The 56,512-nt window shown below is 36.0% G+C and overlaps 1 pseudogene; it reads right to left on the bottom strand.

The window, feature by feature from the left end:
• Window positions 1-27,897: 27,897 nt before the first annotated feature.
• On the bottom strand, window positions 27,898-40,609 carry LOC138149786 (complement C1s subcomponent pseudogene; annotated as a pseudogene).
• Window positions 40,610-56,512: the final 15,903 nt, after the last annotated feature.

Raw genomic sequence — 56,512 nt, 5'->3', positions numbered from 1 at the left:
AGAGAGAGAGAGAGAGAGAGAGAGAGAGAGAGAGAGAGAGAGAGAGAGAGAGAGAGAGAGAGAGAGAGAGAGAGAGAGAGAGAGAGAGAGAGAGAGAGAGAGAGAGAGAGAGAGAGAGAGGAAGACAGATGGGGGTGGGGGGTGGAGGGAAAGAGAAGCAATATGGTAATTATTATATAATAGATTTATCATTATTATTGATAAAGGGCTAAGCTCAGTGCCAACTAAGTCTATCCTTCACACACTGTTAAAGTAATCTAAGGCATAGGTCTATCAACCCCCTGCTTAAATTCTTTAAGTGTCCTTTCATTGCTTAGAAAAAGACAAACTCAGGGTGGCTAGGTGGTGCAGTGAGTAAAGTGCCAGACCCGGAGTCAGGAGGACCTGAGTTTGGTTCCAGCCTCAGACACTTAACACCCACACAGAAAAACTAGCCGTGTAACTTTGGGCAAGTTACTTAATCCCAATTACCCTCCAAAAGGCAAAAAAAAAAAAAAATACAATCTCCTTAGCTTAAGATTTAAAGGCTCTTAACAATCTAAAACCAATTTTTTTCTCCAGGCTTATTTCATATAGCTTCCTCTTTTGCAAATTTTATATTATAAACAAATTGGACTATTATTGACATTCTAAGCCTGACATGCTCTGGAACTATCTCCTATGCCAAGAATTCATTTCTTCCTTATCTGTCTCTTGCACAAATCTCAGTTTATGTGCTTCTTCCTGTATGAATCTGGCTTCTCATCTCACTAAAATTAGCTGATTTTCTCTTTATTTGTATAGATAGAATCCTCTAGTAGAATATAAACTACTTTAGATTAGGAAGTTTTTTCCCTTCATTTTATGTTTGTATCCTATCCTCTGCACCTAGCCCAAAGCCTTGCATACACTAGGTACTTAAGTGTTTGTTGAATTGAAACCATTTCCTATTTCTTCATGATTTCTTCTTTCCAAAAGTGACTAGGTACAATGATGATCATCATCTCTTGATTTCACTTTATTTTTTCCAAACTTTAATGAAACATATGAAATATTGGTTAAAGGTGGCGCAGTGAATATAGCACTGGCTTTGGAGTCAGGAGGACCTAAGTTCAAATCCGGCCTCAGACACTTGACACACTTACTAGTCATGTGACTTTGGTCAAGTCACTTAACTCCAATTACCCTTCAAAAAGCAAAAAAAAAAAAAAAAGAAATGATATCCTTGACTGTTCTGTGCAGGACAGGATCAATGGAAAGGAAAACAGCAGTTTTTCTTTTGTCAATGAGAGAAAGATTGAGTCATTGTCAAAAGCTTCTAAGTAACCCTAACATATGTATGACCTCTCATGTGCTCTAAGAGACCACCATGTCAGCCCCAAGCTACTGCAGTAGCTCTAGACTGCACCAACATTTCCTAATAGTTCTTCCCGCCTCCAGGCTGACCCTTCTCCCAAATGATCCCACATTTAGGAAAATCGTCCTAATTCACTTTGGTTTTTCCACTGGTCAAAGACCTTCAGCAGTTTCCCAATACTGACTGAATAAAGTTTGAATTCCTCAACCAGAGCCTCTCTAATCATCTGGATCTTTTTATTTTTTGAGCCTTATCACTATTTTCTACCATTGTCTTCAATATCCTATAAACAAACCAGATTACTGACTGCACCCAAAACACATTGTAAGCTTTCCTGCCCCACCCCCCAAACTACCACCATGTCTGTCTAATAATATCTTTCATGACTATCATGCTTAATAATTATAAAGTATTTTCTTAAGAGGTTCACAGTGAGGGACGTCCAATGGTTCTTCAAGACCTGCCCTCAATACCACTTCCTGTAGGAACTGATCATAGCTGGAAGCTCTCTCTACTTAATTTAATCTCAGAAATAGTTATACTCCTGTTAAATTTTATTTTGCTTTTTTTTTTTGGAGGGGGGAAGGTAGGGCAATTGAAGCTAAATAACTTGCCCAAGGTCACATGGCTAGTTTTTGTGTCAAGTGTCTGAGGCCACATTTGAACTCAGGTCCTTCTGATTCCAGGGCCAGTGCTCTATTCACTGTCCAACTAGCTGCCCCTCCTCTTAAATATTTTTAACTTTTAATTTGTATTGTATATTTTTCTGTGCACCTCATATCACCTCTATGAGACTGTAAATTCATTGGGAGCAGGTAACATGGCTTATTTTTTTAAAAATCACCTCAAAACCTTAATTGCACTTTATACATTTCTGATGGGTGATGAATGAATAAATGAATCAACAACTCAGTGTCAGACAATTTTCACAATTAAAACTTGGGAAATTGATACAGTGATTGTCCACTAAGCAATATTTCTGAAATAAAACCATCTGTTTCTTTGTTCTGTGAAAGTGTCTGATCCTGAAATATATGTGTATTTACTTATGTGTATAGATATATTCATATGTATATGTTTCCCTTTTTAATGTTTAATTATTTTTTGAATCTGAACTTAAAAATCACCAAGAAACACAAACACAAACATAAAAAAAGGAATAGAAAGAGTATTATATCCCCATTATATAGTATTTGCTTAACTTACATAACAAATTCAGCAAGCTGGTCCCCAAAATTTCCTACTTGTCTCTAAGCATCACTATAACTAGTTATCTCCTCTCCATCTCCTCTCACAACTGAAAACAAAAAACAAACCCCCAAACTGTCCCTGGTAAAAAATCAGCTCTTCCAATCAAACCAAATCCACACAAGTAGCCTATCAGTCTTTCTAAAGAAGCTGAAAGCATGTTTCATTTTTGTTAGTTGCGTTTAACAGAATTATTAGGACTTTTGAAGTTGCTTTTCCTTATAATATAGTAGTAGCAGTTATCTTGATTCAGCTCATTTCACTCTGCATTCATTCCTCCTGGTCTTCCCAGAGTTCTTTAAACCTGCCCCTTTCATCCTATCTTACAGAATGATATAATGCTGTAGCAACTTTGCTAATATTTATTTCATTCAATCATTTTGCATTGGAATTCACCAGGGATATTTGTACATAATCATCTTTGTCTCTCCCTAATTTAGATACTATGCTCAGATTTTTAACATAAATGGAGCTTGGTAAGGTCTTTACTTTTTCTATTTTTGTAAATAGTATATGTAGTATAATAACTAAATGTTCTTTAAGTATATGATAGAATTAACTTCTAAATCCATCTACTCTTATTTAATTTCCCACCCTTTTGAAATGGCTTTATGGATAATTCAATTTCTTCTTTTGACATTGAGTTAAATTCCCTACTTCTTATTTCATTCACCTGCAAATCTTATAGCTTTATAAATGTTTTTCCATTTAATTTGTTATTAGTTTTGCTGGCATTTATTTGGGCAAAATAGTTTCTAATCTTCATTTTTTGTCATTTGTTGTAAATCTTCTTTGTGTTTCTGATATTGATGACTTGATATTCCTCTCTTTTTAAAAAAATCAAAGTATCTAGCAATTTATTTATTAGATTTTTCAAATAATGACTCAGAATTATTTATTCAATATGCTTTTTTCTTTCAATTTTGTTAGTCTTTTCAATTTCCAGGATTAATATTTTGGTATTTAGATCAAGTTTTTAAAAATTTGCTACCTTTATTGGTAGGAATTTCTTCCAAGGACTGCTTTGGTTATATCCCAGAAGTTTTAATAGGTTTTCTGTCATTTTCTAAAAATCAAATTATATATCATTTCTGAGATTTGTTCTTTGAACTACCAATCTTTATGATTAAGTTATTTTGTTGCAATTTGTGTTTGAATCTTTCCTTCAATGACCTTTTGTTGATCATAATTGTTGTAGTCTGATAAGCAAATGATGGGTTTAATATGTTTGTTGTATTTGATTCTGAGGAGCAATTGTACTCCTTTCTATTCTCATAAAGTAATTGTCAAAGAGTTTTCATACCTTACTATTCTGAAGTTCTGTTCAAGTCTGTAAATATTTCTTTCCAAGCTCTTTTAAAAATAGGTTGGCTGCACTGGGGTCATCTTCCTCATCTTCTTCCAAATGAAACCTGGGACTCTGATCTCTGATAGGTGGCCTTTGTGCCTGGCATCAATTCTCTATGTTGCTTTCTTGCTATTTCCAAACCCTGGTGTTATTTATTTGTTTGTTTACCAGAAGTAGAATAGATTTTATAAGAACTTTTTATTTTAACTCTGTGTGAAACTTTGTTTCAGGCGGTTTTCTTATGAACAACATATGGAAAGATTCTACTCTCTAAATTTCCTATTACCCTCCTGAGAGGATGAGTTTATCCCATTCGAATTCATCGTTATTTTAGTTCATAGTGTAATTCACCCCATTCTATCTTCTTATACTTTTTTCTCTCTCTGTCCCTTGCCTTTCCTTCACCCTATTTCTCAAGATGAAGGAGGGAGTAAAAGAAAGAATGTGATCAATACTAGTGATTTGTAATTGAAATGATCTTTTCTCATTCCACTGTACCTCACCTCTTTTCCCTAATCCTTAGTTCTTATACTTTCCTTCTTTCTTGTAAAATTCCCCTTGATGATACACCCCCCAAATCTAAAGTTGTTTTACTTGTACCTATTTCCTCCCTTACTCTGTTCTTCCTCTTTTGGCCCCTCTTTCTTTTGTCTATCCCTGCCTATTTCTCTAATGAATATAATGCATTATTATACCAAACACTGTCTATTCATGTTAGTATATAGCCAATCTTCCATTTTCTTCCCATTCCTTTTCCCTTTCTATACTCTTTTAAGATGATCAAAACAGAATAAAACCATTTCCTGGCCTTCTGTTATATGTAATTCGGTCTGATCCTTGAAGACAGGATTTGTAAGGAACACTTGTTACTGCTTTCTACCCCTCCCCCTTCCCCAACCCCTTCTTAGAATATAATTACTTTTTTATCATTTACCTTGTTTTAAGTACTCACATATATTTGTCTTTCAATATAATGTTTGACTCTTATGTTTGCTTTTCAAACTCTCCACTAAGTTGTGGTCTTTTCATTAGGAATGCTTGAAAGTCCTTTCTACTTTTTAAGATCTATTATTTCCCCAGTAGAATTATCTTCAGTCTTGAAAGGTGTTATTCTTAGTTTCAAGCTTTTATATTTTCTCTTTTGGGATATCATGTTCCTAGAGTTTTTCTCTGTTGTAGTAGTTCCTTCCCCATAAGTGCAATGTTGACTGTGGTTGCTTGGCACCTTGAACACTTTCTTTCTGGCTGCTTAGAATATTTTTTTCTTTTACCTAGAAACTCCAGATCTTGCCTCTAACATTCCAAGGAGTTTTTATTTAAGGACTTATTCAATTGGTGACTGGTCAGTCCTTTCTATTTATACTTTGCCCTACGGTTCTAAAAATATAGGCAGTTTTATTTATAATTTCTTCAAATATGGTCCACAGTAATTTTGTTTTTTAGGGCCTGATTTTTAGTAAATCTGATTATTCATAAATTATTTTTGACCTAATTTACAAGCCAATTAAAAAATTAGCATATTGTTTTCATTTTAAAAATCTTTTAACTTTCTAATATTTTTTTTTTCTCTTGTAGAGTCCTCGAATTTTGTATAGTCCATTCTAATTTTCAGGTGGTAATTTGATAAGATTTTATGCCTTGTGTTTTTTTTATTTTGATTCTTTCCTCTAGTTCTTATATCATTATAATTCCATTATTTTTTAAAATATCTTACTTCATTTCTTCCAATTTCTCTTATAATTTTTGTGTCGCAATATTTCATTTTTCCTCTGAGACATTAATTATAGCTCTTTTGCAGTTACTTTCTTCTCTTAGATTTACTTCTTGGTCATCTCTTAACCAATAATTCTTTCTTCAGAGTATTCAGTGTTTTCTGTTCATTCATCTTTCTACTTTTGTTTCCTGATGTGGGACTTTGTCTTAGATTCAGCCTCCACCCTCTCCTGGACTCTTAAATGAGTTGGCAGATTCTATATATTCCAGACTTTAATTTCCTGGCCTCCTACTGCTGGCTTCTGCTTTCCTTGGTGTATCTCTACTCATTGTACTGTCAGATTTCAATTTCCCTTATTAGAACTCTACAGTCCTTTAACTCACATTGTACATCTAGACATGACCGTGCAGTGGGATTGTGACCTCTTTGCTTGAGCTTCTGCAAACCTCCTTGAAGGGACCACTTTTCTAATATCTAGATCTTCTGAGATCTTCTGACTGCTTTTCTTTTGTAATCCTGGGGTGAATGGAGGAGTTTGTGGATACTTCTCTCTCTCTCTCTCTCTCTCTCTCTCTCTCTCTCTCTCTCTCTCTCTCTTTTGGTTATTATTCAATCTGTTGCCCTTGTTAGACTGTATAAGGGATCTGGCCATAATTTTTAGAGAATATATGGGAGAGCTGAGCTCCTGTACAAGTTCTCAAAATCAAAATCCCCTCTTAATTAAAAGTCCACATTGCTTTATTCATACAAAACACCTCCTCTTCAACAAGCACTCACTGTCCTGATATAGCATCGTTTTTGTTTTTTTTTAAGGGATTGGGGAAGTGGAGTCATTAAAGTGGTTCAAAGTCAAACAATTTATTGAGCTTGAAGAATAGTGAACTTTTGGAAGTTTTAATCAGTACTCGACTAACCCAGTAAAATGTCTGGTCCTGCTCATTTTAGTACCTTGTTAAGAGGAACATAAAACAAATCTTGAAATCCCAATTAGTTTTAAAGTCTAGGGCCTGTACCAGATGTATTAATTTGGTTCACTTTGAGCTGGCTACTTCTTGGGTCTGTCTAGAAGGGTGAGTTTCAATGACCCAGGGAAGCATTCAAAATGATTTGGTTATCAAGACCTCCTGAGTTAATGTTCTTATAGGAGAAGCCATCCATATGTACTGGCCTGGTATTTTGTTGGAGGGGGGAAGGCAAGGCAATTGGGGTTAAATGACTTGCCCAAGGTCACACAGCTAGTTAAGTGTCAAGTGGCTGAGGCTGGATTTGAACTCAGGTCCTCTTGACTTCAGTGCTGGTGTTCTATCCACTGTACAACCTAGATACCCCTAACATTTTGTTTTTTATTTTTTTCCTTTGCCTTTGAATCTCACTTCCAAAGTTAAAAAAAGGAGAAAAGAAATTTTCTTCTTTTTTTCTTCTGCTTTTTGCTTTAAGCAGTACTAAATTGTGTTGCAAGTTGCCTGGGCTTGCCTTGGTGATCCCAGAACAGAGCTTCTTGTCCTTGAATTCCTTTTGATTTTTTATTTCCCTTAATGAACATGTCAGAGATGAGAGAAATGAGTGACATTCCCAGACCAAGAGAAGGTAGCAGCACTTGGGCAGTTAGGAATGATCAACATGTCCTGCACATTGCAGAGATAGAGATATGTTTGCCCCTGTGGCTTTAAGAAGAGTTCATGGATAATGTTCCTCGACCACGACCTCAAGTATAAAATAGGGGAACTTAAATTTCCTTGACTATGTGATGCTGGAATCTAGGCTTCAAGTGGAGAAGGGAAGTTGGGGTGAATGGTGACCTTGGTAGATGCCTCAAGAATACTGCAATTTCAATAGTTCAGACATTTGACCTGACATATAGAGGAGAATGGGGGCTCCTGAGCAGTGGCTTCTTGGAGAAAGAAAGTCTGGACTCATGGATAGAGGAATAATATCAAGGAGGCTAAAACCATGACAAAGTGAAGTAAGATATCAGAATCTTTCTGGCTCCCTACTAATACAATAAGTTATACAGGCAATATAAATCCAATGAGGATTGGATTGCCTGCTTGTCTAGTAACTTTTAAATGCTTTTGCCAAGTAGCATGAGTCCAAACTGCCAAGTATCATTTTAAGTCAAAGAGGGAGTATGCTGAAACTTTTGGAAGAAAGGAGTTAAACTGGAATGTGAAAGTGTAATCCTCATGGCAATCCCAAAGTCAGTTCCATTGAGCAAGTATTGATGGGCTACTATTAAAGCCTGATGTGCTTTGGGTTTCTAAAATATTTTTACAGGTTCCTGTGAATCCTTTGCCCTTTCTATATCTTTCTGTAGGGTGAAAAAAGACTATCCGATTTGCATTTGTTACCTTGAGTTTTGCATGGAAACTGGGGAGTCTGTTACCCACATTTGTAGAAACCTGAGTATGAGCTTATTTGGAGATTTTCACAAAGAAAAGTCTGAGTTAGGGCATAATGAATAAAAAAGAAATAAGAACTTTTTCAAGAAGTTCCCTGAATTAAACTTGATTGTTATGACTCCATTCCTTGGGACCCTAGGTCATGGCTCTGTGTTAATTAGTAAATTGTTAATCTTCAAAAGGAAGATATAAAAGGTGAAGGAAAAATTTCAGATTTTATGATCTTTTAAATATATGGTACAGGATAGAACACTGGACTTGGAATCAGGAAGAACTAGTTCAGAATCCTGCCTTAGTCACTTACTGGATGTGTTACCCTGGGCATGTCACAATCTTTTTGAGCTTCAGTTTCCGCATTGGTAAAAAATGAAAGTGTTGCACTCAACTTTTAAACTGCCTTCTAGCTCTAAGTCTATGATGCATTTTCAGAATAATAAAAACGATAAAAATTATAGGGAATATACTCTCTGTGCTTATTGTTTGATGATTATAAAATCATTGGATTGAGTAAAGTGCATTAACAGTTTTCTTCAAAAAAGATATCTCCCATTCATATAATAAAATAGAAATAACCATTTTCAATGACCCTCTGTTCATTAATATCATGTCAGTCATAAAACAGAGAGCTGTCTGTTGACAAATCAGATAATATTTACAAAGTTCTTAGTACAGTGCCTGGCATATAGAGGGCATTTAATAAATGCCTAATAAAGTTCCTTTCCTCTTTCTCCCAAAGACACTTACCATTGCTATGAAGGAGATCTAATATAGTATCAAAATTGAAGATAATGACCCAATAGATGGTGACTTCTACCAGATGTCCCAGTTTGCTGATATTATGTTCATTGTCTCAAGCCCTGTAAAACTGAAGGGTTTCCTAGCCAAGATACATAACATTTCAAACCAGAGTTTGGTCTAATCACACATAAAGGAGAAATCAAATGGATTGAGTAGATCTAGTTTCCAAATTATTAGATGCATTTGGATAATCTCTACATATAGCTCAGACAGATGATACAAAGCTCAAATATTTCAGACCAGAATGAAAAAAGAGAAGGCCAACAGTACTGATTACAGTTAGATCTTTATATTTAGTGACCCCAGATTTCTCCCTGTAACAATGGCCTGTATTTTAAAGTCATTATTCTACTTATAACCTGCTCTTCCCCCCCCTTTCCAGTCTTTTTATACCTTGATACGTCTCCCCTTACTCTGTGATCTAGTGACACTGGCCTCCTTGCTGTTCCTTGAACCAGACTATCTCCGGACTCCAGGCACATTCACTGGCTGTGTCCAACACTTGGAATGTCCTCCCTTTGCATCCTTCCCTCCTGATTTTCCTGGCTTCCTTCAAGTCTCGTTTAAAATTCTACACCCTACAGAAAGCCTCTTCTGAACCCCTGTAATTCTAGTGTCTTCCCTCTTTAACTATTTTAAATTTATCCTGTGTATATCTTGTTTGTACATGGTTGTTTGCACGTTGCCATTCCCTGCCTGCCCCCCACCTGCATTAGACCATGAGTTCTTTAAGAATAGGGTTTTATTTTGCCTCTCTTTGTGTCCTCATTTAGCACAGTAATTGGAATACAGTAGGCACTTAATAAGCATTTATTAAATGCTTGACCAGTGAGAGACGGCATAGTAGAATAGATAGAGAGTTAGACTAAGAGTCAGGAAGACCTTGGTTCAGATCTACCCTCTGACACATACTGGGTGTGTGACGTTGGGCAAGTCATTCATTGCCCAGATAACTCTGTAAGTTAACCAAAATGTCCATCTGTATTGGTAGAGAAAGCTTACATGGTTAAAAAGCACATCTGCTGGTTTGGTTGTATGATCATTAGTCATGGGATGCCACAGTCTTCAAAGAACTGAAAATGAGCATCACTCAGGGCAATAACATGGCAGAATGTGAGTGTGAGAAGGAGGTATCACATAAGAAGGAAGGAGTTACAACATGAATGAGAACTGGAGTAAAGGATGGCATCAAAGAAATGCATGAGAGAAAAAAAAGATAGTCCGGTTATGAGAGAACTTCAAAGACAACCACCAAACAGTCTATGTCCCCTGGTACTTACCATTTCAAGAAGCAGGTGATCCAAGATCTCCAGCAGATAGAGTAGAACCTTTTTGATCAACTTATGCAAGGCCATGGACAGGGGTTTAACAGAATGGGAAGGTATGGATGATTTGCAACCTATATTATTGTAAGCGTCACCTAAATCCATGAGATTATGGACCCATTTAGGTATTAGAATATCCTTCAAGAGAGATTCACAATGTCTCTGAATCATGGATTTGATAGGTGTTCTTGTTTTTTTCACCTTTGGTTGCCCACAACTATGGTGCCCAAATTTGGTTGGGCCTACTCAGAAGCACCCCATATTTCAGATTTATGTCATCTCTTCCTCCCATGCAAAAATCACTTGATAAACTAATTTACTCAGAGGTGTTGATGGCTAAGTATTTTAAAGGCAGCTATATGGTACCATGTTTACAGCATTGGACTTGGATTCAGGAAGACCTAAGTTTGAATCCTGCCTCAGTCTTTTACTAGCAGTATGACCTTGAACATGTCACTGAAACTCTAGGCCTCGGTTTCCTCATCTGAGAGATGGAAATAACAGTATTGGCTACCATGTCTTAGTGCTGTTGTCAGGATAATGTTCTCAAACCTAAAAATTCTATATAAAGTCTAGTTGTTTTTCATCCCTCTAAGAAGCAAAACATCTACATTTTAAAAATGCATTCCTGAAGGTAATAATGTCCTAACCCAAAGGAATGAATTTTTAATGGGGATTTCAGGCATTATAGCAGGCTAGTAAAACTTAAGGTGAAACATAAATGTGAGTTATTATTATTATTAATATTTTAGGGACATTCCTGTAATTATGTATCAAATGAGAAATCATCTTTATCTCAAAGTAAGGTAGGTTCTTATTCTAGAACTTCTTAGCACTTCAGACATGATGTGTATACAAAAACATACTCACACACAAACACCCACACGATCCTGGGCTATACTGTTTCCCTATCCCTTTTTTTCTAAATCGTCTGCCTTCATTATTACTAAGGAGCTAAGTATATGTATAACTCATGCAAGAACTTGCTGTTTCAATGTGACATATAGAGTGGGAGGAAATATCAGTACTGCTAGAAAAGGTCAGTTTTCCAAGGTGTTCTACCAGTATTAAAATTTATATGAGGAGACTTAAACTGATATCCTTGAACTTGCATAGAAAGGACTCTTTTATTCAGAAAACTGCAAAAAAAATTACAGTCCACCATTAAATAATAGTTTATTAAGTGATTACTATGTCTCAGGCACTGTGCTAGGTGCTGTAGGTACAAAGTAAGAAATAAATGGTCCCTGTCCTCATACAGTTTACATTTTATAGGGAGAGACAGCATGTCTATGAGTACAAAATATAGACAAAATAAGTACAAAGTAATTTGGTGGGGACTAGCAGCTGGGGGATCGGAGAAAGCTACATGTAAGAGTTTAGCACATGCCTTGAAGGAAGGTGGGTACTTTAAGCGACAGAGGTGAGGAAGAAAGGGAAGTCAGGCATAAAGGACAGACTATACAAAGCCATGGGAACCTCCCTGGCTTCCTTTAAGTCCCACCTAAAATCTCATCTTTTACTAGAAGCCTCTAACCCCTCTTAATTCTAGTGCCTTCCATCTGTTATTTCCAGCTTACTTTGTATGTATTTGTATGCATCTTGTCTCCCCTAATAGATTAAAAATGTTTTGAGGGCAGGGACTATCATTTGCCTGTCTCTGTATCCCCAGTGCTTAGCATGCTCCCTGGCATAGTGGACATTTGATAAATGTTTATTATTTGATTGATTGATGATGAAGTCTGAATGGTGTGTAAAAGAAATAGTATGTAGGTTAGATTGGCTATAGGTCATTTGACTTTTATAGTGGGAGGAATTGACTTTCTAGAAGAATGTTATTTTTTCCCTTTGAATAGAAGGAAGCTAAGCAAAGATGCTTTGGGAAAGGTTTCTTATTGGGAAGAAGAAGCTTTCTTCAGACCTTTGATATAACATCACTATAATAGGCATTACATGAAGTCCAGAAAGCAGACTACTAGCAGCTAACTCTTCAAGCTAATATCGTGGTGAGGTTGATTGATTTACTCAGTCCTATCCTACTTAAAATAAATAAGATACACAATCAATCTCACTCTTAGGCCTGAGACTAAGTTCAAAAACTCCTTTGAACTGGGGATCATATTAGACAAGAATCATGTCTGGATAGATCAAAGAGACTTGCCCATGCCTCAAGGGTCATCTATAAATTATCAAACTAGATAGAAAAGGACACCCTTGAGGAGGAAGAGCTTAAGGCAGGAGAAAGGAGAGGCTAGGCCCAAACTTCAACTTTGGCCAAGTGTCCTCTTACTTTATCACCTCCTTTGACCAGGTCAAGACCTTGGGAGCTTTGAGGGTCTCAAGGATTTTGTACTTCTTGTCAGTTTTCTGGGAATTGATGGCAATCTATCAAGTTCCCTAACAGTGGCTCGGGATTTCAAGACAAATGACACAGATTCACCATGCTTAAGGTGGACTTCTTGAGGACCCCACCAATTTCAAAAAAAGGACTTTTGGCAATCAAAAACGGAGTTACCTCTTTTGCCACATGGGCACTTTAAGAATGAACCCACTTTCTCCCTAGATACCACGTATAAGTAAGACCAAGCAAGTCATAGAAGCTAACTCTTCAAGTAAATATAATGGTGAGGTTGATTATTTACTTAGCCCCATCCTACTTAAAGTAAATGAGGAGGAATTTGTGGAAGAATGCTTTGTACTAGCTCTTCATATTGTACAACTTTGTTTTATTTTTTTATTTTATTTTTTTTTTAAGCAATTGGGGTTAAGTACCTTGGTCAAGGTTACACGGCCAGCTATTTCTGGGTGTGGTGCTGAGTGTCGAGCCCGGGATTCGATCTCCAGGTCAGTCTGACACTGGAGCCGGTGCTCTTACTCACTGTGCTACCTGGCCGCCCCTTATATTGTACAACTTTGGTAAATAACCCCTTCTAAAATTATTTCCTAACTGATAATCTTGGGAGTGGGGAAAACATGCAGTGGAGGCTTGAGTTGGCAGCATTTATGAAAGCCACCCTTATTTTCTTGTAGGGGGGTATCCCTAGAACCTTCAGGAGGAAGATATAGCTAGTCTAACTTTGGAGACTCAATATCAGTAAGAGGAAGAATTGGAATACAGATACTCAGAACATATGTGGGCTACTCTAGACACATCTTGTGCTACACATGGTTATCAACTCACTTTTCAATATACACACATTACTCTCTGGGAATTGATTCATGCATTTGAAGTCTCAATTTCTAATTTTGCTCTTAATCTTCCTATTATTTCTTCCTTCATTCTTTTTGTTTCTTTTTAATGTTCTTCCCTGTCATCATTTGCTTATTATTACTATTATTAAAGAATTGACTATTACTTTTTCTATTGCTCTTTTAGTTTTGTGTGTTGAATTTAATAACAGAAGCATGTACATGTATGCACCTTTGTTTTTGCATTTGTTTGCATATGTATAGAACAGCTAAGGAACTATTGTGTTGGACATCAGGGAAAACTATTTAAAAGATTCATTAACTTTGTTGCCATAGTTACTCTCTTGTCATCTTAATCATCTAAAAACCAAACTAAGCAGAAGTAAGATGATTAACTGCTTGGAATGATGTAGAACCACATTCATGCTTCATATAGGGAATTGGATTAGATGGCTTCTGAGATCATTTCTCATGCTAACGTTTTATGATTATGGTTTCCAAACACTTCTGCCTCCATTCAAGTCATTGACAAACCCAAGAATTATATGAGAATGAACACTAGAATTGGTGTTGGAAGGTGTGGGTTCAAGTCCTGTTTCTTGTACTTTGCAGATGTGTGACTCTAGGCAATATATTTAGCCTTTCTAGGTGACAGCACCTCATTTGTGAAAAATAATATTTCAGTATCTACATAACAAAGTGGTTATAATAAAATTTTGCCAACCTGAAAGCATTATATAAGTAAGTTAACATTAACATCTGCCAGGAAGTGAAAATATATAAGTGTACTTAAATTTCCTACATCATGATAGCATGAATGAAAAATTGCTCAATATTTTCAGTTATTGATCTAAAAATTCCGTATTTTTCCCATTTATTACTTAACTTAGCAAGGGTGATCCTTCAATATAGACTGAAAGTAAGTTGGATGAATGAATTTTGAAATTATTAAATATTCTCAAGGTAGAATTTAACTTCTGTTGCACCTTCATTTTTAATAAATACAGGTAGGTGTATATACTTTGGTCAGTGTGCAGATAAAATTTCATTAAATTGTATATCTATATCTACATACATATGTGTGTATGGATATGTGTGTAGATAGATAGATTGACTGACAGATAGAAAGATGCCTGTGTGTGTGTGTGTATATATATATATATATTTATATTTATGATGTGTTTATTTTACAAAATATTGTGTAGAGAAGGGAAATTACCACCACTGCCACCATCACCATTACCAGCACCCCCACCCCCACTAATATGTGTATTTCTTGGGACAGAAAAAGAAAGTGATAAGAAAGAGATCTTATGAAATAATCAGAAAGTAAAGAAATTCAATACTATACTATAGAGAAGAGATGGAAGAAGCATAATGAGTGGAAGACAGAAAGGTATTCAGCATGTTTGGTGGGGTACCCACAATAAGAGAGAGTGGAGTCAAGATGAATGTTGAAGTTGAAAGAAAAGCCTTGGCAGGAGACATGAAAATTTATCACAAAATATCCTTGATGCCATTTGATCATTTGCTTTTAGAATTTCTCTTAAAATAATAGTGAGAAACTTATTGTGTGGGAATATGAAGACGGAATGGGGGTAAGAATGGAGATAAGTATTGTATATCCTCTTTCTGCCATTGACACTGTTCCTAACCCAAAATAAAGAGGTTTATTTGTATATGTGGGGACAGGGAGAAGATCCGGGTGATAGATTTTGAAACTGTTCTTTCTATCATTTGCCATTTTTCATCTACCTTTAACACTTTCCAAGGTCTATTTGACTTTTAATTTGTAACTACAACCTTTATGGGTCAAGTTAGATTTGGGCAAGGACTGGAGAGCAAAATGAAGCAAAGATCTACTTAAGTCTTTCCTCTATACCCATTTGTGCATGCCCTGCTCATGATTCTGAACCTGTATTTTCCTACCATGAAAGACTATTTGTTTTAACTAAAAGCAGTTTTTACTGAACCTAAGATATTTGGAAAGGTGAGTAAGGGTTATTGAAAGTTATGTCACTGCATATGATTAAACAGTGGAGGTATTTTATTATATGGTGCATTAGATATGGGAGATGTAGACTAAGAGAGCCATCTAGATAACATAAGTACAAGAGAAAGGTAGGGAAGTGGGAATTTGAGGTTGGAAAAAATCAGAGGGGATTTGCCATGGTCTTTGGCAAAGGCTGAAATCAGCCTGAGTAGTTCAGCTACAATCAACAATTCATCATACTGGTATCAGAACCTGTGATCTTCAGGCTAGCTCAGTAAAATGTGATATAGATGAAATCACAATGTGAAATTATTTTATTTATTAGCATATAAAACTTATTTGTACTCAACTATAATTATGAATTATAATTTTAATGAAAGTGATGTGATATACATTCTTTTTTATGTTAGTTTAGAGGCTTCTGGCCAGAGGCAGAGTAGCATACTTCCCTTCTACAATCTATTCCAGAAAAAAAATGCTAAAAATCACACCAGGCTATGCATTGATGAAGAAATCCAAGGTGAAACCATAGTAAGTAACTTCTTCCATGCCAGAACTGCATAAAAACTCGTTGAGAAACCCACTGACAAAGGGGACTATGAGTGAAGACAGGGTCGATGTAGGTAAATAAACTGGAAGTCTACAGAGTTTGGGTCTGTATCTAGAGGTGGCCAAGGCAGACGATATCCTCAAGAAAGTCAGGGTGGTAGGAAATACAACTTAGGGATCATGGCAGCCATCAGGAGTGTCTACAAACAGCATGGGCATGATCATATGTAATGGCAAGCAAACAAGTACTTAGTACCTTGTCTCAGTTGAGCTTTGTCTGTGATTATATCAAGTCTTTGTTAAGAAACAGAACTTGTGAAACCCACAGTGTGGGAGGGACTTGACAAAGACAGGAACAGGAAGGATATAAGAGGTGGGTGGAATAGGGAGGAGCTCATGACCATATAAAAGCAGAAGCTGGGAGAGAGCAGAACTGAGAAGGGAACACTTGTGGTGGCCAGCACTCTCTTTGTCTGTTCCATCTATTTTGATTTGTGTTTGTAATACTTTGTACAGAAGCCCTGGGATCTTACTGGAAGCCCTGAAAATGGATCTTCTTATCTGTTTACAGAAGTCCTGGAGGAGGAGGTCCTGGGACTATACTGATGATTTGTGTTGAGTTCTCAGACCTTATTTGTCAGTATGTGTTGATTTCACAGGCAAATAGCGAATTGGTGATGATGCTAACAATGTGTGTGAATGTTGTTTTGGCTCTGTTAAGCTTTGTCTTCCCAGAAACAGAAAGTGTGAAGGACATGAAGTGGACTGGACACTGTGAGCTTCAATATGGAATGGGAGCTGGACAAAGAACTGGACAAGGAGCTGAGAGCTGCCTGCCTGTGAATCCAGGTGACAGTTGGGTAGATTCAGGCAAGAACTAGACCCATGGAAGAGGAGCCATGGAATTTGGGAGCCAGCCTAGTACATAGATGTAAAGACTTTATCTTGGGTACTCACTTAGTGCTCACTGAGAAGATAATAATTAACTCTGGCCTAGGGTGGGAGAACTTTGTAATTTGTACCTTGTACCCCTTAAGGATGATGGGAAACTAATCTCCAATCAAGAAGGAAGAAGACTTTTGGACTGAAAGATTAAGACAATGCAACCTAGGGGTGGGAAAATTTTTACCTTTGTACTTTGTGTCCCTTAAGGATTACTCCTTAAGGATGATTGAGTTAAGGACTTACTGAATGATATCTCTTGTTTAAAACTATGTGGCCACTTTAGTGATAACTTGTTATGTTATGTCATTGCGAATGTTGTACTTTAGTTTCTGTGAGTGTTTTTCTTTAGTTTACTGCTGAATAAATAGAGAGTTGAATATACTACGTGATCAGAATCTTAAAGCTATTCATAGTAGCAGTCCTCTGGAGAGCTGCTCATGTTTGGGTTTTCACCATACTAAAACTTGATTACCCCAGGCCTCTGAAGTTCCTTTCCTTTTGCCTTAATGTTACATGGAGGGCCCTGTGGATCCAATGCTCTGAACCTTATCTGGGGTGGGACATAACCCTAGGAAGTGGAAGTCAATACAGGAGTTCAGGTGAACAAAGTATAGACCAGGGGAGGGGAACCTGTGGCTTCGAGGCCTAACATGGCCCTTTAGTTCCTCAAGTGCAGCCCTTTGGTTGAGTTCTGTGCAAAGCTCTGTAAAGTTTGGATCCAGTCAAAGGGCCACATGTGGCCTCAAAGTTGCAGGTTTCTCCCACCATTGGTATAGACCATGAAGGGTTTACCACCCTACCTTGAAATACAATAGGAAATAAAACCTGACCATCGCACAAAACCTCAATTCCAGAACTAATACAGGAGAGATGAGTAAACCAAATAGGATAAAAATTACTATAAATAATTATATAAATCCATAAAAATCCAAAATTCCAACTTAGTAGGAAACAGAGACTCAAAGAAAAAATAAAGGACTAAAAGAATACCTAGGACAAAGGAAGCAAGAGATGAATAAAATCAAGCCTTTAGAGGAAAGAATTTTAAGAAGAATAAATTAACAAAGTTAGAAATTAGAACAAATTAGAATTAGAAAGAAAGTGGAAAATCCAAGTAATGGATTTCTTGAACATGATGATATACAAAATAGAAATCAGTGATTTCATGAACATCAAGCATACCAAAATCATAAGACAAATAAAGATGAAAAAAATTAAGATAGTTGATATAAAGAAAAATCTGACTTAGAAAATAGAACTAGGAGATATAGTTGAAGAATCACTGTACTCCTCTATAACCATCATTTAAGAAAAAAACAAAAGTAGATGCAATATTTCAAGAAACCATAAATGAACAATGTATTAGAAATGAAGGGAAAAGTTATAGATAAAAGATAGAGAGATAGAAAGAATTAACAGAATAAATCTCAAAAAGTCCAAGGAACATCAGAGGCAAAATGGAGAGCTTACAAATCAAAGAAAAGATGCTTTAAGCATCCAGAAATAAGGAATTCAAGTACCAAAGAAGAACTATCAGGATCACACAAGACCCGACAGCTTCTGGCATAAAAAAGGGAGATCTTGGAAGATGATGTTATGATAGTCAAAAGATATAGACTTATAACCAATAATTTACCTTGCAAAGCTGAGCACAATTCAGTAGATGAAACAATAAAGAAAACAAAATTATAAAGGAATAGAGGACATGCAAGCATTTCTGATGAAAAGATAAGAGCTAAATAGGATCATTGAAATGTAAACTATGAGTCAAGAAAAAAGCAGAAAGGAAAGTTTATTCAGGTAAGTTGATGGGCTTGTATGATTGTAATAGAAGAAAAAAGTGTCTTTTCAGACCACAGTGTCTTCAAAGGGTTTTAAAGGACCTAAATAACAAAAAACAGAAGATTTTAGAATCACTCAGTTAAATTCTGATGACTTTAAGAAGGGAATGAGAAAGAAGGCTAAAAGGATCAGGCATATAATAATGTGGAAATGATAAAAAGGGTGGAACTTGATATGGGGTACTACTCGACATTTAAAACTAGTATCAATGACAATATACAAACTTGGAGGAAGGAACAGAGGAAGTGGGAATTAGATGAAAACTATTCTTATATGAATTGTACAAAGAGAATTGAACATACACATAGAATTTGATGTGGAAATACATCAAGCTCAATAGGAAAATAAGTGGCTATGTGGAGGACGGTTAAAAGTAATAATAATGTTTGATAAGGAATAATTGCAAAAAAAAAAAACAAAGCAAAATTACTGATCCTAAAGGGGGAATGAATGGAAAGAAAACTAAAGAATTATAATCAAGTGCCTGTGGGAGTTCTGGTGACTGAAAAATGAAGTATATGAAAGTTATAAAATATCATTGTGTATTAAAATTAAGAAACATTTCAGAAAATACTAGGGAGTGTAAAGTGATGAATAATGATGTAATCAAAACCAAGAGAATGATTTATTCAAAGACAACATTTGGAAAGAAATACAATTATAAAAATGTAAGATCTCTGATCAAACCAATGATCAAACAGGTCTCCAAAGGATGTGTTGAATCATGTTACCCAATTCCTGACAGAAAGGTGATGGACTCAAGGTGCAGAAGGGAATATATGGACAATACTACTGTCCTGCATGGATTCATTTTACTGGCATGTATTTACTACAATGAAGTTTCTTTCCTTTTTTCCTTTTTGCTGAGGGTAAGAGGAGGGTTAGCAAAAGGGACTCCAACATAAAAGGGATACTAAAAGAAATTTAAAATGCATAGAAGTGAATAGGAGGGAGGAAATATGAGCAAATGGGAGAATTTTGAAAGGAATATATGGAATTTATATATACGTATATGTAGGATGGTAAAGAGATTAATGGTTTTATATATAGACTTTTTTGCATTTTGTGGCAGATATGGAAATGCTCATTTTCTTCTGTTTTAATTAAAATAAAAAATCAAAAGAAAGTCTCAGTTGAATAATTTGCAATACAGCAATTTAGAAGTCTAGTTCTAAATTCACTTTATTTTCATACTTGCTTGTAAATGCTGTTATAGCTAAAAATTATACCCCATAAAGATACATAGATACAAATGGAAGAAGTGTAGCATTGTCTGAGCTAGTGAAAACATACTCATTTTATAATTGCACTCAATAATTATGTAAAGGTTTTTGTTCAAAGGAAGATAGTAAATTTATATCTTGCCTGATGTCAATCAGTTATTCTTACAGGCTAACTGAAAAGAATTACATTTTTAAGTTCTTACAAATATTTTCAAAACTCTTCATTTGGAAAAAAGATTTACAAACAAATTAGAAAGATTATTTCCAAGTTTGCTAATAAAGCCTATATGAGAACTTTTATAAATGACATTCTTACATCATTTTCAGCAATGCAGACAAAAGGAAGCAAGTATCTATGAGAAGAATGGGGCCAATAGTGACATGCTGCAAAGGGCTCAGGATGGATGAAGACATCATTTGTACATTTAAGAGAGCACTTTCAGTTGAAGTCAAATGAAAATGAGGAAGTTGAGAATCTGGGAAACTGGAAGGATGGTGATGTCCTTGGTAGAAATAGGTAAGTTCAGAATATGAATGGGTGGGTGCTTGGGTTAAGTTGCATCCACAAGTCATCATTGGTTGTGATGGTGGGATGGAGTGGGGATTATTAAACTATAATAGGCAAGAGGGGAAACAGAGTTTTGCTGGAGGTAGCAAAGGATTGGCTATCACCAAGAGAGTAGGATGTGACCCATCTTTCCATCTTCTGGTTCAATGCATTGAATTGTATTTATTGTATTAATTTAAATAAATACAATATAATTTAAATAAATTATATTTATTTATTACAATTATTTATTGCACATAATTCTGTGGCAGGCACCATACTGTGCTCTGGTAATACAATTATAAAAGATGAAACAATGTTTATTTGCACTGATCTTACATTCTAAAGGGGAAGACAACAAATAAATAACAAATATGAAATAAATAAAAATGTAATGAATATATAGTATAGTATCTAACATTTATATAACACTATGTGCCAAGCTCTGTATAACATATTAAAATAATATGATATATTTGTACATGTTATACATATATAATATAAATAAATATAACATGTAAATGAATATACATAATATAATGCATATTTATAGATAGTTCTCACTTTATGTAAATTCATATTATGCAAATTCATCTTTACATTAAAAAACCCTATGTTAATTTTACTGTGGATTACTGTGTTCTCTCTCTCTCTCTCTCTCGCACTCTCTCTGTCTCTCTGTCTCTGTCTCTCTGTCTCTGTCTCTCTCTCTCTGTCTGTCTCTGTCTCTGTCTCTCTGTGTCTCTCTCTCTGTCTCTGTCTCTCTGTCTCTCTCTGTCTCTCTCTCTCTCTCTCTCTCTCTCTCTCTGTCTCTCTTTGTCTCTGTCTCTCTCTCTCTCTGTCTCTCTGTCTCTGTCTCTGTCTCTGTCTGTCTGTCTGTCTGTCTGTCTCTCTCTCTGTCTTTCTCTTTCTCTGTTTGCTCTCTGTGGCACTCTAAATCCTCCCACCCCACCACCAAAAGAAAAGAAAAAACTGAAAGAAAACCCCTCCAAACGAAAGAATAACACATGCAGGGAGAGATTACCATTGCTATCTAGGACCTCCAGGAAAGGAAACCTTTATCCCCCTTTGCCCATAAGCCCCTGTATCTGGTCCCCACATGTCTGTCTTCTCTCCTTCCACTGGATGCCACATATCTGTCCCTGTTCCTTCATGTAGGCAATGCTTTCCTATTTGCTTCCAGCCTCAACATGTCTGCCTCCCACCATGTTCCTCCTTCTGCTGTCCCTTGCCCCCACATGTTGCTGGACTAAGTGCTAAACTTCCACGGACATGATCCCCTTCCTGCCTCCCTTCCTCCTTTCCCCAAGCCCCTGGGCAAATTGACATTACATAAAAATTGCTTTAAGTAGTAGAGGTCTGCAGAAAGATCCACTTACATAAAGTAAGAACTCTCTCTGTACACACACATACACACACACGAGTATATGTAGGCATGCATATATACATGCACACAATAGCACATATGCAATACATACATATTGTTGTATGTGTGCTTATGTATATGTATATATACACACATATTCACACACATACACACACATATACCCCTGCCCATCAGGAGTTGAATGTGTATATACAGTGCTCATTTTATATAACTCCCCTGTGAGGAGTCGAGCAGGGCCAGGGCTCTGGCTCTGGCTCCTGGCAGGGATGGCCGCAGTGCCAGAGCAGCCCTACACCAGGGATCTTCCATTCTAGGTTGCTCTAGCTACTCTGCAGAGCTATGGAGGGGGCAAAACTTGCAAGGAGAGGGGAAGGTTTGCCTAAAGGTTCACTTATGCTAATCAAGAACTGGCAATATGTTTGTATATATGTCTATGTCTATGTCTATGTCTATGTCTCTATACACACAAACACACAGAGGTGATCCAAAGCTCTTAATGCATTTTTAAGTTTTAAGCTTTGGAACACTGCCCCCCATGTATATTACATAAAAAAAGATCCCCAGGATTCTAGTTTTCTATAAAAATATGATATAGACTGATGACAACATTGTTATTGCACATGATCAGACAAATTTGATAGTTGTATATATTCAGTTAAAAATCCCTAGAATCACAAAGAAAAAAGACAGCATAACAAGTTAAATCAACAAGTGTTTATTAGGCACCTACTATGTGCTAGGTAGAAACCAGAAATCTAAGAGTTACAAAACCATTATTTAATACTTATTGCCAAAGTTAGCTATGAAGTTATTCTATGAAAGAATATGCTCATCGTCAGCTTGAATTTGAATTCCAATTATTTAAAATAAAAGTTAGCTTGTCTGGGAAGGTACTAGCAGTTGGAGGAATGGAAAGTTTTCATACAGGAGATGGTGTCTGAGCTGTCACTTAAAGAAAGACAGAGTCTATGTGGGGTGGAGGTAAAAAGGAAGTACATTCCAGTCATGGGTCATAAACTCTTTGTCTCCATGGGGCACTGACCTGGTTGGCAAAATTATTGTTCTAGGAAAGAGGTGAGACTCTATGACACCCTAAAGTTGGGGTATGGTGGTGACTTTGTGGTCCATAAAATCCCTAAGTGTTTTTCATTTATGTGTATGTTTGTGCTTTTATGGTCCCCCTCTCCCCCACCAGATTGATATCTTGTACTGATGTATGCCTAAAGCCAGTGACTTGAGGTTTTCATCAGGGAGAGTTGGGCACAGAGGACAGAATGCTAGATATGGAGTCAGAGACCTGGTTTTAAATCCAGGTTGCCCCTCCTTTGGTAAGTCACTGAAATCAGTTGAGTCCCCATATACTTATGAATAAAACAAGGGTCTGTAAGACATCTATGCTCTTATCCAGCTCTAAATATGTGATTCCAAGAATACCCTAAAGGAAATGGCATTGCCAAATCTGTCCCTCCAGCTATATCCCTTTTCTGAGCCACTGCTTTTTCCTTAAGCAATCAGTGAATCAATAACCATTTATTAATCACCTGTTATGTGCCAGGCACTGTGTCAGGTGCTTGGTATACCAATATAGAGAATTTTAAAAAAATCTATTCTCATAAGGAGCTTGCATTTTAAAAAGAACAAATACAAATAAAAACCAGGTAAGCAAGGGAGTAAGAACACTAGAAACTTTGAGGTGAGAATCAGGAAAGGGTTAATCTGAAATGTGGTGCATCTTGAGATGAATTTGAGATGAATCTTTTTTTTTAAGCAATCAGGGTTAAGTAACTTGCTCAAGGTTACACAGCCAGTTATTTCTGGGTGTGGTGCTGAGTGTCTGAACCCGGGATTTAATCTCCAGGTCATCCCAACACTGGAGCTGGTACTCTTACTCTCTGAGCACCTGGCCATCCCTAAGCAATTGGGGTTAAGTAACTTGCTCAAGGTTACACGGCCAGGTGTTTCTGGGTGGGTGCTAAGTGTCTGAGCCCAGGATTTGATCTCCAGGTCATCCTGATACTGGAGCCAGTGCTCTTACTTGCTGTGCTACCTGGCCACCCCTGAGATGCATCTTGAAAGAAAACATGGATTTTATGAAGTGAATGTGAAAAGGGTGTTCAAGCCTGGAATGGAAATGGAAGACGGAATGCTACATGTAAGGAACTGAGGGAAGGCTAGTTTAACTGGATTACAGAGTATGGGAAAGGTAATAAAACATAGGCATCTCTCATTTTATTGCACTTTGCAGATAGTGTGTTTGTTTTTAATAAATTGAGAGTTTGTGGCCACCCTGCATTGAACAAGTCAATCAGCACCATTTTTTCCAATAGCATGTGCTCACATTATGTTTCTGTCACATTGTGGTAATTTTCACATTATTTCAAATGTTTTCACTATTATTTTATCTGTTATGGTGATCTGTGATCAGTGATTTTTGGTGTTACTATTGTAATTGTTTTAGGGTGCTACGAACTGTGCCCATATGATATAGTAAACTTAATTGATACATTTTGTGTGTGTTCTGATCACTCCCCATCTTTCTCCCTCTCTTTGGGCCTCCCTATTCCCTGAGAAACAACAATATTGAAATTTTCCTAATTAATGGCCCTAAAATGGCCTCTAAATGCTCATGCAAAAGGAAGAGTCAAGTGATGTGGCAAACCTTATTGTTGTCTTATTTTAAGAAATTGACACAGTCATCCCAATCTTTAGTAATCACCATCTTGATCAGTCAGCAGTCATCAACAATGAGACAAGACCCTACACAAGCAAAAAGATCATAACTTGCTGAAAGCTCAGATGATGTTTAGCATTTTTAGTAATAAAGTATTTTAATTAAGGTATGCACATTGTTTGTAGATATAATACTGTTGCACACCTAATAGACTACAGTATAGTATAAACAGAACTTTTATATATACTAGAAAAACAAAAACATTGTGTGAATAGCTTCATTGCAAAATTCACTTTATTGTGATGGTCTGAACCAGAATCCACAATATCTCTGAGAAATGCCTGTAAAATGATGATGGAAAGATAAATTGATGCCAGGTTGTGAATGGCTTTAAAAATTAAGTAGAGATGCTTATATTTTATCATAAAGGCAATAGGGAGACAATGGAGGAATGGCACTGACATGGGCTTAAAAAAAACCACTTTGGTGGGTATGTGGAAGATACGGAGATGTGGAGGGGGAAGAGACTTGAGGAAGGGAGACCAATTAGTAGGCTACTACACAAAAACTTTTGCAAGGTAATGAGGGTCTAAAATAAAGTATAAAATGAATAGAAAATATTTAGAAATAGAAATAAATAGAAAAAATATAGAATAGAAAAATTAAATGGAAATTTCTAAAAATAGAAAAAAGAATGAATACAAAAAATGGTTAAGAGAGATGTTTAGGAGGTGGAAGTGATGATTTGAAAACTGGATTATTTGAAAAAAATGGATATGTAGGGTGAGGGAGAATGAGGAAACAAGGATGACACTAAGGTAATAGAACTGGGAAACTGGAAGGATGATGATGCTTTTGTGGGGGAAGGTAATCTCTTTATTGTGGTTGAAAATTGGATTTTAAGAGGTGAAAGAAAGGACTGGGCTCAAAGTCAGACTTCTTGCTCCTACTGCTCACAGACCATGCCTTGGAGAAGAGAGATCTATAGAAAATGCTGATGATGTGCTGTTGTAATGGCAATCAAAATACAATTTTTTGTGTGGTTTTTATGGAATGAGTTTTACTCATTCAAGTGCCTTTGAGCCTTTCCTTTGATTGTATCAAGATTCTTTGATTGGAAAGAGTATGCATTGTATTGCTCTTAAGAGGCTGTAGGTAATCACATGGGAGCTCATGGTGGGAGGAGCTTGCAAAAAAGGTGGAACATGAAGGAGCAGATAAGAGCATGAGCAGAGCGGGGAGTAGGCAGAAATGAGAGAGAGAATGTTTATGATGTTGGCTCCCTGCCTGTTGTTCTGTGTTGATTTCTCAGACAGAAAGTGAATTGAGATGATAGTGCTGTTAATGTGTGTAAATACTGTTATAGCCCTATTAAGCTTTGTTTTCCTAGAAACAGAAACTGTGAAGAACTTGGAGTGGAGCAGTCTACATGAGCTGAGATATGGAACAGGAGTGAAGAGCTGCCTACAGGTGAATCCAGGCAAGAGTTGGGAGCAGTCAGCCCATGGAGAAGGAGCTGTGGGGTTTGGAAGTCAGACTCAAGTCAAGATGAAAAAGGACTTTATTTTGGATACTCTGTATTGATTGATGAGATTTGTAACTTACTGTGACATAGGGGTGGATGATACTTGTACTTTCTGCTACCCCTTAAGGATGATTGGAAGTCAGCCTCTAGTCAAGATGAAAGAGGACTTTACTTGGATACTCTGTATTGACTGAAGGACTGAAGGGATTGTAACTTACTGTGACCTAGGGGTGAATGGTATTTTTTTTTTACTAACCCTTAAATATGACTATAAGATATACAAAATAATATGTTTTGTTTAAGACTATGTGGTCACCTTAATAATAAGTTGTTATGTTGTGTTGTTGTGAATGTTGTGTTTAGTTTCTTGAATGATAAGCTTTAGTTTATTGCTGAATACATAGAGAATTCATTATACTATGTGATTAGATCCTTAAAGTTATTCACAGTAGCAGTCCTCAGGAGAGTTGCCATGATTGGCTTTATAGGTGTGTACTTGGAGCATTTGGAAAATGGACAGATAGACATTGAGATAATTTATGCTTTTTTTAGATTGTTTCCTATTGACACTGGAGGTATTTCAGTGTAGCTAGGCTTATAGGGCCCACTACATGAACTCATTAAAGTATTTTCTTGTGAAAAAAAAGAATGATTCAGTAAATATAACAGTGAATGAGGGGAGGGAAGAAAGAGAAGTGTGCAGAGTGTCTTCATCTGCCACTGTCGCTATTACTCTCAGAGATAATATCATTTCAATCTCTCCCATCTTCACTCCCCACAGTCACAATGAAATGTTGATTATGTTGGAAGAGATATAAGACAGCAGCCTCAGCATATTAATCCAAAGAGAGAAGGGTGATATAAGAATCAATTAAGCCTGATCAGAAATCTCATTTTCTTTATGGCCTTCTCAATCCAGTAGATGTAATTCTTCACTCGATATCCTAAGTACTACACTTGGGTCCTTTGGATGCTAAACCAGTTACATAGAATTTGGAACTCTTTTCATTGGAATACTGTATAACACAGGCTCCACCATCATTACCTTCACAGTTATCACTTCCCTTCTTTCCTCCAGCATAAATTATGGTAGTGAAATTGAATGTTCCAGAAGCAAGAGAACACTGTACACAGTAACAACACTGTGCAATGACTAACTTTGATAGACTTCGCTGTTCTCAGCAATACAGTGACAATCTAAGACAATTCCAAAGGATCCACAATGGAAAATCCTATTCACATGCAGATAAAGAACTACAGAGTCTGAATGCAGATTGAAATATATTATTTTCTCTTTTTTTCATTTTTTTTGCTTTTATTCTGATTCTTCCTTCACAATGTGACTAATGTGGAAATATGTTTAATATGATTGTTACATGTATAACATATCAGCTTCCATACTGTCTTGGGAAGGGGGGAAAAGGGAGGTAGAAAAATTTGCAACTCAAAATCTCATAAAAGTGAATGTTGGAGACTATCTTTACATGTAATTGGAAAAAATACTATTAAGTGGGGCCAAAATAAATTGAAGGTGCTGGTATCTATTTTGGAGTCCTTATTTTTTACTGATTGGCAATTTTTGAGGGGAACCAGGGGTAACTTTGCTTCTCAGAGTTGATTAACATTTGAATATCTCAGCCAACTTCAAATGTCTCATTTGTAGGTCCCCTCCTGATATCATTCTCAGGATCCCAAAGTGGGAGGGTTATACCCGGGAAACTGCCTGGCATATGGGACAGACATTAGGCCCAATTTCACTGTGTCTTTTAGACATAGCCAAGTGTAATGTCTTTGTCAAAATCCTTCCATAACTCTAGCTTAGCAACAGGCATCATAGTCCAGATGGATAAAGACATCATCAGCAAAGGGCATCGGGACTTTCTCCAGATTTCAATGATGAACCAAGATGGTTCCCATGCACATAGCTTTGCATTCCTGCATTCCCATCTACTTCACGGACAGCAGTTAACACCCAATGTTCATCAGTGAAGGCTCCACCAGCTCCTGGGCTCTGAAAGAATACTTCCCAAATGAAATTGCCAATATTTACCTTTGAGCCCTCCCCTTCCAAATATTCTGGTTTTCCCCAAATTCTTCACTGTAAACTCTGCAGATGGCTGCACACTCTCACAGCTTCATGTCTAGCACCTTGTTTACACAGATCCCATCAACAGCAAAATGATATTCCTCAATTCCTTTGTTCTTATGTAATAATACGGTTTGTTGCAGTTGTATTGAACCATAGCTGCAAAAAGGGTATTTTTCTGGATCTTCTGCATTTTCATTTTTCATGCATTGGACTGGACAGAGCCACAGTCCACTGGATGGCATTTCAGGTTGGAATTACTCCAGTGCCCATTACTTTGACAAGTAGAATAGAAGGATACTGAGCTAACTCTTCCCTCCATGACTTCAAGTTGTTCCAGACAAGTTATCTTTATAGTATCCTTATACATATATTTGGCCTTTACAGTATACTGAACAGAGTTGGCGATTAAATCTTTAGGATATGACATTGCATTTGCATGGTAACAGACTTTTCAGATTTTTTTTTTGCTCTGTATGGTCAGTAATCAGCCTTTCAGGGAAATCTCCTTTTGACTTTGCAACATCTACATCAAGATCTTCTCTCCTCATAGTCACCAACACTTGGAAGGCCTTTTCCAACAAGACCTGGTTGTTACACCAGTAATTATCTGGGTATTAACTTGGGTAGCTGGAGCTGGCTACCTAATCTACCTACCAAGGGCAGTAAGGACATTCCCACTGCAATTCATCATTAGGAACAGTGATATTTCAGGTCTTCTTGCGTTACTGAGACATGCATAGGGGTAATTAGGAGACAGAAGTTCCCCATACACAGAGGTCTCTTTGGCCCATGTCAGGACTGCAAATAGATGCCTAGTGATTTGATAGATCCTGAGAAGATGGACACCTCTTAACTCTGGCTGTCTTCATGTTTGGACTTTAGAGTTCAGAGAAGTGGTAAACTTTACTGTATTTGTCTGAGCAAATAGAAAATCTGTACTCTACCAACAATGATAGTGCCTTTGACAGAAATAAGGAAGATTGGAAGAGAGGTAAGTGTTTTGGTGGAAGGAAAATGAGTTTTGTCTTAGAAATTTTGAGTTTAAGATGTCTCTCAGACATTGTCTGAAATGTTCATTAAAAGATTCATGGTCAGGTGGAATATTATAGTTGGTGTGCATAGTAGTGGTAATTAAACCCATGTGTGCTGATGAAGATACCAAGAGAGAGACTGAAGAGAGAGAAGACAGAAGAGGCGAAGTCACAGCTTTTGGAAACATTGACAGTTAGAGTACTTAATATAAATGATAAAACAATAAAAGAGAATGAAAAAGAGGTTGGAGAGATACAAGAACAAGGAGAGATTAGTTGTGCAAAAACCCAAATTGGAAAAGCCATTCAAAAGGAGAGAGCAGACAACAGTGACAAATGAAGCAAGGACAATTTGTATGAGTCCTAAGTAAAGACTATCATATTTTGGGTTGGCTAGGCAGAGCAGTGAGTAGAGCACTGGCCATGAAGTCAGGAGGACCTGGGTTCGCATCCAACCTCAGACATTTCACACACACACACACACACACACACACACACACACACACACACACAAAACTAGCCATGTGACCTTGGGCAAGTCACTTAACCCCAATGGCCCTACCCTCCTCTTCCAAAAAAAAAAAAGACTATCATATTTGGACGTTAAAACCAATGGCTATACCCTGTGGTTAGATAGGGGCCAAACCCTATTAAAAATAAATAGTATTTGTATATCACCCATGTGCTATGGATTTTACAAATATGATCTCATTTTATCTTCACAATAACCCTGGGAAGTAGGTATTATTATTATTACCCCTATTTTACAATTGAAGAAATTGAAGCAGAGAGAGGTTAAGTGACTTATACAAAGTCACAGAGTAATATAAATATCTAAGTATCACATTTGTGTATTGAAGGAAGTATCTAAGGTAACATTTGAACTGAAGTCGTCTTGACTCTAGGGCCTGGCCTTCTCTCCACTGTGCCTTTTAGCTGCCTGAACAGCTTATAGTTGCAGGTCTATGTCCTGACAGTAACAGGTCAATGAACAAATAAGGCACATTACATCACCAGTAAATGCTTAACGTATACTTGTTGATTAAAGTAGCTTATCATTGAAGAGAATCATTTGTTCATCTGATTCTAAACTTTCATTCAGTGGAAAAATCTTTTCTACAGCATCTCAATCAAATAGTTCATTAACCCCATTTCTCGACTTATTTACATTACAATTAAAATAAGCACTGTTTTTGTGAATTCCATGTATTAAAAAAAATGAGATTTGATCAGTTTCTCTTGCTCATTTTAGTTTTTATCTAGTGACAAAAGCCTCTCCAAATGATTGATTATGTGGTTATCTATACTAGGATGCAGAAAAAGGAGAAAACCCACAAGAAAGACTTTTATGTTCAAATGAGATATATTAAAGGATCTTCTATAAAACCAAGTGAGGATTTTAGAGGCTGGATACAGGAAAAGTACATGGTCCTTCATGTCCTTGAAGATCTTGGGGTCATGTTGTGGAAACTGCTAAGCAGGCCTTCTAGCTTGTCAACAGGAAAAATATCATCTCAGATATATGTTAGACATGTAGTTATTAAATGCTTGCTACATGTCAGACACTATCCTAAAAGATGGGGATATAAACGAAAGGAAGCAAGGTAATCTCTTCCTTAAAAAAGATTACATTTTAATTGCAGAAGACTAATATAGAAAGGGGAGAAAAGGGTACCTCATGGGGCAAAAAGTCTGAGAAGGAGGAGGAAAGAATTAAGCAATGGAGTGAGATGATGCATAGCTGGGACCCTTCTTGAAATTATGGTCCCATCAAGGGAGTTACCAATCAGGAAATAGAGGCCTCAGAGTAGAGGTTGCTAGCCAGCAAGATAGTGAAATGTATAGAGTCACAAGCCTGAAATCAGAAGGACCTAAGTTCAAATCTGACATCAGACACTTACTTAACTATTTGTTTTCTCATTTTTTTTAAATAGGGGAAATGATAGCACCTTTCTTCCCAGGGTTTTTATTAGGATAAAATGAAACTATTTTTGTAATAAATTCTGTAAACCTTAAAGCATGAATGTTCATGATTATAATTCAGGATGCAAAGGCATGTGGCAAGGAAGAGGCAAAGTCTGTGGAGTGAATCAAGTCAGTCTCTAGCCTGAAAAGCCCAACATGTACACTGAACAAGTTAACATTAACTCACTTTTGTTCAGGACTTCGTATATTTTGGGTGTCTTAAATCTCTGGGGTAGGCCTGCAAACAACTGCCAGGAGCTAGAATAGGCACTTACATAGACTGCTGCTCAGTGCCTACTTGAATGTTGAGCATACTGATTTATGGGGCAGTGTTCACACACTCTAGTTTAAAAGTTATTTCTCTTATCAGTCCCAAGTCTTGTTGCCTGTGACTTCAACTGACTGATCCAAGTTCTGTACTTTGGAGAAAAATAGAATGTGCATTCCCCCTTGTACAGGATATCCCCTCATGTATTTGAAAACAGCTGTCATGTCTCTCAATATTTTCTTATTCAAATTCAATAACTTTACTCATTTCTCATATGTTATGATTTCCTGTCCTCCCCAATTTCCTGGCTGAACTCCTCTGGACATAATATAATTTGTCAAACTCCTCTTGAAACGTAGCCCCCAGAATTGGACATGGTGCTCCAGAGGAGTTGTGGCCAACCCCGATTACAATGAGACTATTACTTCCTACAATTTAGACACTCTATTTCCAATAAGATAGGCTAAGAATACCTCAGTTTTAGAAACCAGATTGCACATTAGCATGTGACTGAGAAATACCACCAGTTCTCCTTCACATGGACTGCATCAAGCCAAATCTTCCCCTCTACTAGAAAAACTGATTCTTTTAAACCTGAACGTAGAATCTTATATTTATTCTAGTTAGATTTCATCTGGTTAGTTTTAGTTTAGTAATTCCAGGCTATTGAGATCACCTTAAATTTTGATTCTGTTTGCCGCTCAAAAATGTGTCTACTACACATTCAAATAATTTTAGTTTTATTTGGATTAAGAAGTTCACATTTTTGGATTTTGGACTTAATAAATCCAAACTGGATAGTTAAAGCTTCAATGCCTAGGTAAAAGCCTCAATCAGTCATATTTTTCCTTGGGGGAGATGGTTATTAAAAGGTAGATGAAAGAATGATGAAATAAAGAGAGAGGAAAAAGGTGACAAAAAGTATAGAACTTATTCTGACTTTTTTAAACCTCATTTTACTTATTCATTCCTTATCCCCTTCTTCTTCATCAAACATCCTTTTGTGTTTTTGCATATTTTCTTATGCATAAAAGTCCCCATAATTTGGTGGCTAAAAGTGCAATATTGCATATACTAGTATATGTTATTCAAAAAAAATCTTGTTCAGAAGAGTGAAGAACACACACACACACACTTATCATTGGAGGGAACAAGGTTGCCTCCACCAATGTAGATCACAAAGTTGTTTGGAATTTCTACTTTGAGAGTTTTGTCCTGACCACTGAAAGGTTAAGTGACTCGTGTACAGTTATACAACACATGTGTTATTGGTAACATAGGTCTTCCTGACTGCAAAACAGACTTTTTACCTAGTTCACCAGGTTGCCTCTCACAATTGCTATAAAGATTTTAATGTCTCTTACATTGAAAGCCCCTTAGCCACACTTAAATGCAAGTAATTGAAGGTAATATTTTGGAAATGTATTGGTATTATAATCCTTTATTTGACTCTAAAGTCAAGTCCATTAGATTCTAACAGCAAATAGAGACTGAGAGGAAAATCAGTGAAACCAATCAATACATAAAAATAATTTGCCATTATGTGCAATGTTCTAAATTCACAGACTAGGATACCTAGGTGGTTCAGTGGATAGAGAGCTAGGCCTGGAGTCAGAAAGACTCATCTTCCTGAGTTCAAATCTGACCTCAGACACTTATTACTATCTGTCTAACTCTGGGTAAGTCACCTAACCTTGCTTGCCTTAGTTCCCCATCTGTAAAATGAACTAAAGGAAGAAATGGCAAACCACTCCAGGATCTTTGCCAAGAAAACCCCAAATAGAGTCAGAAAGAGTGATACAGGATTGGAAAATGACTGAACAACAACGACAAACTTATGGACTATCATCTCTTCACTGGATTGGCAGGTAGTGCTGCTTCCTTGGGGCCAAGCAAATTCTTTAAAATTTTCTAACAATCATTTTTAAAAATTGCTTTGTTATTGCTATTTCCATTGACATTGCTATGGTCACTATGTATATTGTTTTCCAAGGTATGCTTATTTCACTTTGCATCTGTTCATGTAAATCTTTCCATATTTCTTTGTATTCATTATAATTGTCATTACAACTCAGGAATATTTCATTGCATTCATGTATCACATTCTGGTTAGCAATTCTCCAGTATGTATCTATTTTCTTTCCAGTTTTTTGTTATATATGTATATATATTTTGATATATGTGGATTTTGGGAAAAGCCTTTCCCGGGTTGGGGGCATTAGAATTTAACCTTGAAGAGAATTAGGGTTCTAAGATGTAGGAATGAGGAAAGGAAGTATTTCAGACAAAAAGGACAACCTGCAAAGACATGGAGACATTTATTTGACAAAACAAGGAGCATTTGTTTGAAATGCAAAGTACATGAGAGGTAGTAATGTGTAATTAGTTTGAAAAGACGGTATGGAAATGGACTATGTAAGACTTTAAATACTAAACAGGTGAGTTTATATTTTATCCTACATTAGAATGAAAAGTGAACCACTGGGGTTCCTTGAGCAGGGGACTGACATGATCAAAGCTGTGCTTTTAGAATATCAATTTGTTACCACTTTAGATAATGGATTGTAGAAGGGAAATACAAGATACAGGGAGACAAACTGGGAAGCTATTGCAATATTCCAGGGAAGAGGTGATAAAGACCTGAACTAAGATGACTATGGTGTGAGGAAATGAAAGAGATCAGGGAACTATCAAGCATTTATTTAGAAGGTACCATGTTTTAAGCACTGTGGTAGGAACCTGGAATACAAAGACAAAAATGAAGAAGATCTTGCCCTCAAAGAGCATGTACTCTATTGGAGAAACAACATGTACACAATGCAAAATAAATATATTCAAAGTATTTATAAAAGACAAATATATGTGTATACATCCACACACAAAATATAAATTGTATATACAAAATACAAAGATTTGAGCAATGCTTTGGAAAAATAGGAATTCTAAGAGGTAGAACAGAGGGGAAAGTGCTTTCTAGTCAAGGGTTCAGCTATTTGTGTCTAAAGAGTGCCAAGTGACAAAAAAATGTGTGTAAGGAGAGCAAAAAGACTAGTTTGGCTGCTCTGTAGAGTGCGCAAAGGGGAATAACATGGAAAAATATGGAAAAGTTGGTTGGAGACAAATTGTGAAGGGCTTTAAATGCCAAACAGAAGAGTTTCTACTTAATCCACAATTAATATAACCAGTCACTTGTGTTTCCTGAGTAGAGGAGTGACATGGTCAGAGTGGTACTTGGAAATAATATCACCATTATTTAGCAATGAATTGGCTATGAGGTGGGGATGTTACATTGAAAAGCTGAAAATTACTCCTAAGTTATGAACCCAGGTGACTGGAAGAATGGGAGTGCCCTAGACAGAAACAGGAAAATTAGAGTAGGGGGTAGGTTGGGTGAATAATGAGTTCTAGTTTGGAAAGTATTGACTTTGAGATGCCTAAGGTAGATATTTTAGGTAGATATTCAAGCAAGCACTTGGTGATGCTAGACTGGAGCTTATTAGATAAAGAACCCAGGTTTCTCATCAGTGTTTCACTACTCAATTCCAGGAATCCGAGGCCATTTTTCAACCTTTAATGGATAGCATAGGTAATCTTATTTATGAGAGGACAGGAAGTTAGTGCTAGAATAGATCTGGTTCTATAAGATGTAGAAAATTGGGCTGGATTTTCTTTTACTCTACCAAGAGTCCTCACTGAGTTCTGGGAAGAAAGTAAGAAAAATAATTTTTTTAAATTCAAAGAGCAATAGTTAATTCGTATAATAACTATAAGTTATTATAGACAGTTTTGTATAATGGTCTCACTTGGGTAAAGAATTAGGACAATGAACACAGGATTTACCTGTGAAGTTATTGTGACATGAAAGTATTTCCTAGAAATGAAGAACATGACATTAGCATTTGTAACTTAGTATATCTCTTATACCAAGAATGAATATTTAACTTTGTAACTAGTAACTGATTCAGAGAGAGAGGCTCCCAATAATATATCCTACTATCAGGCAAATTCTCCAGATACTTAGTTCCCATATGTGACAATTCATCTCTTGCCTCTATTCCTTCACACAAGCAGTCTTATAAATACCCAAATTAACTATAAAGGACTTATGAAGAAAGCCTCTGTCTGCATCCAGAGAAAGAACTGATAAATAGAAGTACGTATAGAATAATTTTGCACATATTTACCTATTTGTGGAATGGTGGCTACCTCTAAGACAGGGAGTGGGGAAGGAAGGAAAAAAGGAAAGAAAAGAAATTTATACAATAACTTTATTGTATATTTAAAAGGAGTACCAAGCTGAACATAATAGATTTGTACTTTGATGTGTAATATTTTTATTATAATTATGGAAATGGTTGTTTTATTCTATAAAATTAAATTAATTTCAAAAAAGTCTCCCATATCTGGAATGAATAGTCTCCTCATCTGGGCCTTGTATAATCCCTAGTTTGCCTCAAAGTCATTATCAGATGTTGTCTCTTTTTAGGAGGTCTTTCCTAATCTCCCAGTTATTAGCATTCTCTGTCACTCTGTCTGTCTCCATATCTGTCTCTGTCTCTCTTCTTCCTTCCAGCTCTCTCTACATCTCTTAAAAGTGATATTATAGGGGCAACTAGATAGCACAGTGAATAGAGCACAGGCCCTTGGAAAAGACCTGAGTTCAAATCTGACTTCAGAAACTTGACACATTTACTAGCTGTGTGACCTTGGGCAAGTCACTTAACCCCAATTGCCCTGCCTTTCCACCTCCAAAAAAAAGTGCTTTCATGTTCTTTGGTTTTTGCCTTATATTTAATTTGAATTCATGTACTTGTTTTCCTGGTTTTATTCCCTAGTAGAATGTAAGTTCCTGTCTTTGTGTCCTCAGGGTACAGGACAATTTCTTCCACCTAGTCAATACTTGATAAATGTTTAGATTGTATTAAATTTTTTTTTAAAGCAATCAGAGTTAAGGGTACACAGCCAGGTGTTTCTGAGTGGGTGTTGAGTGCCTGAGCCCGGATTTGATCCCAAGTCATCCCGACTCTGGGGCCGGTGCTCTTACTAGCTGTGCTACCTGGCAGCCCCTAGATTGTATTAAATTGAACCATAATTAACTATTGAATCCTAATTATCTTCTGGGTATTTGAAAGTGGAGCTAGTCACCCACCCTAAACAGAAGTTCTTGTAAAATGAAGTAGCAATGTTCTATATGACTCCTCCCAATCACTCCATAGGATCTCCTCATAACTCTTCCCCACAAAATGACCTTCTTAACTTATATTGTATTTGCAATGCAGAAAGTGACATATTTTACTCCAACACTTTTAGATTGCTAAGTAAGCAGGAGATGCTAGAAAGGTGATCATTTTTGCTGAACTCTCTTTCATTTGATTTGACTTGATTGGCATTAGGGGAAAACAGATGTGGGAGATGCACATAAGACAGAGTCCCTTACTGTTTTTCCTTTCTTCTTTCTAGGTCTGGCTGTCTGTCATGCTTCTACACATGTTGCTATTTTGTTTTCTCTTTCCCATCCAATATATGAGACACTTCTTTCTCTTTATTTTTCTGACTTTACAAATACATACATGCATGCATGCATGCAAAAAAACACATGCATACCTACATACATATATGTGTTTGCATGTGTAGTTTTTTCCACTGAGTACAGTGGACCATGCCTATAATCCCAGTTCCTACAGAGCCTGAGGCTGGTGGTTCTCTTGAAGTCAATAATTCTGAACTACAGTGGACTGAGATCACTGGGTGATTGCACCAAGGCTGACATCAACATAATGAGCCCCTTGTAGAAAGGGGAACACCAGGCTACCTAAGAAGGGAAAATCAGTTCAGGCCAGAAAAAGAACATATCAAAGACCACAAGCCAATCATAGGCTTGGGCTTTTGAGTAGCCACTAAATTTTTAGCCTGACCCAGATAGAGCCATAATCCTAAAAAAAAAAAAAAAGATTTTCAATTAGCAAGCATTCATTTTCTCTTCATTGACCTAACCTCACATTATAACCTTGTAAGGCCCTAGTAACAGTATATATAATAAAACAAAATATATTTTTATAATAGCATGTCCAAAAATGTATATTTGTATCTTGAGGGTTGGAGCTACTAGGCCATGTTTTTTCATGGCAAGTAAATCCAACAAGGCCCAAAGGGAGGTATTAATTTGGAAAACTAATTCCATTCTCTTTACAGGAATGTTTCTTTATCTTGTTTATTAGCATTCATAGCACTTTAATCTTTGCAAAATGCTTTCCAAATATAGCCTCATTTGTTCCTCACAACAATCCTGGGAGCTAGATTTTATTTTATCCCCACTTTACAGATAAGGAAATTGAGGCACATAAAGGTTAAGTGATTGGCCAAAGGTCATGTTGTCAGCAAATGGCTAAGATTGAATATGAACTCAGGTCTTCCTAACTCTACCACTGTATCCACAGTGCTACCTTAACCATACTAGGATTATTGAGATTTACATTTCTAATTTATGTGTCATTTAAAAAATTAATTTACCTGGTTTATTTTATATTTACAAGGTAGAACTTTCATTGAGTATATGTTCAGTATATGTTTTGAGTTAGAAGCAGATTTAGTGGGCTATTTCCATGACCATGATGTAACATGGGACTGAAAAGAGAAAGGAACACATGCAGCTTCAATAAAAAGACATGTTTTGGGGAATAAGGTTGAGTCAGATGAACTATCAATTTCTGAAATCCCTGAATTTTTACAAAGGAATCTCATACAAAATTTTCAGACGTGAATCATTGGACCAACATCAAATTGGTTTTCTGACTAGACCAGGCCCTTGAATTCTCTGTGCTCTGTAAAAATGCTGGCGCTAAACCAATCTGACTTTATTCAACTTACATTAGTTGTCATGACCTAGGCATGGCTTCCTTGAGCATAGGCAAGGATTCCCTTATCCTTCAACACCCACCATATGGATTACTGTCCATACTTGAGTTAATATGTTGCATATGTGGTTGCCACATTTTATTAAATACTTTGCCTTGTCTCTGTTTGAAATTCATCCCTACTTTGTTGAGTGGGATTGAGTCTACCAGAAATCTCTATTTTCTAAACATAAAAACAACCCAGAATCCCAGAATTAGGATTTAGAGTTGGAAGTAGTCTCAATACTTTTTCTGTCCTTCCCATTACATGAAAAAAAAATCTCCATATCATACTCAATAAGAGGTCTTCAAGACTGACTAAGAAGGCAATATCTTTCATGACTAATAATCATAATATAGGTGTGTGTTTGCCTAAGATGTGTTCTAACATCATGGAAGCCATTTTTTATGAAACCAAAATGAAAGAATACCTTAGTGATTCCAAAGTTCACTAATTTCTTTCATTCACAGATGACATTATAGTAATTGCATTGTCTCTTAATACTACAAAGCCTCCTCAAGGAAATCTGAAATAATGCAACAAAATAAAGGTATAGAAAATGCACTTATGCCAAAATTATGGTGTGTAGATGAATGAGCAGCTCACCAACTTAGTCCAGAAATATGTCCACATCAAATAGGTGCTATACTAGTGGGATGATGACCTGAGTCCAGAATGGAATCAGAGAAGGTTAAGCAGAATCATGTTTGAAAAATTAGTGCTTTCCATGATTCCAAAGTGCTCACTGTCACAGAAGGCAAAATCTTTAACTTTATTATCTTTCCAGTAATGTTATGTAGTTACAAATCACAGAAAATTATTTCAAAAGAACTAAAATTACTACAATATAAAAAATAATTAAAGGAAAAATGGTTGACATAAGAAAAAATATGGACATCACAATTAACAGAAAACTTGGGCACAAAGAAGAATAAAAGAAAAGAAAGTGGGTCAGTAATGTAACAGGAATGAAAGATAACTGATTATATACAGTGTCCCAAATTTTGAGTGCAGTTTTAAGCTAAAAATAAGTTCTTATTTTTAAATACAACATTTGGAATAATGTAGTGTCTGTATTTTTAAGCTTAAGACTACACTTATTTCTATTGAATTCATTTTGCTAATTGTCTAGAATCTATTCTATTGAAGCATGTTTTTTTTTTCAATTTTTGTGCTCAATAAACAAACACTACATTGAACTCTTGGATTCTCTATATCTTTAAACTTAAAACTGCTCTAAGACTTTTGGGACATTCAATATAACAAAAGTGCTATGTTAGAGTGAATGAGAAAATAAAAGAATGTATGCTTCTATCATACTGAGGAGGAATTCTATAGAGGACGTAAGGGACAGCCAGAAAATTATTTAGCATGTTGAAAAGGGTAAAAAGACTTCAAGATCTGTACTGAAGGAGGAGAATACCCACACTAAGGAAAATACAGATTCATCAAAGTACACAAGTAATTAAAAATCAGAAATCATGCCTGTGTCACAAAATTTAATGTTGTAGTTAGAAGATTTTTAATCTTATAATCTCAAAATTTATAAATTTTACAGTTGGAAGCTATTAAATTTCATCTTTCAACTTTATACATGTTATATTGTTCTTTTTGTTTCTAAAAAAGATTAACCCAAAAAAAGAGATAATAATTTCATGGAGTGGGGGCAGTTAGGTGGTGCAGTGAATAGAGCACTGGCCCTGGAGTCAGGAGGAACTGAGTTCAAATCTAGCCTCAGACACTTAACTCAAAAACTAGCCATGTGACCTTGGGCAAGTCACTTAACCCCAATTGCCCTCCAAAAAGCAAGTAATAATAATAATAATAATAATTTCAGAGAGCTAAAGTTAGTGTGAACACCCAAACCTTTACAATTCTTCCTACACATCAAAAATTTTGATAAAATGTGCAAGTTCCTCAGTTAAACAACATTTGTTTATATGTATGTGTGCATGCATGTATGTATGTATATTTTAGTATATATGTTCCTTAGTTCTAGCCCTATTAAATTTGACCTTCTGAAAACTCAACTGTTTTTAAATAATGTTGATGCCTAACCAAAAACAAAGAAAACAAAATGAAGTCACTTCAATAGGTCAATGGCTCTACATAGGTCTTGTTAAGATAAGTATTCAGGGGTGAATGGCATAAAACATTCATGACTATCCATCTAATATATCTTGTTCATAACATCTCATATATGTATGACAGGGGATTAAGTCAATGATTTGGAGATGTCTTTACATTTTGTTGATACCGATGGAACACTCAGGCTATCAGAGCCATCAGTCCTTATTTTCTCCATCTTCTTTTCCAGCCCCATATTTTCCTGATGATATCCTTTGCCCTTTGCTGTCTCTTTAATTTCTTGTCTGTAATGTTTTGCAACATACTCAAGTATCATGAACTTCTCCATTTAGTGACCCTCAAATTCATTTCCTTGGAGACTGTAGCATTCCATGGATCAGCAACAGAATTTTGTTGTTACAGATGGACCTTTGTTTCAAGGAAAAAACAGGGGGTCATTGAAAGAATCTTGCAATTCTCTAAAACAATCAAGGTTACTTTCCTCTGCCTGATAATTAATTATGCATTCACAGTGTCAATTCAAGACACCTGCATTAGTGAAAAAATTATATTTATTTACCTAATTTAATGTTATTTTTCCAACTAAATGTCATAGTCATCATTATCAAGCTAAAAACAGTAATCATTCTTCTTCCACTTAGTTTTCCCAGTGTGAATAGTTAGAACAAATTTTTTGAGTTATTGTTCCCATTTATGATGCTGTGTAATATTCTAGGAATTGATATAATCAGCACAATGTTGTCTTCCAAGAGAAATATCTGGGGTGAATCCTTATTAATTTGAATAGGATGCAGAACTCCTCACAAGACAGTGGCCAAAATTTTTGGAGAGTATACATCTCCCTCTTTTATGCCTGGCTTGACATTAATAATCACAATTTCATCAAAACAATTTCTATAGTTACATACAAAATTTTGTGTGATTGTAATCTATGTATATGAGATATTTTGTTTGAAGAGAACCTTTCAGGGCAGTATTTTGTTCTATTGAATCAAATGTTTGTTTGTTTGTTTTTTAATAAGCAAACAGCACATTGGAATCCTGTCACCTCTGTATTTTCATCTGACAATTATGGAATGGTGAGATTTACTGAGTAACATCACATGTGAAAAGCTTCCTACTACTTTCTAATACTTTCATCAGGAAAGAGTTCAATGCATACTTATATTAAAATAGGCATATGGATTGGTAGCAATTGCTATCTTTTCAATCCCCCTTTTACAAAACCTAATGGTTCATTTTTTTTTTTACCATGCATGCCTTTTCTAGTCCTTCGATGTTCTAGAAATGAACACATTTGCAAATAACTTCATATACACTCATGCACTCATACAGGTATACATTTGTACATCTACATTTAAATCTAGTAATTCCAGAGCAACTGAATAGTTTAATTAAGATTTTAAATATAACATTTCTTTCTTTCTTAGGACTAAAGGAAAAAAAGAAACAAGAAAATCGCCTAGTAGAAATGCTTTCTGAAAACCATTAGCAGTTAAAAACATTGTTGTGTAAGATTAAAACAAGCTATAAAGTGATTTTAAGAATATCAGTATTTTAGTATGAAGCTTGACTATCTATACTGAAACAAAGTAAGTTGTTATATTATATTCAAAATGGTTTTTAACCCTGAAATTACTTCTCTATATAGTGTCTCAACACTCTGTACAGTTTTAAACTAATAATACTTAAAACTGTACAAAGACTTTTGGGACATTTGTAAAAACTAAGAGGTGGAGTCTCATTGAATGGTGTATATAGAAATTGTTTCAGAACTAGGAAGAACTAAGTTCAAGTTCTCCTTCTGAAAGAGCTGACTGTGTGATCCTAATCAAATCACTTAACTTCTCAGTGTTCTAGGAAACACTGTGGTTATGAGGTTGACAGACTGTCTTGGGAAAAACAGTTCTTCTCTAGTAACTCTGTTTGCTAATGTAATCACAGATTTAGACTGAATACATATATAAACTAAAGCCAGGGGAAATAAAAGAAAAAAAATCACGAATACTTTCATTATTTAATTTACTGTGGAATATTATTTCCATGAGATTTTAATAATTTTTGGACTAAAATTCATTTTAATGTAGAATATAACATGTGTGTGTATAGATGTCTTGCCTTCCTTCCTACCCTTCTGGTCTGGTCAGCAACAGAAAATGAAGAGATACAATAAAGAGGTGCTACAATGAGGGTCAAGACCAGAGGGATGTCAGACCATCATGGCAGAAGTAGATGATTCCTTGATGGGGCTGGCCACTGAGTACACTCACCTTGTTCCATAAGCAATGAGATATCTTCAGCCCAATGACAGGCAAAGTATGAATGAGGCAAGCACTGGCCATAACTGTTTCTGTTTCCTCCTGTCTCTACCAGGATCCTGAGACTATGCGCTATGCTATGAATCCCAAGTCTTTTGAAAACATTTGTGTCTTAAGATCAGCCCTACTGAACATGTAAATCAACAATCAAGTTTTGAACAATATTGTATTGTGTTCATTCTCTCATCAGCTCACGTGGAGACCAGTCATGGGGAATTAAACAAACTAAACATAGCAAAATTGTTCATTTCTTTGAAATTCTGTTTTGGAAGTTGTCCTGTGTACTGTTTTCAGTCTGCTTCAGGGATCTTCAGGATCAGTAACACTTTGAAAGATATATTGTTTTGATATATATATATATATGTATATATAAAGTTTTGATATATACATTTGATGCATATATATTTGATAGATATATTGCTTTCACTGTCTCTGTGCCAAACGAGAGCTACCAATCAATATGGAGGAAACGAGGACTACCATCTTCTCACCATCTTATGGGAAGGCCAGCAGCATGAGAACTACTTCTCACATTGGAGACAAAAGGTTCACACATATTATCCCATTTGGTCCTTCCATCAGTCCTGCGAGGTAGATGTGATCATTATCCTCATTTCACAGATGAGGAAACTGAGGTCGAGAGAATTTGTGTCACTTTCCCATGGTTACATAGCTAGTAAGTAGGTATATGAAATAGAACCTGAATGAAGGTCTCCCTGATTCTACACCCAGTGCTCTATCCAGTGTCCCACTTAGCAGCCTAAAGAAAACATTTTTAGTCTCTAAAATTAAAGCCACTCCACCTTGCAGCATTGTTTTGAAAACAAAACAAAACATATATACAGATAAATGCAGTTAATAGATATGATATATATGTAATATATAAACTTAAAATCTATAAAGTTATGCATATATGTATTTATAATGTATATAAGTAATGTATATATGTCATTTCTTATACATATGCAATGTCCCGGAAAATATAGATAAATATAGCATATACATAAGAAATAATAAATTAAATTGTTTCAAGTCTAACAAAGATAATATACATTTTCTGGTTCTTGACAGTTTTGAAAATGGTTTCAAATAAGAATGTAGGGAAGATGTTTTCACATCAGTTTACAAATAAGGAAACAAGGGTTCAGAGAAGTTAAGTTCATAAAAGATTGCATGGCTTAGTAAGACTTGAACTTGTCTTTGATTATTTGAACCCAGTTTTGATTATCTGGATAGCAGTCAGTTGTTCTTTCCCTTTATGTTTAAATGTAGATATGTTTTGAATTGAAAACAAAGCTGAGAGACAGACAAATACAGAGAGAATCTAATTAGTTTTGCTTATTTATTTGTTTGTTTATTTTTGCTTTTTTTTGGAGGGGGAGGGCAGAGCAATCAGGGGTTGAGTGACTTGCCCAAGGTCACACGACTAGTAAGTGTGATCAAGTGTCTGAAGTCAAATTTGAACTCAGGTCCTCCTGACTCCAGGGCTAGTGCTCTATTTACTGCACTACCTAGCCGCACCTAATTTTGCTTTTTTAGGAAAAAAAAAAAAACTACGTGTCTAACCAGGTAATATAAAATTGGAGCATTTTATAGAAAACTTCAGAAAAAAAAACACTTTCAATCAATGAGATATTTATGGCTTAAGCTTTTTATTTGGCTGAATTGGCTGAATAATTGCTTCTAGCCTTCCTCTTATGCTCACTTTGCCAGTATCTATTCCACATGTGAAAATTTGCTTTTAATCTTGAAATTGTGGGCCTGTGCCCTCCTTGGCAACTTGAGTTATCTTTCACATCTAGCAATCTAAATTCTTGAATACTTGGATGATTTTCTTAGGGCAGTAGGGGAAAGAGATTTGGTATTTTTATTCCATTTATATATTGAACTTTCTTTAAAAATTTTGAGACCCAAGCACAAAAAAATAAAACCAAATATGTAAAAAGTAGAAGTAGTAGGTTTTGGGGAGTGAATGAGGGTCAGGGCTGAGGAGGGGTATGTTTGTGTTGAAATACAAAGTAAAGAAAAGAGAGGGAAGCCAATAATTTAAGCCCAGAGAGTTTTTATAGCAAGTTATGAAATACTTTGATCCATTCTTAATACTTCAGGGAAAGTTCCCAGAGAAGTTTTGTCCCATAGAAGTGCCAATAGCTAACACGTAGACAATGTTACTATCTGTCACAAAATCAAGGAAAAGCAACAGTCCAGAAAATATGGATCTCAGTCAAAGATTTCTTATAAGATTAACTAATTCTAATCAGAAAATAATCAGCCTAGATGAATTACTAAATGAATGAAAGTACCAACTTTCTCTCCCTTTCACTTTGTGTAGTAGGTGCAGATTCTATTCGGAAGGCAGGTAGTGTCTCCTCTCCATGACTTCTTCTCTCCTTCCTCCCAAGGAATACAGAAAAGATTAATTGGAGGTTATGTATGTGTTTTGAATAACTCATACAACAGGTATTATATTATGTACATAGGAAACTTTTACTGTTCTGAGTTTCATTTTCATTTCTTCTTCCTTGGCCACATAATCTTTCTGAGAAAAAAGATAAAAAGAAACAACATGAAATAAGCAGAAATTATTAGGGCTTCATTTTCAGGTGCTAAATATCCAACCCTAATGACTTCCATTATTTAACCACTGGCTCTTTTTCTGTTGACATGATTTTCATATATATCTAAGATGGATTTATTGAATTTTCTATTTATTAATTTGTTCATTCAATTATTTGTTGGTCTATTTATTTAGCTGTTCATCTGCTTTTATAAAGCATATGGTTCTTTGTGGGCAAAAGTAGATCTGGGAATCAAATTAGAAAACTTTGTTAATAAATATGTGTAGAAATGAATAAATATATGCAGAGTAATATCTTGCACAAGGCAGAATAATAACTTCTCATTTGCCTGATTTTTCTATAACTCCAACTGCCTTTAATCATCTCAAGGGGTATTACAAAATCTCACCCAAAGGTATCAAATTTCTTTTGAAATCACTCTAATTAAAAAATAATACAAGCCATATATTTTAAAACTTAGGAAGAGAATATCATAAAATCAATCTTCTCCAAATCCTACTACAGACAATTAATGCTATTACTAATTTATCTGTCATTTTAAAGTTTATAACATGCTTTTCTTGCAAAAGCACTGTGAGGTAATCTGTGCATTTGTCATGTCCCTCACCTATGAATGATGTAACCATCTGAGAAAGAGAATCAAAATCATAGGATATGCCAACTTCAGAAAAGCTGAGAATTATTGTTTTTGACATTTGAATAAAAGTTTCTCTGTCTCTGTCTCTCTTCCTGTTATTTTGTCTTTCTCTTTGTCTCTCTATCACTCTGTCTCTATTGGACACTCAGGGAAGTTACAAGCAAAATTTAGGATAACACAGTAAAAGCAAATATGAATGAAGATGGTGAACAGACAATGTTGCTGCTACTTATTCACCTCTGACAAGTCATTTTACCTTTCTAGACCTTGGCTTCCTCATGTGAAAAATGACGAGGTTAAACTAGACAAGCCCTAAGATCAATTTCAACTCTAGATCTAAATCCAATGATTCATTAAATCTTAGAGATAAGGGGCATTTGTCCTTCTCCCAAATAACAGCGGCAGCAACAACAATGATAACTAGCATTTATAAGGTACTTTAAGATGTGTGAAGCACTGTATATATTATCTCCTTTTATTCTCACAACAATGCTATAAAGCAGGTCTTGTTATTTCTATATTATAGGTGAGGAAACTGAGGGCGAGAGAGTAAACATTGCCTTGGATTGCATAGCTTGTTCTTCTCAACTCCAGGTCCAGCCTGTCACCTACTCTACCACCAAGCTGCCTGGCAGACAGGATTAACCTTTGCTTTGAACATTTGTAGAGACATAAAGACCATGACTTTGCAAGACAGCTCATTTTCCTCTTGGACCTAAGCTCACTGGGGCATAGACTTAGAGCTTAAAGAAACTGCAGAGAGCATTTGAACCAACATCTTTATTTTACAGATGGAGAAACTGAGGCCCAGGGCAGTTAAGTGCTTTTCCCCAAATCCCACAAGTAGTAAGTGTCAGAGGTAGAATCCAAAGTTCCTTTCACTACATAATGCTACTCTGCTACATATCGAATAGCTTTACCTGAAGCTGCAAATAAAAACCCACTTCCTCAACATTTATTTATTTGATCTATTCAGGCATTCTTGAAATGCCCAGAATACTTCCTTTTACATATATGCATAAATACATCATATACTCTTCGAATATTTAAGACAGCAAACAAACCCTTCTCTCTCCAGGGAGATAACCCTCTGTTCCCATAATTGTTTCACACATGGCATAATTTCCTAGCTCTTGCCTTCCAGTGCACTGATCTAAACATTCCTTAATTTGTAAAAAGAACCTCTTCAACTGTGTGTAGAATTTGACCTAAGTCTCTAGATGGGGCCCCACCAACATGAGATAGAATAGGACCTTTCTATTAGTCACCTTTGGAATTAACTGTGCTTGTAGTCAGAACTCATTTCTTAGAGTCTCCTGTGATCAAGAAATTATACTTCTATAATTCAGGATAGGATGGCATCAGCATCACCATTGTTATTACTATTCAGGTTTATTAGATAATTAGATTTCTTTATCAAAGTTTAAGAAACAAGTGTGAAGAACTCTTGGCCAGGGGTAGAGAGCCATGAAATGAAGATGGTGAAAACTTTGTCTGGAAACCTGAAGATACGATGAAGAGAGTGAAAAAGATATGGAAAGAAGAAAATTGCCCACATGCAAATACTAAGTCCAATATCACAAATCCTGACAGGTACGACACAGAAAGTATCTCTAGTAACTGACAGGAGATGATACCCGTGAAATGGGACATTCATTGTCTCAGATTCATGGATACTCTGTGAATATATTAGATATGCAGATGTTTAATGCAATATAGGTAGTGAAGAAGGCAAGAGAGGTTCCAAAGTACTTTAGAAAAAGTTGCAGAAAGTGAACAAATATTTTAAGAATGACATAATAAACAGGAAAAAACTATATATTTTAACCTAGAGAGGTAAATTTGACCTAATAGTCACTGGGTATGATTCAAGATTACAATATGGCAATAAAATACATTGTTTAAAAGATGACGAGAAGATAAAAGGGATGGTAGAATGCCATTTCATGTTACATCTATCTACCTATCTATCTATCGATCTATCTATCTAATCTATCTCTATCTCTGTATCCATCTATCTATCCACATATACCTGTTTAATATTTTTTAAAAACTTTATATTAATTATATTTGTATATATGCACACATATTTATATAATCAGAGATAGATATGTAACTCTTTGGAAACCAATGAACTGAAGATGAGAATGGTGAAAATTATGTGGATGCTTATCAATGGAAAAAAGGAACAGTATTGTGATGGAAGTATCTTGCAAATTGCAATTAGAAGTATCTCAGAAGAAGCTTAGGCTTGCTATAAGTGCTAAGTAGAACAATGAGCTTTTTTTTTAATGCTATGCCAGGTGTAAGAAGCAAGTCAAAGAAGAGATCAGAGAACTGCCTGGGTACACTGCACATGGTGCTATAACCATAATTTATCACACTGATGATGAAAAGAAGGCATAACTATTCAATAGCTATTTTCTTTTTCTTTTCTTTTTTTCTTGGTTTTGTTTGTGCAAAACTTGTTTTTAATAAAATACTTTATTAACTTCTAGTTTACATCATTCATTTCTGCAAGATTTGAGTTACAATTTTCTCCCTGTTTTTCCCCTACCCACCACCCGAAAAGAGCGATCCCACTAGATATCCCCTCCCCCAATCTGCTCTCTCCCATATCTTCTCCCATACCCCCTCTGACTTTCCAGTAGGGTATGGTGGATCTCTATGCCCCAGTGCCTGTATATCTTATTTCCCCATTATATGTAAAATAATATTAATAATAACATATATATATATATATATATTAAACATTTGATTTTAAAACTTTGAATTCCAGATTCATTCCCTTCCTCCCTTGTCATCTACCCTTACTGGGAAGATAAGCAACGCATTAAAGGTTGTACATGTGTAGCTATGCAAAACATTTCCATAGTGGATATATTGTAAAAGAATGACTATATTTTGCACCCTCCTATCCCACTTCCCACTTGTTCTATTCTCTATTTTGATCCTGTCCCTTTTCAAATGTGGGTGCCTCCAACGTCCCTCCCCCCAGCCTGCCCTCCCTTCCTCACTCCCCTTCTCATCCCCTTTCCCCCTGCTCTCCTGTAGGGTGAGATACCCTATTCAGTGTATATGTCATTCCCTCCCCAAGCCAAATTCAATGGAGAATAAGGTTGAACCATTCCCTTTTGCCTTCCTATTCTTCCTATTCTTCCCCTCCATTGTAACCATTTTCCCTTACCTCTTCTATGAGATAGCATACCCCATTCTGTCTCTCCCCATCTCCTCCCATTATATTACTCTCTCACCTCTTAATTTCACCTTTTAAGTATCATCCCTTCCTATTAAATTGGTCCTGTGCCATCTATCTATGTATACCTTTACACATACATACACACATTCACATATGTATTCATATGCCAATATACCCTCCTATATAGACATATATGTATGTATATATACATAAATGCATACATATACATACATACATTTGTATTTCCTTCAACAATTCTCATACTGAGAAAAGTTTCATCAGTTACAGTTATTGTTTTTCTATGTAGGGATGTAAATAGTTCAACTTTGATAACTTCCTTATGATTTCTTTTCCCTGCTTACCTTCTCATGCTTCTCTTGTTTCTTGTATCTGAATGTCAAATTTTCTATTCCACTCTGGTTTTTTCATCAAGAATGCTTGAAAGTCCTCTATTGACCACTGACTGACCATATTTTCCCCTGAAACATGATAATCAGTTTTTTCTGGGTAGGTGATTCTTGGTTTTAATCCCAGTTTCTTTGACCTCTGGAATATCATATTCCAAGCCCTTCGATCCCTCAGTGTAGAAGCTGGCAGATTCTGTGTTATCCTGATTGTGTTTCTACAATATTCAAATTGTTTCTTCTGGACTGCTTATAATGTTTTCTCCTTGATCTCGGAGTTCCAGAACCTGGCTATAACATTCCTAGGAGTTTTCTTTTTGGGATCTTTTTCAGGAGGTGATTGGTGGATTCTTTCAACCTCTATTTTGCCCTCTGGTTCTAAAACATCAGGGAAGTTTTCCTTGAGAATTTCTTGAAGGATGATTTCTAGGTTCTTTTTTTTGATCATGGCTTTCAGGTAGTCCAATCATTTTTAAATTATCTCTCCTGGATCTATTTTTCAGGTCAGTGGTTTTTCCAATGAGATATTTCACATTGCCTTCTATTCTTTCATTTGTTTGGATCTGTTTAATAGTATCTTGATTTCTCATAAAGTCACTAGCTTCCATTTGCTCCAATCTAATTCTGAAGGAATGATTCTCTTCAGTGAGCTCTTGAGATTCTTTTTCCATCTGGCAAATTCAGCTTTTTAAGGCATTCTTCTCCTCATTGACTTTTTGAGCCTCTTTTGCCATTTGAGTTAGTCTATTTTTAAGGTGTTATTTTCTTCAGTCAGGTTTTTGTCTCTCATTTCATAATTTTCTTGCATTGTTCTCATTTCTCTTCCCAATTTATTCTCCAATTCTCTTATTTGGTTTTCAAAACCCTTCTAAGGTCTTCTATGGCCTTTAACTAGCTCGTACTTTTCTTTGAAGCTTTTGGTGCAGGAGTTCTGGCTTCACTGTCTTCCTTCTGTTCCATGCTTTGATCCTTTTTGTCCCCAAAATAGGAGTGTAAAGATGGGTTGCTATGCTTACTTTGCTTCCCTCGTTTGCTCATATTGCCACTCAATTACTTGACTTTTGGGCTTTTTGCCACAGTAGGACTCTACCACCGGAGAGGGGAGCTTTGTCAGAATCACTGGGGTTTTCTCAGCTGCCAAAGGTATTAGTTGGGTGCCCTTTCTGAAACCTCCACACACTCTGGCAAGCTGGTCACACACCCCAGGACCTCCATCCTAGACTGTAATCCAGATCCAAGCAGGTTAAACAAGAGTGATTACCTCTCAGACTGGTCACTTGATCCCATACAGTCTGTAGGCCAGGGACTGAAGCTGCCACGTGTCTGTGGCTGCATGCTGCACCTCAGCTGCTTCTCAGACCACACTCCCGAACTATTGGATCCTGAAGTACACACTGTACTGACACTCTCAGTTTGTCCTTAGCATCTATGTGTTGATAATTCTGGAAACTGCCACAGCTGCTGGTGACCTGAAGTCCCTCCAGGCAGTGGCTGGTCAGGCCTTCCCTCAGGCTAAAACCTCTGGCTCCCACAGGGCTGGGGTTGGCTCCCAGATCACTGTGCTGGCTGCTTCCTGTTGATCTGCTGGGCTGTTCTTGGTAGGAGGTTAACTTCTCTGTGTCATTTTGTGGGTTCTGTAGCTCCAAAGTTTCTTCATAATCACCTTTTACATGAATTGGAGGAGGTGGAAGCCGGAACCCTGAGGAAGCCCTGTTTCTACTTTGCCATCTTGACTCCACCCCTTCCTTTTTTATTTTCTTGAACATGGAGAATATTCTTCAGTCTGGGTAAGATAAGACAAAAATGTTAATAAGAAACGGAAACACAATATAAGTATGGAGAAGATAAGAGAAAGTCGAGATACTTTCAATGAATTTAAGTTGATTGGTCTTGAATAAACTACTTTCCCAGGAAAGTAAAATCCCTTACAGATCTGCCTTCTAAGCTACTACTGATAATCTTCTAAATGATTTGGAAAAAGAGAAATTTCAAAGAACTAAAGATTGGCACATAGGGTTTTACTTTTCAAAAAGGAGAAGAGGGTTTCGAATTCCATCTCTTATGAGAAATATCTGTTTGACCTTGGCACAGACATTTTCCTTCTCTAGGATAGTTTCTTCATCCATAAAATGAGGGAGTTGGACCAGATGGACTCAAAAGTCCCTTCTAGCTTTAGGCATATGACTTATGAATTCCTACCTCGACAGTGCTTTTAGGAGAGGTGAGTAGTCAGACTAACTCATAATAGCTAAGCTTCAGGAAATATTCTTTGAGAGAAAGTAAGTGTTAGTGACTCAAACACAGTAATAGCCCTTTCTTGATGAGAAAACTAATGAATCCTTTTGATCAAAAGGAAGGTCTGATGCAAGCAGCTGTAGGTGCCATTTTCTGTTAAGTTGGGATAGTGATGAAACAATTTTTTGACAGAGAGGTGAGATATCATTAATGTTGATAAATTCATTTTCAAGAGTAATATAAGAATAGTATAATGATATGGTCAGTCATTATCTTGTTATATATTGAAGTTCTGAATTATATATTCTTAGCATTTGATTAATTTATTCTTAGCCTTTCATTAAAGCACTTTAGTTAAAGCTCTAGTAGATATTTTAAAAAATGTTTTATTTAAAAAAATTCTCCTTTTTGTGTTTTTCTATTAATTACAAATTGTGCTGAAAATTAGGACCTGAGTTGAATTGGAACCAGAATCTCTTATGTATTGCTGGCAGGGGATGAGATTTCTGAACATTTCCAATCAAATGAAGCTTCTTTGTTAGCTTGCATTGCAGTCTTTAGGACCTAATATTCTTCAGGGATTAGAAAGTCTACCAGGAAGAAGTTTGCTATCCAATAAGATCTATGAATTTTTAGCCAATGGGGAGCCTAGAGGCAATGTGCTAAATTGGATTTCTGCCATGCCAATGATATTTTTCCTTTTCTGCTTCCATGACACTGTGATTAAGAGCATCTGCTTAATGAGCATTTAGTTTAAAGCCCCAAGTAATTTATAGTAGCACCTATTATTTAGGGAAGTACTGTTAGATCTTTTTGGTTTATTTGCTTTTTTAAAAAAAATCTATTTTTATTTTTTTTTACTTTTTCTATTTTTTTTAAATCCCCTGCTAGCTAGTGTTTCAGGTGTTATTGTTTCGATTCATGTTTTTTTTTTTGCATTTACATTATTATTTTAATGCACCATACTTATTTCATTTCTAATATTGAAAAATGCATCTCTCAATTTTCCATGAACACAAAGCACAAGTATAAAAAGACACGAAGAAAATAGCAACCCAGATTTGTGTTCATACCTAGTTACTAAACTTCAGATGTCTGTAACTTGTCATGGAAATGTTTCAAATATCCATCTATGACCTATATTATAATACTAAAAACATATTTAAGTAAAGGATTGCCCTCACCACTCCTTTGCTGCATAGGTAGTGCAAGCATTGTTATTGCAATTGAGGGAACTGAAGTTCAGTGGCTTGAGCCCATGTCACTAGATTATGCACTTTGTGCTACAACATGCTGCCTCTAAACAAGTTGACATTTTTACCTAATAAAAGGAGAAACACTAGGGAATACTGTAGATAGAAATCTGGCCTCAGAATCAGGAAGACGTGGGTTTGAGACCTGCTTCTGACACATGATGCCTCCATGGTCATTGGGGAAGTCATCATCTCAGTATTCCAGAAAATGCTTTGTTACTAAAAGTTGTAAAGCTGGTGACTGATCTACATTAACAGAGAAAAGTTCATTACTAGGTGTTGAACTCTATTCTTAGATGGGTGCATGGAAGGAAGGAAGTAAAACAATCATAATAACTGGATTTATATAGCTTTAAGGCTTACAAAGTGCTTGAAAATATTATCTCATTTTAGCTTCATAACTGGGAGATAGTTTGCAGATGAGGAAACTGAAGCACACAGAGGTTAAGTGACTTGCCCAGAGTCACACAGCTACTAAGTGTCAGACTTGAACTAAAGTCTTCTGACTCCAAGTCCTACACTATCCAACACACCACCTAGCTGAAGGAAGGAAAGAAAAAGAAAAACACACACACACACACACACACACACACACACACACTAGCAAGTCAATACCCTAACATCAAAAATTAATATGATAACACATCTATTACCACAAAAATACTAGCTTCTTTTTCTGTTTTGCTATGCTATTTTTAAATGCTTTTTAAAAATATTAGAAGCAAAACTTTAAATATCAAAACTTAAAACACCTAAACTTGCTAAAACGAATTAATTTCAACACATGCAACAGCACTACACTTTTTCAGTCTTGACTTTTAAGTCCTCATTAGGATTCTTTGCCCATTCATTCTTATTCACTTTACCTCATAAGATCCTAGTTTTATTTACTCCAACCATTATTTATGAGGTGGGTGTGTTTATGTTCATGTTCATACTACCCATTTGAGGGCATTGTAGGTTAGTAATGTTGCATGTACTGTTTTTTTAATCAATGCTATTTGTTTTGATACCATTCAAACTGATATAATTTAATTATTAAATTCAAAGCATTTTTTCATTTTTTGTTCTTTTAACTTTATTATAGTCATTATCCAGCACACTTTAAAAGTATGGAAATTATGTTGTTGCTGTATTTGAAAGTTATATGTTCCAAGTTCACAGGCATCTCAATTTTCTTGTTTTGTTTTTCTTTTTGGAGGGGCAATTGGGGTTAAGTGACTTGCCCAAAGTCACACGGCTAGTAAAGTATTGTGTCTGAGAACATATTTGAACTCAGGTCCTCCTGACTCCAAGGCCGGTGCTCTATTCACCATGCCACCTACTGGCCCCCAATTTTCTTTCAAATTGATAAAATTCTAAGATTTAATTTTGAGTGAAGCTATTATTAATAAAATGCTTCATGTCTTTATTATTATTAAAATCTAAATAAATGATATTTTTATTTTTAAAAGTCCAGACAAATAAATAATACCTACATTACCTCAGACTAGTTACTCTACTACCTTGGCCTTGTTTTCATATCTTTACATGCATGGTATCACAAAACTCTGAATATGGTTTTAAGTTTAATATCTTACAATAGTTGGACTTGGTGAAATATGAGTTTCTTTTCAGTCCTAAACCCTATGATCCTTACATTCTCTAATCTTATGAACTTACATGTGATTTAAAGCAGAATGTCAATTGCCTTAAATAAAATTATTGTTTTAGTCCTTAAATGTTTATGCTTACCAAAAAAAACAAGACTTGACCCTTGTCAGTGATTAATTAAGGCTTCTTGATGGCAACAACATATACAAAGCTTTTCTTTCTTTATACTACTGTTCGTTTCTTCTCTGCTTCTTTGTTGAGGGAAGAATTGCTTTTCTATTCCATAAAGCTTGGTAAAAACTGGGAGTGAGATTATGCATAACCAAAGTGTGCATTTTAGCATGACAAATCCATTATGATCCTCCTTTTCCAGTTATGAGAAGATATTCTACAGGGGGAAAACATGGAAGTAACAATTTTTCTGCCATTTAGAACATAAGATTTAGGGTAGCACTGCTTATACTTCTTTCTGTTTGTCATGGGACCAGTACAAAGCTTTGCACATAGTAGGTGCTCAATAATGTTTAACAATGCGTAGATAGTTTTCTTAGGCAATAACTCAGAAATGTTTGACATCTAAGACAATAGCTTTTCTAGTTAGCAAATTTCAATGTAGTCATTAATTTTAAATTATTTTTGAATGTGGAGTCCACAAATATCCAGGGCAATTTATAAACTTCCCATTAGATTAATGTGGTGTCGTGGGTAACATGAACACTCATTCATATAGTAATATTTGGGGGAAAATATTTAATTCCACACTTCACTGACCAATATTCGTACCTATTGAATTATGATGTGGTAAAAATATTTTAGTAATATTGAGATACTTTCTCATCTTGAGCTTGTCTCTTAGGAAGGAAATGTAAAAAATGAACTTTTAGCAATTTCAAAAGAAGCTCTGGGCTGAGATCATAGGGATGAGAATGAACATATTCAATTCACTCAGAATTTATTCAACACTTACTGTGTACAAGTCCATGAGCTAAGTGGGTAAGGGGTAGGAATAAGGATACAAAAACAGGAAAAAAAAAGTTCCTGTCATCAAAGAACTTACATTTTACTTAATTACATTTTATTTAATTAGTATAAAAATGATAGCATAAGATGCAAAAAATATGCAAAGAAAGGTATTTGCAGGTCCTTTATAACTCTTAATGGTATTACAGTTAATTATTGGCTGTCTTGAAAAGTCAGCTCTTGTAGCAACAACCACATTCGCATCCCCAGGATATCTGGTAGCACAGGTTCTTAGATCTGCTTTACTAGGAAAGATAGCTGTTCGAGGGGTCAACAATCTTTTTCAATTACATTCATTAGTTCAGGGGAAAAGTCAGCACCCTGAACTTCAGAGAAAATTCAAAGAAAATACAGAGAAAATACAAGTAGAGAAAGGGAGCAACAGACAAGGCTTCTAACTGAGATATTAGCATAGATCAACAGACAGATCCAACTGTCTGACCAAGGCAATATATACATAGTTACCAGATAGAGAAGCACCGAAATCTGGGTTTTGCAAAAACTGGCAGGAAGGGGGGTGGGGAAGACTCATTAACTGATGCCCAGAGTCTCATCTGGCCAGATCACAAAAACACTCTTCCAATGAGTGATCTCCAAAGCAAAATGTTTACCTCAGAGTATGCATACCCTTTTTAGATCCAGAGGACATCACAACCCTCTTGACTCAGTGCCTAGTTACCATGTTTCCCTGATAATAAGACACTGTCTTATTATTTTTTTGGAAAGAAAATCACCAGAGGGCTTATTTTCAGGGTAGGGCTTATATTGTCCTGCCTCAGCTCTCCTCTGTGGCACTGCTCTCAATGGTGCCAGCAAGTAAATCACTGGGGAAGAACAGGATGACGCGCTCACTGCTGCAGCTCTGATTGGATGCAGCTCGGAGCGCGGCGTGCGTTTCAC

This window comes from Petaurus breviceps, unplaced genomic scaffold (assembly GCF_028583685.1).
Source record: "Petaurus breviceps papuanus isolate PSGF00001 unplaced genomic scaffold, PetGlider_PUasm1.0 90849, whole genome shotgun sequence".
NCBI classification, from domain to species: domain Eukaryota; kingdom Metazoa; phylum Chordata; class Mammalia; order Diprotodontia; family Petauridae; genus Petaurus; species Petaurus breviceps.
The sequence above is the reverse complement of the archived record's forward strand: the minus strand, read 5'-3'. Positions and strand labels throughout refer to the sequence as shown.